Source organism: Haliotis cracherodii, unplaced genomic scaffold (genome assembly GCF_022045235.1).
Source record: "Haliotis cracherodii isolate W230 unplaced genomic scaffold, xgHalCrac1.p SCAF_17, whole genome shotgun sequence".
Lineage (NCBI taxonomy): Eukaryota > Metazoa > Mollusca > Gastropoda > Lepetellida > Haliotidae > Haliotis > Haliotis cracherodii.
The window spans coordinates 14114780-14186868 of record NW_027266272.1 but is presented as its reverse complement, the minus strand read 5'-3'; the positions used below and the strand labels follow the sequence as shown (position 1 = coordinate 14186868).

The 72089-nt window shown below is 39.4% G+C and overlaps 4 protein-coding genes across 4 annotated transcripts; 2 read left to right on the top strand and 2 right to left on the bottom strand.

Annotated features, from left to right (window-relative positions):
• Positions 1–9432: 9432 nt before the first annotated feature.
• Positions 9433–19759, bottom strand: LOC139464632 (uncharacterized). Its single transcript, XM_071246158.1, has 4 exons — positions 19354–19759; positions 11990–12264; positions 11095–11191; positions 9433–10070 (listed from the first exon to the last, which is right to left on the bottom strand). Exons 1-4 carry the CDS (start codon positions 19757–19759, stop codon positions 9433–9435), a joined length of 1416 nt encoding a protein of 471 aa, XP_071102259.1.
• A 4784-nt stretch (positions 19760–24543) lies between these two features.
• LOC139465067 (fibrinogen C domain-containing protein 1-like) lies at positions 24544–25083 on the top strand. The gene has a single exon (XM_071246765.1). The coding sequence runs from the start codon at positions 24544–24546 to the stop codon at positions 25081–25083; it is 540 nt and encodes a 179-aa protein (XP_071102866.1).
• Positions 25084–38067: 12984 nt separating this feature from the next.
• Positions 38068–57036, bottom strand: LOC139464428 (F-box/LRR-repeat protein 18-like). Its single transcript, XM_071245960.1, has 10 exons — positions 56888–57036; positions 53837–54737; positions 50347–50497; positions 45741–45889; positions 44178–44356; positions 43439–43527; positions 42503–42656; positions 41477–41615; positions 40624–40706; positions 38068–38848 (listed from the first exon to the last, which is right to left on the bottom strand). Exons 1-10 carry the CDS (start codon positions 57034–57036, stop codon positions 38692–38694), a joined length of 2151 nt encoding a protein of 716 aa, XP_071102061.1. The 3' UTR covers positions 38068–38691.
• A 93-nt stretch (positions 57037–57129) lies between these two features.
• Positions 57130–71404, top strand: LOC139464425 (dual specificity protein phosphatase 19-like). The gene is made up of 3 exons (XM_071245958.1): positions 57130–57179; positions 66914–67224; positions 70174–71404. The coding sequence occupies exons 2-3, from the start codon at positions 66969–66971 to the stop codon at positions 70608–70610; spliced, it is 693 nt and encodes a 230-aa protein (XP_071102059.1). The 5' UTR covers positions 57130–57179; positions 66914–66968; the 3' UTR covers positions 70611–71404.
• Positions 71405–72089: the final 685 nt, after the last annotated feature.

The following is a 72089-nucleotide window of genomic DNA, read 5'->3' as shown; positions in this document are numbered from 1 at the left end:
GTTCTGGAGGCCGATATTGGGGTGCCATGTCGTTATATAGGGTATTTTAACGCCCGGACTTACCGACTATATTGAGAATGGCGATCCCAAATACATTCCGATTGATGAAGACTTCAATTATAATAGTAATGACACTATTTCACCTCGCACTTCACAAGATTGTACTGTGAATAGTCACGGTTATCGACCTCTAGACTTTTGTAAACATACTGGAATGAGAATCTGCAATGCTTGGCTCTTCGACGACAAGGGTGTAGACAGAATAACTGAGTTGCGATTAGGGGACAAAGTGTTGTGGACTACGTTGTCTGCTCTGAACACACCCTATCTATATTCAGCGCTTTCAAGTAAGTGATCAAGTCGAGCCCACTCATTTCCCAGTGTCATATTCTCTCACTGTGAATAACGTTAATTATTGTTATAGTAACTTAAACCAAATACCCAGAACGAAATATACATGAAATCAAGAAAAACATTCTCATATCAAAATTGTGTGGAACACTATTCCAGATGAACTTCATGATAATTTCCATCCATGATCTGATCAATTATGATCTGGTAAATGGCTTTGGTTACATATGGATGAAGATCGGGTTGTGTCAGTGTCTTCTTGTCGAGCTTTGAAGACAGGTGTATCCCTCTAGATAATAAAGTTTGGTTTAAATATTTTGCTCGTTTCGACAAACTTGAAATGCGGAAAGATAATATTGTCAAAACATGATGGACAGAGAAACGTGTAGCAGTCGGAATGGTTGAAGCCAAACTTGTAGTCGGCCCAGGGGACGTACGCGTCGAAGTACGCCACGGGTGTCGCCTCGCAGCCACTGATGGTTTTGTCCCTGAACATGATCATGACGGTACCATCTTGGCACTCCAGGTTAAACGGTCGTGCGGAGCTGGTCGGCCAGACAGAGTAGATGCCAAGAGAGTTACCAACATACAGGGAAACGCCTTTACAGTCTGAAACGATAAAATAATGACTTTCAAACAGACGTAAATTACAGATCATGTTGCGTATGTGTACAGGTTCGGTTTTGCAACAAAAACAATGCAGACATCACCCAAGAACACTGTCAGAACATACTCACATTTATATGTTTAGAATTTAAACATATTTAAATCAAGTGCATATCATTTGGCATTAAGTCAGATATGGATCAGATGGACACTATATGCTGAAATGAGAAGTTCAAATCAGATCCACGGGCTTGTATTACACATTTGCCACAAGGACTAACAACAAACTTCGGCATAATATTACCATAACAATTACAAATACACCAAGGTAAATTAATAGTGGCAAAGAATAAATACATTTGTGACAACAACGTTATAATATAGAGACACATGTCTTAGTTTACTCAAGCGTGATCTTCTCTAAAACTGTCGCAAACAAGGATTTTTTTATAGTTTCAGTAAGAAATTAGAAGAGCCTTAGATTCGATTCAATTGAAGGTCCTTAGAAACGCGAAATTGCAATAGTTTCAATATCAAATTCGTCATATTTTAGCAATGAAATAGTTACTTTTTTAATTTAGATATGTAGGCAACAATTTATGCAGCTAATTTATTGAGCAGTTTGAAACTGTTGAACATTTATTCTGGTATTGTAATAATATGAGTTCCAACTTGACATAGTTCGAAAATTAGTAACAAATGAATGAATGAATGAATGAATGAATGAATGAATGAATAAATGAATGAATGAATAGTGTTTTACGCCGCATCAGCGATTTTCCAGCTATTCACGGCGATGTAAAAAAAATAAAGCAAATGGCATAGTTCAACTTGTTAAAAACTTGGCATAGGATCCACAATACCAAATTCTTAACACGTTAACCAGTTAAAAACGGAAAATAACTTGAATTCAAACTGGTACTTCATGTCCAAGTACACAGCAAATATGTATGTGTATGAACATCACTTCACCAAGATTTGGTCAAGTTGTCATCATGTTTTTGTAAAGCAGTGTGAAACAACATCAGAAAAAATAAAACTGAAAATAAAATGTGTTGATGAAGGACTGCAAATCAAGTGGTCAGTATCCCGATAAGTGTTGTGTTCCTAAATTTGGAATAGTTTTTCTCTTATACAGAAAACGGAAGCTGAAAAGATCCATAGAAAGCACCTCCTTTTAAAATACCTACAATGAATTTCAAGGGTGGTATAGGTGTCTATGCCACACTTAGACCCTAAACCTGTCAAAATTATGGGACAAGGAATGTATTGAGCTTTGTGTTTAGGGTCTAAACTCAATTTTAACAATGAACATCAATGTATGATGATTGAGTGAATGAGTGAATTGGGTTCAACCCAGTTTTGAAAAACATTTCAGATAAATCACTACATGTCAGCTCAACGATGTGCCACTTTGGTGAAACCACAATTTAGTTTTCACAGACAAGTTCAGCGTCTTGAAACCTTAGAAAACCAGGACATATAAGTGTGTAATATTGACAGCTTGACGACGTGCCAATCTGGTGAAACCACAAGTAAGCTTTCACACACAAGTTAAGCGTCTGGAAACCAGGCTATATTAATATGTAATGTTGCCCAAATTGTCCATATCTCCTTCGTCGAACAGTTAATGGAAGAGCTCTGGCTTCTGCAAATGATAATGCCCTGAAAAAAGCGTTACCCTTATAACATTGCCCAAATTGTCCATATCTGTAATTGAAAGGTTCACCTTCCATCCTGGTCTCTCAGCTCCCTCCTGTGAAGGCAGGAAAACAGTTGCAGGCAGGATCAACAAAGGTTCCACCATTCTGACATGATGGCGAGATCTAAAACAAAACACGTGTTTAATTAAGAATTGACTTTCACTTTGTGTGAGTTCTTTTGAGTATGAACCTTCATAGAGTGAGGGCCAAACTGTATGAACGTCGGAGCGTGCGACGACGTTCATACAATGTTTGGCCCTCACTCTGTGAAGGTTCATATAAGAATTGAACGTCAGTTTGGATGGGTTCAATGAAGTGTGAACGATTTAAAAGCGATGGTTAAACTGTGTTAAATTTGAAGTTCTCTGGTTTCGAGGAAGAAAAGTGCAACAATGTTTAATTGAAAGTACACAAACGAGAACCGAGCAGATGCTTATATGGAGAAATGCTGAGGTTAGAGGCATAACTGGCCTATTCATTTAAAATGCGAAGTGTTACAAGACCTAGACTTTTACACGAAGAGAAGCCAATAAAGGCAAATGTTTATTTGCTGTAAGGTATTTTTAGCAATACCCGAAAAAACGGCATTTAGTACACATAAGAAAGCCTTGCATGTAGGATAGGGGACGATGACCGGAACAACGAGCTGATCCGCAGTCAAAATAGAGCATTTGTTGTCGATGTTACCGTAGATGAGACCGGTGCAGTTGGGGGCGCTGTTGCAGGTGTTGGGACATTCTAGAGACGAGGTCGCGTCTACGTAGTCGAAGACCAATGCTGTATCAATCACTGTCTGCCGTTTCTTGTACAAACGCGATGCAACACATTGAACTGAACAATTCTTAATTCCCTTCAATTGAATTATCTCGCAGAAAGATAAAAAAAATATATTTCTATTCAGATAATGTAATATAATGGATATAGATTTGTATGTATACAGTAAAAATATTGACACTTCCATGTCCTCACACTGGTGATGAAAAAATTGTGCGACTTCTACACTTATTCTGTTCCAAATAGTGTAACTTTCCGCCCAAGCCATTAAGCGACATTCGCGACGTGTGACTCAGTTTGATTGGGACACACGCGACGAAAGGTTTTGTGTACACTGTCCACACAGACATGGAATTACCTTTACAATGATGGACGAATATTACTAACATTTGAAAGGAAGTCGTTATTGTACATATTGTCATACCCTTGTGCTGGTATGAAGCAAATAACATACGAAATAAATGAAGTCTGGAAGACAACTATGTATTGACTTAGAGGAACGTTATGTCTAATTTGGTTTTAAAGTCAACAACATCGATATACATTTTTATTTACTCTCATTAAAATGGCTCCAAAAATACCTAGTTTCGTTCAAATTTAATATATTATTAACAGGGCTGATAATGCGTTATTTGTAACTTCAAAACATTTTGTTTTTGAGAAAGGTTCTGAGAAAGGTGTAAAAGGGAATGTCTCAAAATTTATATCGTCAACGCCAGAGATTAACCAGTCTCGATTATATGTTGAAAGAGATTCCATTGGGCGTAATGGCAAAGTAATGCTGAAAACTGTATGAATGGATCACTGAAAGTGATGTCACCAGGTGTTTGTGAAAATGGTAAACACGCCCTGCTCCACCGGTAGCATCCGCCATTGACAAAATTGCCTGAAAATAGAAAGTGTGGGTTTGCTGCCTAACGCCGCACAGAGGTGCTTCTGCCGTACGACCTCGGTCTGTCAACAGCCGAGTCTTCACCAGACAATCAAGTATTAGTGGACAGATTCAGCTCTAGTATGTATAAAGATATGCACCGAGTGGAAGTGAATGAAGTGTGGAGTACAGGTGGGATCCAGACGCTGACCTTCGATCGTATTCCATACACGTTTGTCCGAACACATTGAAGACTCGTAGAAATAATCAGGGCATAAAGAAAATTTAGTATATTCAAATAGACAATATTTTGCACATAAAATTGAACGTTCAATTCTGATAATATGTAATAAAATGTAAGTATATTGAGATTCTAAAAAAAAATCAATCTGTGGCTTTTGTGACATATTATTGGAATTGCAAAGTGGTTTTCAATGCCCCAAATTTCTTGATCGTGTGTTAAAATGATACAATGGCATGTAGTTACAATGGCCTCAAATAGCTTTAGTTAGGTACGTATAGATATGTTGTACGATCTGGCTTTTCATAGTAAGAAGTTTCATAGCTTTAAAGCCTTTTTCTCATTGTTTTTTGGGTGTTTTTTTTTTTTGGGGGGGGGGGGGGGGGGTTGTGACCGTGCATTTTTATGGAATGTTCAACATTCTGAAGATTGCTGTTATGTAGGATAAAAGTATTTTCATATTCTTTCTTATTTCAATTTAATATTAGAATATTACACTTGTCAACATTCATCTTGAGCTTCAATCCATCACAATATTTCCTAAAAAACATCTAATTGCTACTGTAATTCCAGTTTGATAGTGGCTAGTAGCATCATCATATAACGGGACAAAAAATTGTATGTGTATATTTAACTATTCCTGATCAATAGTAACACCCCACTACATTAATTAGCAACAAGACGTTCTAAATCATTCAGAAATAGTGAAAATAAGCTTTAAGACAATTGAAATATTCAGTCGTGTGACCATTGCTTTATAGACATGATTTGATGTCACTGTACAATGATGGAATAATTGTAAGAGATTTACCAGCGATTCCATAGTTTTGCTTCACAGACACAATCTCCAGGCACAATCTAGGGCTTTTTCAAAGTCTATGATTTCAATAGTTGTGCAAGTCTAAACAATGTGACCACAAGTGGAATTACCCCTCTAAACTCTAAATGTACTTCTGTGATTGTAGAACATGAGTCTTAATATGCAATTAGTCAATTTTCATAGCAGTATTTTTGGTATGTAGTTCTGTAGTCTCGCTTGTTTTCATACATAGGTCTAATAACACAGTTTAGCCATCAAGGACGTTGTTGAATATATTAGTATAGGTGACAATCATTGTGTCAAAAGATTGTTAACCCTGAGCGAACTTTGACCGCCTAATCTAAATAAAGCATGCATAGGTCCTTGAGCCAATCAGATGACAGCTTTCTAAAATGATGCAGCTTGATTTCTTTACACCTCGATTCGGAAATTGCAAACATTGCAAAAGAAAACCGTCACAGATCACGAATATGTCCTCGATAGTACCCCGTTTGCGTATTGGTGTCATGGCACTCAGAAATGTCAGGTTGTAATATAACTACAGCAATATAAAAATATAAAAGCGACAAACCCTTTTCCATACTATTCAATAGAAATCTCTGCTATAAACGTGGCTCTGTGTTTTGCAGTCTGAATTCGACGATTATATTTGTTTTCGAGATACAGAAATCAGATATTCTCTCACTCCGAGAACGTAGAAGCTTGACTAGATGATTCGACAGTTCACCTGACACGACTTCCTCTGAAGGGGAGCAGGGTGGCCCAGTCGTCTAAGGCGCCGCGATTCGCTGTGCAGAGTTGCGTCCCTTGTCCATGCCAGAAATCTCTGATTGTGGGTTCGAATCCCGGTTCGCCCGGATTATGTTTCTAGGTTTGTCAGCACCATACCCGTGCTCTTGGGTTTCACCGAAGTGGTAAACGTCTGAGACCTGCATCACTTCAGGCTTTCCTCCCACATTAAGCTGACACGCCGTGACATAGCTGGAATACTGTTAAAAGCGGCGTTAAACCCAACTCACTCGCTCATCTGAAGGTATCCTGAGATCTGTGACAAAGATTTCGCGACTGTAAACAGAAACGTGCTCCACCGCTGGTTGGCACAACAGGTTTTGGGCTTTGTTCACGACCTCTCGCAGAGAGGTATCGTATCGGAGAAAATATCTGGTTGTAATGAGATTGTTAAACAGCGACAACACATTGATTATCCTATCCCGTCGACTACCACTTCAGTTTCTGGGGAAGTTGACGGATGACAGATTGGACACATTTTTGGGATAACAACTTCTTTATTGTACTATTTATGTAAGTTTATGTATGACATATCTGCATACCGTTGTGAAGCCAGACTGAGTAATCTGAGTACACGATCATATATGGTTCGTGAAGAATTAACACTGTGAGAACAATGTCCAGAGTTGAATGCGATTAGCATGAGCCGGTGAGCAATAACAGCAGAAGGATAATATTTTAATAATTTGATGAACAGAGAACACACAAATGAGGAAGCCAATTAAATACGATTAAGTACACCTATGTGGGATGATGGAAACAAGACACGTTGGCTATAAAATGAACTGAGACTACAGTGGAGGATGAATATCAACAGAAAACCACGACAAGAACGGCAACGCGAGCAAGCAATTGGCACGATCCACCCAACGCCAATGTTTGATGCAAGTTCAATTTTCACACACGTAAAGTGTCTTGTGGCCGAGGGTATAGGTCTTTACGAATTTGAGATGTTACGTGCATAAGATATCATGAAAATTTAAACATTTTTTAAAAAAAATGGAATGTAAATGTTTGACGCATTTCGAAGTGCGAAATGAGTTCATAACGCCGCTTTGAACTATATTTTAGGTATATCACCATGTCTTGGCAACACGTGACAAAAGAAAAAGTGTAGATGATTTGTTTCTTTTTTGTTTGCTTGAGTAACGAAGTGGGCATGTATCGTGAATGTATTGGGAATGGATCGTGAATGTAATGTGTATGGATCGTGAATGTAATGTGTATGGATCGTGAATGTAATGTGAATGTATCGTGAATGTATCGTGCATGTAATGTGAATGTAATGTGAATGTATCGTGAATGTAATGTGAATGGATCGTGAATGTAATGTGTATGGATCGTGAATGTAATGTGTATGGATCGTGAATGTAATGTGAATGTATCGTGCATGTAATGTGAATGTATCGTGAATGTAATGTGAATGTATCGTGATTGTAATGTGAATGTATCGTGCATGTAATGTGAATGTATCGTGCATGTAATGTGAATGCATTGTGAATGTAATGTGAATGTATCGTGCATGTAATGTGAATGTATCGTGCATGTAATGTGAATGTATCGTGAATGTAATGTGTATGGATCGTGAATGTAATGTGAATGTATCGTGAATGTATCGTGCATGTAATGTGAATGTATCGTGCATGTAATGTGAATGTATCGTGCATGTAATGTGAATGTATCGTGAATGTAATGTGAATGTATCGTGCATGTAATGTGAATGTATCGTGAATGTAATGTGAATGTATCGTGAATGTAATGTGAATGCATCGTGAATGTAATGTGAATGTATCGTGATTGTGAATGTAATGTGAATGTATCGTGCATGTAATGTGAATGTATCGTGCATGTATCGTGCATGTAATGTGAATGTATCGTGCATGTAATGTGAATGCATCGTGAATGTAATGTGAATGTATCGTGCCTGTAATGTGAATGTATCGTGCATGTAATGTGAATGTATCGTGAATGTAATGTGTATGGATCGTGAATGTAATGTGAATGTATCGTGAATGTAATGTGAATGTATCGTACATGTAATGTGAATGTATCGTGCATGTAATGTGAATGTATCGTGCATGTAATGTGAATGTATCGTGAATGTAATGTGAATGTATCGTGAATATAATGTGTATGGATCGTGAATGTAATGTGAATGTATCGTGCATGTAATGTGAATGTATCGTGAATGTAATGTGAATGTATCGAGCATGTAATGTGAATGTATCGTGCATGTAATGTGAATGTATCGTGAATGTAATGTGAATGTATCGTGAATGTAATGTGAATGCATCGTGAATGTATCGTGCATGTAATGTGAATGTATCGTGAATGTAATGTGAATGCATCGTGAATGTAATGTGAATGTATCGTGAATGTAATGTGAATGTATCGTGAATGTAATGTGTATGGATCGTGAATGTAATGTGAATGTATCGTGCATGTAATGTGAATGTATCGTGAATGTAATGTGAATGTATCGTACATGTAATGTGAATGTATCGTGCATGTAATGTGAATGTATCGTGAATGTAATGTGAATGTATCGTGCATGTAATGTGAATGTAATGTGAATGTATCGTGAATGTAATGTGAATGTATCGTGAATGTAATGTGAATGTATCGTGATTGTAATGTGAATGTATCGTGCATGTAATGTGAATGTATCGTGAATGTAATGTGAATGTATCGTGAATGTAATGTGAATGTATCGTGCATGTATCGTGCATGTAATGTGAATGTATCGTGAATGTAATGTGAATGTATCGTGCATGTAATATGAATGTTTCGTGAATGTAATGTGAATGTATCGTGCATGTAATGTGAATGTATCGTGCATGTAATGTGAATGTATCGTGCATGTAATGTGAATGTATCGTGAATGTAATGTGAATGTATCGTGAATGTAATGTGAATGTATCGTGCATGTAATGTGAATGTATCGTGAATGTAATGTGAATGTATCGTGATTGTAATGTGAATGGATCGTGAATGTGCATGTGAGATGTGGATCTTGATTGTAGTGTGCATCTATCGTGATTGTAATGTGCATGCATAGTGAATGCAGTGTGCATGTATCGTGATTGTAGTGTGCATGTATCGTGATTATACTGTGCATGTATCGTGATTGTAATGTGCATGTATCGTGATTGTAATGTGCATGTATCGTTATTTTAATGTGCATGTATCGTGATTGTGGTGTGCATGTATCGTGATTGTAGTGTGCATGTCTCGTGAATGTACACTACGCCTACTGACGTTTGTAGTGAACAGTTAGTTAGACGGGTGTTAATATCATATAGATACTTTTGCAATCCTCAGTGCTGACAGAATCAGCAAGAACCCAGGCAATGTCATATCTCTGGTGAGGATTCGTCTGACAGTCATCCAACATGCTCCACCAGGCTCCTCTGTGCCACTCGGCACACGGGTAGGCTGAATTGTTGCAGTGGTCCTTGGCACAGAAGTGACTCCCATCCAGGGTTCTAGCTGGGTCCCCGAGATTGAAGCGGTCTCCAAAAACGCCATCACCTGTAAACCCCGACACCGAGAGCTGATACTCCGAGGCCTCGTCACCGACAGATAAGGCGCTGTAAGATACTTGTCCGGGAGTGGTATCAAATTTCTTCAAGGACATGTAAAGGCCGTAGGGTCGGACACTGGTCAGAGCGTGTATCTTCTCTAGCCCCAGCCACATGTAGCAGTCGGAGTGATTGAAGCCAGACTTGTAGTCGGCCCAGGGGACGTCGAGGTACGTCACGGGTGTCGCCTCGCAGCCACTGATGGTTTTGTCCCTGAACATGATCATGGCGTTGACGCCTCGACATTTTAGGTTAAACGGTTGTGCGGAGCTGGTCGGCCAGACAGTGTAGGTGCCCGGAGAGTTACCAAAATACAGGGAAACGTCTTTACAATCTGAAACATTGAAATATGTGTTTTCAAACAAAGGTAAACGATGGATAAATGTGGCGTGTGAGTACAGAGTAAGGTTCTACAACAACAGCAATGCTGAAAGCACACAAGAACAGCAATGTTGAGTGAGTGAGTTGGGTTTTTTACGCCTCTTTGAACAGCATTTCAGTTATATCACGGCGTGTAATCATGACGAGGTGCCACTTTGGTGAAACCCGTGGGCATGGTTGGTGCTGGCTAACCTTGAAGCATGTATAGGTAGAATCTGGAATTCGAGCCCACGATCGTAGGTTTCTTTCACGCCGAATGAACTTTCATATGGAGGTACTTGTGATGTGCGCCGGGCGTTGGTTAATTTCATAAGGCCCCTTTTTCCTCATTTTAGGGTGATAGTTTATTGATAACATGACCTATTTACCCTTAGCTTCGTGGCGCTGATCTTCACAAACGCAGTAATGAAACCTGCAGGTAGTTTTCACACACAAGTTATGATTCTGGAAACTGACCCTTACACCACGAGAACCATATTAATATGTATTATAGATAAAATGGATAGAATTATCATTAAACCGCCCGCGTGTTATCAGAAATGAGCGGGCCACTGTAACTTGATAATGCCCTCATATTGCTTGACGACGGGCCATTATCAAACCGGTTGTTAGGTGACGCCATAGGGTAGGGACAGGTGACAACATCAGTTGTGACGACATCTGGTTTGTTCTATGAGGTTTCCTTATTTGTAAAAGTGGGTCAATGAAATTCGTGTTGAATGCAATAAATGTTTCAAAACCGATATTGTTATTATTCATTTTATTAGATAACAAATTCCATCCATTTCAGCTATAATAACGGTAACGCTATTTTACAGGGCATTATCATTTGCAGAAGCCCTCGGTCTTTTCAACTGCCCTCCTTCGTCGGGCAGTTAATGGAAGAGCTCTGGCTTCTGCAAATGAGAATGCCCTGAAAAAAGCGTTACCCTTATAGCATTGCCCAAATTGTCCACATCTGTAATTGAAGGGTTCACCTTCCATCCTGGTCTCGCAGCTCCCTCCTGTGAAGGCAGGAAGACAGTTGCAGGCAGGATCAACAAAGGTTCCACCATTCTGACATGATGGCGAGATCTAAAACAAAACACGTGTTTAATTAAGAATTGACTTTCACTTTGTGTGAGTTCTTTTGAGTATGAACCTTCATAGAATGAGGGTCAAACTGTATGAACGTCGGAGCTTGCGACGACGTTCATACAATGTTTGGCCCCCACATTCACACAAAGTGAAAGTCAATTCTTATAAAAAAATTATCACAATTTCTTACCTCAAAGGATGTAGGCCAAGATCTTAACACATTTTTATTTAGTACGTGTGACTTCATGTTTACACTGGCAGCCATACAACAACCAGTATATATCGCGGAGTAAAATAGTTCCTCAAAAATAGAGGTGACATGGGCGTATGGATGCACAACTTGCTCTTCAGAAACATCTTACGCAGCACATGTGATCAAATCATATCCTTATTAGATGAGAAAATTCTGTAAAGAACTACCTCGTAAGTCAGTCACAATGACAGCGCGTCGTAATACATTTACATCAAGTACAAGACGTCAAAATGGCCGACACGATAAACGTGACAGTCGTATCTTGTTGTGTCGAACTCATGGGGAACCGGGGACAGGACACATCCAGTTCGACAAATGCCAGTATAAATCATGATTAATATAGAAGGAATTCGCAGGTACTAGATGATGAGTTCGAGACAACCGGAAATTCGACACATTCACGTTCGACACGAGATTCGACTGTTCTCTGAATGATATGCCTCAAATAATGCCGATGTCACATTGAATATTTAATGACGCACCACCTCGCTCTCTCTGGATTTGTAATTATCTCCCTTGAATATATTTAAATTTGATCTCACCTGACTGGAGGTCGTGACCTCTGAGAAAGCTTTGCAGGTTGGGTAGGGGACGCTGACCGGAACAACGAGCTGATCCGCAGTCAGAATGGAGCATTTGTTGTCGGTGTTGCAGTAGATGAGACCGGTGCAGTTGGGGACGTCGTTACAGGTGATTGCACATTTCAAAACCGAGGTCGCGTCTACGTAGTCGAAGACCAATGTTGTATCAGTCACTGTCTGCTGTTCCTTGTAAAAACGCGATGCGACACATTGAAGTGAACAGGTTACGTTCAATTCTGCAATAACAGTTATCAAAAGTTGACACAATTTCATAATTTCTGTAGTGGGATACCTTTGAAATATTTGAGTGTCAGTTCTTTCCAACAAGTCCTATGATCCTCTGACTCTGATCTGACTCGCTATCTGAGTTTGGCAGTTACCATGACTGCATTTTATATCTGTTTCGGGAAAATGAAAGCTCCTTTTGTCTGACTTCATGACGTGCGCACATTCAATTCAACCAGAATATGCTATACAACACCCACTAAAGCACGGGCGTTCTTAATTATCCTCAATTAAATCTAAAAAAAGAAGAAAACATTCAGATACTGACAGGTATACTACTCAAAACAAGTTAAGGACAACCGGAACCTTTCCTATTACTATAGTTAAATTTCAGGCAGATTAACTGTATCATTATGATATAATCTAACTGTCCTTAAGTTGTTTTGGGTAGTGTAAAAATAGTCATATTGATTTTCATAACACAGAACAAACAGACTCGCACTCATTATCCTCATACTTGTTATTAAATATGTACGACTTCTACGCTTTTTCTGTTTCAATACAGTCGTGTTCTTTCCTTCCAGATAATTAAGCGAAATTCGCGACATGTGTCTTAGCCTGATGTAAATACGTTCGAGGTTAAATTACCTTAATGACTCTTACACTGTGAGTTGGAATTACCGTATTTCCGCGATTAAACTCCGGGACGCGATTGAATGACGACGTCTCGATTAAACGCCGAGGTCTCGATTAAACGCCGGGACTCGATTAAACGCCTGGTATTTTTTATGCACGGAATTCTCCCCATTATTATCCAGCGATTAAACGTTGGGGATAAACAGTGTCTGGAAGAAACATACACACGGGCGTTTGACCAGGGAAATACGGTAGCTTCCCATTGATCAGTGAATACTACTAACCTCATCAAAGGAATCAAATAACACAAGGAATAAATGACGCCAACTCTGTATTGAATTGGAGAAACTTTATGTCTAATTTTGCTTTAAAGTCAACGACAAAGATCTAATTTAATTATCCATAATAAAAATGTGACCAATACAAACCCCAGTTTCGTTCAAATATTATACAGGACTAATAATGTGTGATTTGTAACTTCAATATTCTTCAGTTTGAGAAAGCTGTTATTTAAAGCGTGATGTTTTATCAAGGTAATGTCTCTGAATAATGAACGTCAACGCCAGACAATAATCAATCACGATTCTCTGCCGAAACAGATTCAATTTTGCGTACAAGGTAACATCATACGGAAGTACGGAAGCGTAGTGGGGCCACGTTGAAATTATTTTTTGTCTAAGTATCTCCTACGTAGGACTGAGTATCTTTTACGTAGGACTTAGTATCTTCTACGTAGGACTTAGTATCTTCTACGTAGGACTTAGTATATCATACGTAGGACTTACTATCTCCTACGTAGGACTTAGTATGGCCTAGAATACCCATCTCCTACGTAGGACTTAGCATCTCCTACGTAGGACTTAGTATGGTCTAGAATCACTATCTCCTACGTAGGATGTAGATAGTAAGTCCTACGTAGGAGATACTTAGACAAAAGAAATTTTACCGTGGCCCTGCTACGCTTCCGTAACATAGTGGTGAAAGTACTATTATTATGAAGATTGTGCGAGTGCCGGGAATTAAGAATCCTGATTGGATGTCTACAACAATATAATACAGTGGCTTTATGTTTTTGGATTCGAAAATTCCTGATTATATTCGTTTTCGAGATACAGAAATCAGATAGTGTTGTTTAAATGCTTCGCTCACTCGAACCGAAATTTAGAAGCCTGAATGGATGATTTGACAGTTCAGCTGACGCGACCTTATATGGAGGTATCGCAACTGGAAACAGAAACGAGCTCCACTTCTGGTTTGCGCAAAAAGCTTTGCGCTTTGGTCACTACCTTCTACAGTGGGTCCTCAGATCATCCCGCGGGAGGTATCGTACCGGAAAAACAGATCTGGTTGTAATGAGATTGAATTAAACAGAGACGAGACATTGATTGCACTCTCCCGTCGACTACCGCTACATGTTTGCTCTTTTTGTTTGTTGGTGACCACTTCTATAAGATTGTTTGATAAGCATTTCTTAGAAGCTGACGCGTGACAAAATAGACAATGGTTTATGGATAACAACGTCTTTATTATACTGTAATATCGACGTTTCGATATAGATCCTAATACCGTTGCCAAGCACGACTGAATAATGAACAAGGCACAGAATTATATATGTAGGCGGAGGAGTAACAGAAACAACAGTTATCATACATGAGAGGGATTAACATGAGTATGTTAACTGATAACAGCAGAAGGATAATATTGCAACAACAAGATGGACAGAGAACACACGACGAGGAAGCCAGTTACACAGGAAGCCAATTACTCCGGATTCAATTACTTAGGTGGAAAGGGCGGTTGGTTGGTTGGTTTGTTGTTTAACGCCGCACGCAGCAATATTCCAGCTATATGACGGCGGTCTATAAATAATCGAGTCTGGACCAGACAATCCAGTGATTAATATCATGAGCATCGATCCACGCAATTGGGATCGATGACATGAATCAACCAGTCAGCGAGCCTGCCCATCCGATCCCGTTATGAGCCTTTTACGACAAGCATAGTCACCTTTTACGGCAAGCATGGGTTGCTGAAGACCTATTCTAGCCCGGATCTTCGTGGGTATTTAGGTGGAAGGGGCGGTCGGGTAGCCTAGTGGTTAAAGCGTTCGCTCGTCACGCCGGAGACCCGGGTTCGATTCCCGACATGGGTTCAATGTGTGAAGACCCCTCCGTGATATTACTGGAATATTGCTAAAAGCGGCGTAAAACCATACTCACTCGATTAGGTGGGATTATTGGGGAAACTATCGCTTGATGAGATCATAGCAGGCGGATGGGATGAAATAGCCTTGATCTCTCATGATAAAATGTGAGGGCGAATCTGGAACGCTTCTGTGAAGTCATCGAAGTTGATGGAGAGGATTTCCCCAAATGATGTTGTGTTTGGGGCAGTTGCTGGTATGGTCCGAGATGGCTGATTTACTGTCTGCTGGATGGTTGAAGTTTTGTGCTTTTGGGCTTTTATTCTGGTGTTGATGGGGCGGAATGTTTCACCTACATACGGTCGTCCACAGTTACAGTTCTTTGGGTTCTTGGAGCTTGGCTGTGTTCCTGTCGTTGGCTTTTAGTTGGGTATTGAGGGGGGTGGAGCGTGTGAAGTACACTACTGCCTAGAAGTATATTTCCCTTACACGCGTTGAGAACATCTTTGCCGAGAATGCATGCATATCTATACGGATGCACTAGGGCAGCAATATGTGTGCAATCCAATAAGAGGGAGAGTTACTTGAGGGTTTAATAAATGACATGATGATTTTACAGAATTTGAACAATTTTCTCAATGTTCCTAATAGTGAATTATTGAAAAGTAAATCCATTATATATTAAGTAAGATTCGCCAAAATGATAATATAGAAAATTTAGGCAATCATCTTTTATGATACTTTACATTGTGTTATTTGAAGTCTTATCTCTTGCACTTGTCCAACTCTTTAGTTTAATGTCATTTAATTTTTCATGGACTAAATGTTTTAGATAAGTAGGATTTTTGAAACTTTGTGAAAAAAATGTAGCTTAGTCCAAGTTCGTCAAAGGTTCGTTTGATATGTTCATTTATGTTTACATTGTCCAAATAGGTCGTCCATAATAATAACTGGTACACAAGAAAGGATCATTTAGAGGATTTCCCGGAGAGTAATTTTGCCCCCAAACATATCCTTAGTTTCATGTAACATGAAAATTGGTAGACATTTTTCTTAATGATAAAATATATTTTAGAAAACGTAAATGGACACCTTTTAGAGTTGAGAAATTGTAAAATCATTTTTTGATCAACCAAATATTTATATTTTAGATTTGGTGGTACTAATCTTAAGCCTCCAATGTGTCCAATAGTAATAGTTTTTACCAAAGTTAAGTTAATGTTCCTTGTCAGCTGAAGCAAGTCCGAGGTATCTTATCCCATTCCTCTATTTTTTCAAACTATCTTATTTCACTTCCATTTCGTAAGTGAAAAAAACACACTTTTAATTAATCTTATCCCATTACTAAGAATTTTAATAAATACACTGCTATTAATCTCCATCTCAAGTTGTCTCTACCCAAACACCCCTATGTCCATCGATAGTCTCTCCCAAAAAGATTATACTGGTCAGTGACTAGATGGATTACACTGAGCCATAGAGCAACCACTCATGCATGGTTAGACAACCCAAGCATAGTCAAGCTCTAAACATTAGACGACCCGGGTTGCAATCTTGGCGGAGCATTGTTTTTATTGGACCCTAATTACTTTATGATGGTTGGGACTCTTTGTCTCAGCTTGGTTGTCGTGACGCTGAGAAAGAGCAGCATTTACTTTATTGGAGGTAGGAGAGTAGGTTATATCGTGGAAGATACATTTGAGGGAGGAAGAGACCAGTAAAGCGCAGGGTTGTGTACAAGATGACCGTTGCATAATGGCCGCCAGGAGAGGTGAAAATTAAGCTTTGACTGAATAACAGAGCAAATATTCAGACAATCATTACAGAGGTTTGCCACGGCGTAATTCGCCTAACAGACATTTTACGGAATCAATATATGAAACACTAGGCCGTGATATTTTCGGAATCCGTGAAACATTCTGAAAGCCAGATGAAAGTATTGCTTTCAAGGTTACAAATAGTATGGGAATAATCGGCGAGAGGTAAATATAAGAGCAACAAGTAGGTCGGGTGGCGTAGGTGCCCTTTTTTAAAAAATTCATTTTTAAACTCATTTAAGGTTGATATTTTAAATTCTGACTCTGAAGATTTAATTTGGTTTGAAGTATCCTCAATAGCTGTTACAGTAGTGTTATGCATGTGTTATCAACCCCCATCATGTTCTAGCGGCGGTCGGGTAGCCTCGTGGTTAAAGCGTTCGCTCGTCACGCCGACAACGTAAATGCTGCCTGCATGAAGAGGTGGAAGCAGAAAAGATTGGGGGTGATTTCCTGCAGACAGAAAATGTAACTATGACGTTAAATGAAACTATCTTAAAAACTGAATCTCGGTTATCAACAGAGCGTGATGTTAACGCTTTGTATGATGACTTTTTAACATTAATGTACGCCGATCTTGACAGGAGCGTCCAGTGTCCTCGTTTTAGGACCCTCCTACCAAAGTCATTCTACAAGCCATACTGGTATTAGGAACTTCAGACTCAATGTGATATAACACAAGCAGCAGAGGGACAATGGATGTCATGTAAATCTCCTTTAAGAAAAAAGTCTTTAAAATGTGCATATATTTTTCAAGAAAATATTTCGAAAAATTGTTGCGTAAGAAAAAGCGTTCTGACAGGAAACAGGACCAGCAGTGTTTATAAGACAAATATAACCAACATAATTCCCGTTATTTCTGGAAATCTATCGGTAAACTGGGTATTGTAAATGAAAGATAGGGTAAGTCCCTTTGGAGGCAATCAAAGGTGTTGCAACTGTAACCGATAAGAACGCTGTTCTTAAAAAATGGGAAAATGACTGTAACTGTCTGTATAATAATAATGAAGGCGTGTTCGACGAGGAGCATTTAGGTACTGAAGGTGTTATTCATATTCCTGCATTGGAAAAGTTCACCCGTTTGGAGGTGGGGGGGGTCATGGTATGGGGTGGCATCTGTGGCCAGATTACATCAAGGCTGGTTATCATCCGAGGAAACCTGAATGCTCAGCGATACAGGGATGAAGTGTTGAGACCTGTTGTGGTGCCCTTTATTCAACATTAGCCAAGAGGATTAATTTTGCAACAAGACAACGCAAGGCCTCACACCGCCCGAATTGTTAAAGACTACCTGAGCAACGTTAACTTCAACGTATTGCCCTGGCCACCTTGTTCTCCAGACATGAACCCCATTGAACATCTCTGGGATCATCTTGATCGTCAGCTGAGACAACATGTACCGCCTCCAGTGAACCGACAGGAACTTGAACAGACTCTATTAAACTTATGGAACAGGATTCCTGTTGACGTTATCCGCTGACTGACGACGTCAATGAGTACACGTGTGTTGGCGTGCATGGATGCCCAGGGTGGTCACACTCGCTATTGATGACATGTTACCTGACTACTGTGTCATTAATGGACTATTCGTGCACTTTTTCAATGAACTCTGATTTGTGTAATTTTTAATTTGGACCCTTTGACTCTTTCTTTGTGTTTTGCGGAGAATACAATATCGGCATTACAATGCATTTTCATTCTAATTCATGGAAAATGAGTTCTGTTTATAAATTAATCATCATAAATCTCACATATGCCTTTGTTTTAGGTGTTTGGTCAAGTGAATTCGGTGAAAACTTTCTTTTGCCCGGTAGTTTATATGCGGTAAAGAATTGTCTAGAAATTCCGCAGTATGGCATATGTATCTGAAAAGATGCCATACATATGAAAAGTGTGGGAGATTCACGCCCACATCATTACACTGACACTGCATATATCTGTCTACATTATTTCAAGATGGAAGTAAATTTAAACCATATATATAACCATGTATATATCAAGGGTTTGCTCGTACGGGGCCGCAATAGTGAATATATTATATATCTGTGATAAACTCTTCACACAAAAAAAACATTTAACAAACTCACGAGCGGGAGAAAATGGTTACTAAGCTTCTCACTTCCGACACGAAACAAGGATGATTCGAACCTACTCTAAAGTCTGCATGGCGGTGATTCAACAATAAAAACTCCCGGTGAAGCCCACGGACAAAGTCTTAAAAGTCTAGAATGTCATAGTTTGTAAAGAATTTCTTGCTTGATTTTTCATCATCGTTCACCGTGAGGCGCAAGAGCGCCGATCCCTTATTTATTCATTGTACCTAATAAAGTCGATATATTTAATATCATAGATACAAATGTGAAATTTTGGACCTCAATAGTCACATGTTGTCGTTGTACAAAGGCATTGAAAACTGTTCATTGTCATGTCACATAAGTCCACAAGGTGGCGCTGAACTCAATATCTCGTGTGACGGCCCCCGGCAGCATCTCCTCGGCACTGACTGGATTCTGTCCTGCGGAATTCTGCGGAATTCTGCGCCATTCTGCTTGTAACGCGCTGGTCAGTTTTTTGGAGTGTCTGCGGCGTGTTCTGACGTTGACGTACACGTCGATCGAGTTCAAGATCTGGAGATCTCGACGGCGAGGGCAAGACGTTGATGTTGGCATTATGCAGGTAGTCTACCGTGACATGAGCCGTGTGCGTTGGAGCGTTGTCCTGTTGAAACAGCTCCCTCTGGCTGTCAATGATTGGGAGAAGGCGAGGTTGAACAAATTGTTTCATGTAGAGATTTGCTGTCAAATATTCCCAGAACCAGAACTCGTGGTGCAGTCTCAGTACCTGTGGCATTGCGATGACGTAGGTGGAACTTGCACGTGCATTTTGTTTTACTGTTTTCCTCCATGCCATTTTTGAACAAGCGTGAAAACATGCCGTTTAAGACATTGCAAATCGACAATGGCTGCGTTTTGACGCACCGTTTTGTCGAATATCAGGCCACCAACATTTCACAATAACATATATCCAATTTATATACCGGATTTTTGCCTGTGCGTTTCTTTTTTTGAAGAGTGTATGTTCTGTTGTTTTGGAATCCCGCCGCCACTATCATGTCTCCCTGTTCCTAAGCAGACAATAACCCCTCTCCAAACAGCAGAAGCAAATCGTCATACAAGTGAACATATCTGTCACTCTTGATTTCATAGAATACTCAGACATATGTATGGATCGTGTATCTGAAAAGATGCTTAGGGTGTTTGGATCGTTTAAGATCTGGACGAGATAATGATTACTGGTCAACGATATCAATACAAAGGAGTAGTCCACTTCTCTGGGTTGGAATATTAACCCTTCACGGAAAGGTAAAAAACATTCGTTTGATATCTGGTCAAAAAGCAAAATGCAGTAAGGGCTTAATGAAGTAATTTGTTCATTTTCTGGGGTAGTAAGAACCAAAAAAAGTGTACAAAAGATCTTTGAATGAATATTTGATTATTTTTTAAGTAAAGAATAGATCGTTCATCCTAAAATGTAAAAATTATTGTTAGTTTTATTAAATATTAAAAAAGTCCTTATACAGTAAAATACGTTTATAACGAACACGCTTATAACGAACTGACGGATATTACGAACTTAATTTTTGGTCCCCGACATTTCCTGTCAGGATGTATGTATGCTAAAGACGAATAACGCTTATAACGAACTTAAATCAGTGGTCCATTTGAGTTCGTTATAACCGTAGGTTACTGTACAGTAAAATACGTTTATAACGAACACGCTTATAACGAACTTACGAATATAACGATCTTAGTTTTTGGTCCCCTCCATTTCCTGTCAGGATGTATGTATGCTTAAAACGAATAACACATATAACGAACTTAAATTAGTGGTCCATTTGAGTTCGTTAGAACCGTAGTTTACTGTATATCTGAAAGAACCTGCCAAAACAGGTAAACGCACTGACTCAAAGAAATCCCAGCTTTCCAACCCGTGATGGGCGATAAAATGGCCGATTCCTCATGATTGATCGAACTTGAGACAAAGAACTCTTTCAGTGGAATAGTGATAAGCCCCATGTCGATGGTTTTGTTATTCATTAGCGTGAGTGACAGGGCTTGCGTTATTACTGTAATAATGTATTGGTTATTAGCTCTGGCTGTCGTGGCAACATGCAATTGCTTTACCATACGGGAGAACGTGTACATAGAACAACAACCAGTGCTGGATAATACAGTTGTTAGAGATTATACCCAGAAACTTACAAAGATAGGATGCGCGTCGCTGTGTAGCAGCACCGACGGCTGTAACGGCTTCCACTACTGCACCGATATCAACGATGTCGCTAAATGTTCATTGATGGAGATGTTGGTCGTTCAGGTTCCTAGTGCCAGTTGCTCTGTGTACGCAGAAGCTGCATTTTTTATTCAGGTGAGGGAGTGAGTTTGGTTCAACAAATTTTAAGATATTGTTTGGTTGTTGTTTAACGCCGTACTCCAATGTTCCATCTATATGACGGCGGTCTGTAAATAATAGAGTCTCGACCTGACAATCCAGTGATTGACATCATGAGCATTGATCCACGCAATTGGGATACGATGACATGTATCAACCAAGTCAGCGAGCCTGACCACCCGATCCCGTAAGTCGCCTCTTACGGCAAGCATAGTCGCCTTTCACGACAAGCACGGGATGCTAAGGACCTATTCTACCCCGGATCTTCACGGGTCGTAATTTAAGGTTAAGACAAGGTATTTCATAGATACTAGTATATACCGGTGTTTCGGTATATATCATTATACCACTGTCAAGCAAGAGACCTTATACACTTCGTATGAGGATCTATACTGAACCGTCGCATCATAACAGAATAAAGAAGTTGTCAACTTTACTTTTTCTTACCAAAAATGCCAATTAAACAGTTTGTTTTTTAAGGTGTTTCATTACGGCGTGTCAGCATAAAGTGGGACGAAATCCCGAATTGATGCAGGTCTATTTCATTCACTGATACATAAAAGAATGTTGCCTTGTGCCGTTGCCTATGTCCTTCATCTAACATGAATCCACTAATAGTCCTTGAGGTGAGGTGAGGTGAGATGAGGTGAGGCGTAATGGGGTTTAACTTCGCGTTCAAGATTATTGCACTTAGGCAGCGACGTGTGTGTGTAGCTGATTGTGCTAGTCCGGACTGATGCCGATTGTATAGTGCTAGCTCACTGATATACCATGCCGCAGTTTAACATGGATACCCCACTCAGACACTGTATACTGACTTGTTTTAGCCCCTTCATGCCGAACGCCCTATAGGTAGAAAAAGTACATCTTTCAACGTCTTTTGATATGACGCGGCCAGGGAATCGAAGCACCGAACTTCCGATCTCCGGGTGAACGCTATACAACTAGTTATGAATAGGATCAATTAAACGTCTTAACAAACGCACCTTATTTCCCAGTACAACATGCTTGTCACAAGAACTGACTAAAATGGGTATGGGATGGTCAGGCCTGGTGACGAACTTTGCAAATAGCTTGTCATTGTACCCCGTAGCGTGAAGTAGTGTGGTCACTGCGGCGTTAAACAACATTCACTCAGGTAACATACGGGTAATTAGGAACGTATAGCCTTGTTCATGGCAGAACGTCGTGCGCATAAAGCATGTACTTTCACTGATTAAATTATGTTAATTTCACACAACATTTTTCATTCTAAGGAGAATGTTGTGTCACATGAATATTTCAGCAAAATAACTGCTGAAGCCTTGGTGTCCGGCTTCACAGGGACGATTGGTGTTGTTAAAGACGTGTAAAGTAGATTCCAAGGACATGTTAGGGACATTTGTAAGTATTCATGTTATTTGTTTCAGCTTTCAACGCCGATTCCTTGCCAGGATGACTGGAGTAATCCGTTCGCGGGGGAGAATTGTGATATTCGGCTTCAAGGTAAGGGATAGATAGGAAGTACAGAAAAGAAAAGAAAATATAAAACATCCGATATATTTTTTTCCTCTATCCTGGTGCGTCCGAATGCATTCAAATATACGTATCATTGCTTTTGCGTCTTACGGTTATTTCGGATATATGTACAATGTCATGTTGTTATAATAACATGAAGACAGCCCTTGACCTCCCTTCTGTCGCGGCTATTTTGTATGGTTACTTCAATGAGTTTGATTAGGTCCGAAACATCTTCCCGAGGCAAGGGAGTTAACTGACTGTAAAAATCCAGTTTCCACCCTTGCCGAACTAGGTTGGAATTTCGTGGCTCGATCCTAGCGCCACCCGTCACTATTTCGAGTTATGTCCCTTCTATGTCCCTCCTATTGACCAATCAGATTTCACCTCTCGTACCACTTGCAATTTGCTTCAAACAAAATGGCGGCAGCCTGTCAAGACGATCTGCTCGATAATCAAGATCTATATTGTAATAAAATGGGTCTTATCTCGCGAATTGTTTCAAATTATTTGAGCACATTGATTAAAACCATGAAAGGATTTAGAAAACATCTGTCTACGCCCAGTTGGCGGGACACATGCTTTGCAAATCCTGCAATCGACCGAAACTTGCATGGCAGTTTACGAAACGGATGTCGATTTCGTTTAAAGCTTTTGATTGGACTTTGCATTGAGTCGTCAGTCCAGCCAAAACATAACTCCAAAATTCCAGGGTGGAAACTGGATTTTTATAGTCAGTTAACACCCTTGCCTCGGGAAGATGCGTTTCGTGGTGTAATTTAGATTAATGTCTTTTTTTATACTTATCAATGCTCTAATACAGACTCACAAGATCAATAATATGTTATTATAATTAAATAATTGTTGACCAATCTGTATATTGTCTGAAACATTATAAAGTGTTTATGTAATTGCATAAGAACATTTTATGAAAGATAAAGCCGCTTATGCGTATATCGGCTTGACACACAAACCTATTGGCGTTTGCAACAATTTACATTGTTTCATTGATTAAGCCGATTTACAGTATCATGGCTCTATTATTTCAATTAATTCCTGAAACCAGTTGGATTTGCGTCAGTTTATGATCGAGGATCCCTTTATGGCATCAATGTTTTTTTCTTAACCCACGTTCCTTAAAGAGGTTCGTAGTGTATTGGCGAGGAATTAGCACTGAATTCAAGGAAAATATGTCTGTAGTAGAACACCGACCATTGCAGACGACAATATGGTTGGCCCATGTTCCTGACAATGACAAGATTGCTCATCACAAATCTGTTTGTTTGTTTGTTTGTTGTTTAACGCCACACTGAGCAATATTCCAGATATATGACAGCGGACTGTAAATTGTCAAGTCCGGACCAGGGCGCCGTTCCACAAAGCGATCTTAGCGCTAAGACTATCGTAAGCCAGTGTTAAAGTATGGGAGTTACGATCACCTCAGCGCTAATATGACTTTGTGGAATGGGGCCCAGACAATCCAGTGACTGACACAGGTGGTCCGGGTCATCGAGCCTGGTCAGTCTGACAACCCGGTCCATTAAGTCGCCTCGTAGGACCAGAATATCCTAACCCTGAGTCCTCACGGAGGCGGTATCATTGAAAGTTGTACAACTATTTCAGATTGTAAAGATGTCGGGATCTACAAATCATCCACGCCTGGCCTGTTCAACGTCTTGCCCGAGCCGTTCACAACCTCATTCACCGTGCAATGCCAGGACTTCAAGGACAACAGAATACCGATAATGTTCAGGCACGCATCGCAGCCAGGATGCTTGGAGACGCCTGTGACGTACCTAGACGTCCCCAGGAAACACTACAAATCCGACCTCATCTCCGACCCCTGCTACATGTGGCTAGGTCTGGACAGGATCCACGCTCTGACGCTCGTCCGACCCTACAGCCTCCTCATTCAGTTCAACACTACGAGCGGCCTCTGGGGTGAAGCTCTTTACAACGACTTTTCTGTCGGTGACGAATCCTCCGGGTATAGCCTGTCTATATATGGCTTCACAGGCAAAGGTGTAGCAGGCGATGCGTTTAAATTGACGATCTTACACGAGACGCTGAATGGAGCTACGTTCTGCGCCAAGGATACATGCCCCGAGGCGATAAACCAGTGTGCTGCTGACAACAAGGGAGCCTGGTGGAGCAGAGAAGACACAGAGTGTGTTGGCACCCCCCACAACGGCAATAACATCCTTTGCCCTCAGTCAGAGTCACTGACCCCTTGTCTTGATTACGTCATGTGGTTGATTCCAAATGAAATATCATGTTGCGTTTGACTTTCCTGAACTTTCTCCTCCAGGTGTGAAGCTGGCAAACCAAGGTTTATAATCAGGGCGAATCATAATTTACTCCGATACAATATCTTTCTGCGTGAAGAAATATCGTATCGATGTAAAAAAAATGATTTTAAAGAAATTGCTCGAATCGTCATCCTAACGTTGTCAGCATTAGAGCTGGAATACTGTAAACCAATCTAATTAAAATCATATCTTAATTCTCGCTATCGCTAAACAAAGATATGAAGACATCTCATTACGGGTCACGTCAGAACGACCTTTCATCCGACCAATCAAAGCGTCGCTTGCCAGATAATGAAGTGGCAGTCGGAATGTGTTTTCTAATCATGCAACCTCGTAAACGTTAACACGGGGTATTCGGAACGACAGTTACTCAAAATTATCGTCTATCTCTCGCTACCGTGGGATTATCGTTTGAACATTCGAACGGAGTACGTTGCACAATCCATGGGAAGCAAAGCCATACAATCTCAACCATATATTAGACATTCCGGCATGTTCGTTTGTTTAGTTTTCAAAATTTTAATCGAGAACTGTGTCAAAATATTTTTCAAGCGTAGTCTGAAATGAAAGTCGCCAGGTTGAAACGAGTGCCGTAAAGCTCGAGAATGCTGCTTTCTAATTGGCTGATATCGACTTCTTGTTAGTTGTTTCAGTGGTCGATCTAAGTTCGCGAAAGGTCGTTCTGACGTAATGTGATGTCCTCAGATCTTTGTATAGCGGCAGCGAGAACTTAGATCTGATTTTAATGAGATTGACTGTAAACAAACTCGCCAATCTCATTAACATCAGATGTAAGGCCATTACAGGTCACGTCAGAACGACCTTAGTCAAACTTGTACCGACCAATGAAATGACAAACAAGAAGTCGACCTTAGCCAATCAGACAACAGCTTTCTCGAGCTTTACGGCTTTAGTTTAAAAAAAACTGAAGACTTCCATTCCAGATAACGCCTTGAAAAATATTTTGACAGAGTTCTCGACTTGAAATTTCCAAACCGAAGAAAGGGAAATTCTGGAATGTCTAACAGATGGCTGAGATTTTATAGCTGTACTTTCCACGGGCAATGGAAAGTCTCTTTTTTTTGGTTTAAAATGTTCATATCATGGAAGGAGAGATAGACGATGATATGGACGGAATCGGTCGTACAGTCGTAACTGTCATTCGGAATTCCCTGTGTTAACCTTTTCGAGACTGCATAATCAGATACACATTCCGACTCATTCGTGACCAACTCGTGTTATTCCTGGACAAGCCGAATAGCGACTCGTGCCCCTCGCATGGCCAATTTTGCGACCGGGCTCCGTCTTTGAGCAAACGGACATGCCTAAAACAATTGTCAACTCGTAGCGTAATGGTATTATATATATATATATATTTCAGATGCAGTTTAAAGCACAGCTGGACATGCGGAATTATACAGTATGATTGAACACATTTAACTGTGTCTTGGGTATATTTTTTTAGATGCAAGACATATGTAAATTCAAAAAATATTTCTGATGGATTCTTTGACGAAGAACTTGAAATCATACGCGCATTCTGATTGGTTTGTCATATTTTCGCACATAACATTCATTGATAGGGGGACGAGTCTTCTTGCAGGTTACGGAAAGGGGCGAGTGGTGACGAATGATTCCGACTGTGGCTTTCACGATCTGGTAAGTGACGGTCGGATGAAAGGCTGCTCTGACGTGACCCGTCTTTGTTCAGCGGTAGCGAGCACTAAAATCTGCTTTATTGAGGTTGCCAAACTCGCATGCACATTTTCGTGTGATTTTTCTATTTGTTGATATCAATTGTGTCTATGTACTGTTTTATATTTTGTTTTTTGTTTAACGCCACACCTTACACTACAACAGCTATATATGGCATCGGTCTGTAACTAACCGATTCTGCACCAGATAATCCAGTGATTGATATTGTGAGCAACGATCCACACCGTACGATGATGTGCCAGTAACCGAGTCACCAAGCTTGACCACCCGATCTATTAAGTCGCCTCTCTTACCAACATGGGCTGCTGAAGACCTGTCCTTACCCGGATCTTTACAGGGTCGGCTGTTTTAAACATTAACTGCTCTGTTTTAACTTAAGCTTTCATTGTTTTGTGCTTAACGCCGCACTCAGCAATATACAAGCTATATGACGTCGGTCTGTAAATAATCGAGTCTGAGCTAGACAATCCAGTGATTGATATCATAAGCATCGATCTACGCAGTTGGAATGCAATAACATACATCAACCAAGTCACCGAGCCTGACCACCGGATCCCGTTGGACGCCTCTCACGACTAGCAGCATAGTAGCGAACTGTACGGCAAACATGGGTTTCTTAAGACCTGTTCTAACCCGGATCTTCACGGGTCTCTTACCTTCAGCTGGCTGCACCATGCAAGTATTTTTTGAATACTAGTTAATAAACTTCTAAAATCAAGTTTGGGTTGGCTGTGTTATTATCTTCTTGGCGAATTTTTATAGTTTTATGAGTTTATGGGTTTATTTCAAAGCGTTAGCTCGTGTGTTCGTGTGTTTATGTTTTGTTGTTTAACGCCGCACTCAACAATATTACCAATCCAATTATATGACGGCGGTCTGTAGATAATCGAGTCTGAATCAGACAACCCAGTGATTGATATTGTGAGTAACGATCCACCCCGTCAGGGTAAAAGAGACGCTATCAACCAAGTGACCAAGTCTGACCTATTACGACTATTACGACCAGCATGGGGACCAATTCTAACCCGGAATCCCCATGGGGAGGGCACAATAAATGAGTGGGGAAGTGAGTTTTACGCCGCTATCAGAAATATTCTCGCAATATCCCTGCAAAAAACACGCTCAATATCCCAACAAGAACATGCTTCACGCATTAATCAAACTTACTCACTCACTCGCTTACAAAGTCTCATGAGAACTTGATGTCTTCTTTGGAATATTGAGTCACATCACCCACATTATCCATGACCTCACATCACTTTGACCTCAAACTGCCCTTGACCTCACGTTACGCCATCTTTCCGAGGGCAAGGGAGTTAACTGTCTATTAAAGTCCAGTTTCCACCCTTGCCGAAACAGGCTTGAATTTCGTGTTTCGATCGTAGCGCCACTAGTGGTTATTACGAGTAATGTCCCTTATATTTCCTTCCTTTCCACCAATCAGATTCCACCTCTCATATCACTTGCATCATTCGTCAGCACTCGCCCCTTTCCGTAACCTGCAAGAAGACTCGTCCCCCTATCGATGAATGTTATGTGCGAAAATATGACAAACCAATCAGAATGCGCGTATGGTTTCAAGTTCTTCGTCAAAGAATCCATCAGAAATAATTTTTGATTTTACATATGTCTTGCATCTAGAAATATACCCAAGACACAGTTAAATGTGTTCAATCATACTGTATAATTCCGCATGTCCAGCTGTGCTTTAAATTGCATCTTAAATATATATAAAATATGAGTAAAGAAGTGTAAATCATTACGCAACGAGTTGACAATTGTTTTAGGTATGCCCGTTTGCGCTAAGACGGAGCCCGGTCGCAAAAATGGCCATGCGAGGGGCACGAGTCGCTATTCGGCTTGTCCAGGATTAACACGAGTTGGTCACGAATGCACTTGCATTTGCTTCAAAATTGCCGCGCCCAGTCAAGACGATATCTGATCAAGTTAATCGAAGACAGGTCTCATATTCTCTGTCTCAGGCACACTGTACATGTGGATTTGCACCACAACATTTGAGGACGTTGATTAAAAACATGAAAAGATTTGAAAAATATCTTTTGACGCTGTCGCCATGTTGTTTGCGAACCGAATGTCAATTTCGTTACGTGATTTAGATTGGACTATGCATAGAGTCGTTAGTCCAGCCAAAATATAACTCAGAAATTCCAGCCTACTTTGTCAAGGGTGGAAACTGGACTTTTATGGTCAGTTAACTCCCCTGCCTGGGGAAGATGACGTTAATTACCCCTGGTCTCGTATCATCTCAATCTCAGATTTTTTACTCCGATTCGATACACTGCGTGGAGATCTGAGGACACAACCACAGGAGGTCACGTCAGGTGAACATGCTAATCTGACAATCAGCGCTGAGGCTTTTAAATCCACGGTACAAGTGAGCGTAACATTCAGGCAAGCATATCTGAGTTGTGTATCTCGAAAACGAACATAATCGGGGAATTCCGAATGCAAAACATGAAGGCGCAGTTATACATCGTCGTAGATAGTTCATACTTCCATTCGTTTCTAAGAACCATGTTATCTACAAGTAAAAAGGTCTACTATCGATGTTTTATTTGTGTTCTGTGTAGTCGTGTTCCGATCAATGGAAATAATAGAGGATTGATCCGAAGCTCAAAATAACCAAGCGATCGAACGCAATTTACCGTAATCGAACACAAACGATTTTGCCCCCTCATTCAAACCAGAGATCGCTTTGTTTTCAAGAAGATATGTTCACTACTTACTACTTAGTATGTAAAGACAAATGTGAGAAAGAGTGAGGGCGGTGTCTTTTTCTTTACAAATTTAGTGCTGAAGCAAGTGTTGAATTGCTTACCAATCAATTTCAAGGATCGACAAGATGGGTAATCCAAACATTAATCATAGTTATAAAACCATTTCAGAACACAATTTCTGTGGCACTTTTCTTTCGCTAAGATAGCCTTTTCCGAATCGAGTTGCTCACGAAATGAAGCTGAAACGTTTCGAAACGTTGGGCAAAGAACCCGTGCATCCTTCATTTAGTTTGGGCGGTTAAAGTTCACTCAGGGTTCATCTGACGTGACCTTCACCTTGACGTTTTGGCAGATGCTGACGCTATGAGGTGCCATGGTAATGAATTGGGGTGATAGTGAGTGAGTGAGTTTGGCTTTACGGCGCATTAAGGAATATTCCAGCAATATCACGACATGGACGTCACAAATGGGCTTTACACATTGTACCCATTTCTAGGAATCGAACCCGGATCTCTGGCGTGAAGGGCGAACGTTTTAACCACTAGGCTACCCCACCGCTCCCTATCGGAGTGATAAATCTGATGTTTATTATATTGATCAACACCGGCCCGTTGCCGGTCCTATCATCCGACGAGGGGATACGTGTGTGGCTCTCCTCTCGCGTTAAAACATAGAGATATCACTAAAAATATTAAATCACATTAGTGTAACTAACTCACTTAGAACTTCATAATAATATTTCGTCACAGAGCGAAACCTATTGGAATCATAGATGTATTTCCAATTTTCATTCTGATTCTAATTAGACTGGCATCACCTTTGATCTCATAATTGCTGTATTTCTTTTCTCGTCACTATAGGATCGAGAAATAAATGATGCCAGATCACTCACTCACTCACTCACTCACTCATTCACTCACTCACTCTCTCACTCTCTCACTCACTCACTCACTCATTCACGGGATGTATCTCAGATTCCAAACTAAGTGCCCTTGGCAGGCACATTTGGGAAAACCGTTATTTTGTCTAAAATTTGGATTTTGATAAATTCTTCTTTTTTTTAAACTCAGAAGTATTTTAAAATTGAATTTTAAAACTGCATTCAATTCAGACTGTAAGACTACGCATTAAGCGTCTTGCTCTTTATTGGTCATGTCACAAGTGAACTAACTATAACAGCAGAATTGGAAAACGTTTTCTTCAAAGTTGGGATTTTTAACGGACAATTGCTGCAGACTTGGGCCTTATATCGGGCTCTAATTTTGTGTAACGTCTTGTAAGGAGTTTATCTAGTGTTGATCATCTTGTTTTCACTCAAGGATGAAAACAAATACCCAAACATGTACACCTACTCTCAGGCACACTCACAATATAGCAATATATCATGGAGAACCAACACTGCCATCCCTTCAGCCAATTAACATTGTTTGTTTGGTGTGTTATTGTTGTTTCTAAGAAGCTTCGCTAAATGCTCAAAGGAGCTGGCAGTATTCGATCTGGGTTGACGTCATGGCGCGATTCAAATTACTCCCCATAGCATATGCTTGGTAACATTGTTCTATCATGCCTGATAATCAAGACATGAATGTGGATGAAGCGCATCCACATGAATATTATCGATAGGTGAAATACGTTCTTGCGTGAGTTTGATAAAACATACGCCATTGACAAACGGGGGAAGGAAAAACATTCTCGAAAGCATCAAACATATTTTAATTCTGAAAAATGCCCTGCTATAAGTTTAAAACTCGAACTTCTTCAACGAGGTCAAGCAAATAGAGTGAATTCTTGATCATGGGTTCAAATCCTGGGCTCTTGGGGGTTTGGTTGCGTTCCTGTCGTTGGCTCTTAGCGGGTTGTTGAGGGAGTTGGAGCTGATGAAGTGGGTGTCGACGAGATTGGGTTGATAATTGTTGAGGTTGCTGACGACGTGGCGGAGGTGTTCGATCTCAGGTTTGGGGTCAGCAGAAGAAAGGTTGATGGCTCGTTTGGTGAGGGTGGAGATGATGCCAGTCTTAGATCTAAGTCCCCCCCCCCCCCCCCCCCAGATATTGACACCGACACCCAGTTCACCAGCTCCAACTCCCTCAACACCCTGCTAAGAGCCAACGGCAGGAACACAACCAAACCCCAAGAGCCTAAAGGTGTAGTTTACAAAATTGACTGCAACTGTGGACAATCTTACGTAGGTGAAACATCCCGTCCCATCAACACCAGAATCAAACAGCACAAAACCTCCACCATTAAATCAGACGGTAAATCAGCCATCTCGGACCATATCAGCAACTGCCCCAATCACATCATCAACTGGGATAACATCCAAATCCTCTCCAACAACATCCATGATTTCACTAAAAGAAAACTAACAGAAGCAGTCCACATTCGCCACCACAAGCCATCAATCAACAGAGATCAAGGCTATTTCATCCCATCGGCCTACTATGAACTCATCAAGCAATAATCATTTATCCTGTTTGATTGACTTCATGTCCCCTTGGCTTCAACCTATGTGTTCTCTGTCCATCGTGTTGTGACAGTATTATCCTTCTGTTGTCAACACTTACTCATGTTATCCCACCCATGCTATTGCTGTAACTCTTAATCCCCTGTTAATTCTCCACCTACTATATATATTCTCTACTTTGTCCCTCATTTATGCTTGCTCGACAACGGTATAAGGATCTATACCGAAACGTCGCTTTTTACAGTATTAAAGAAGTTGTTATCCATAAAATTGTGTCTACCTTGTCATCCGTCAACTTCTGAGTAATGTCTATCAAACAGTAAATACAAAGTCATCTTATTACTGCATGAAATATTGGATAATCACATACTGTATGGATAATAAAATGTGACTTTTTTTAAAACCACAACTACCCATTCTATTGCTGTTTTAGTTTGTTTAAAAGTATTAAAAGTCTCTTAACGTAAAGGCGCAGGCATTTAGGCGGAACAGCCTGTCAGCTGGACTTGTTTGATGGCCTTCAATTTAACGTGCCCATCTTATTGACGGGCTATCAAAGTTTTTGCAGGAATTATCTTGTCAAGATGCTGTTGAGGAAGATCTCAAGGACAGCATTTCCCCACTTATCCTGTTATGGTAGATCTTATTTTTTACATTCCAGAACCGTACTCTTTCTTATACCAAATCCATTAATTCATGTCATCACATTTGTCCAAACTGTTAGGGTATTCATCTATGTCGGCTTAATGTTGATATGTCAACATGACTTCTGGTGTAAATATTTCTTGCATTCTGATTGGCCCACTTCCATCGGAGCCCATTAACACCCCTGAAACATGTATGAGAAATAGGATCCGATTCTATTCCTGTCCATGTGCTTCCGGTGAAAATATTTCTTGCATTCTGATTGGCTCAGTTCAACGGGGCCCATACTGACTCAACTGACAATTGACCGCATGTCACTTTCAGCCTGAGATGACAATAACAATGGACATGTGTTAACACTGTCATGATGATTTCATCTTTCATGGTCATCAATACAGTGTTCTGTTGGAAAACCGTTCTTTGTGAATTCCTCATGTATAATCCGTGGCAAAACTGTACTTAGGGACCGCCCAATTGATATTGTGAGCAAAGTGTTATGTAAAAGATAAATAACACACACACCACACACATACACACAGAGACACACACACACAGGGAAGAGCACACTTTCATTCTTAATTAATGCCTCAGTCAGCAATATGTCACCAATACGACTAGTCCTTCCAACCATCCGGCTCCATGTACAGTGTCATATAGCAGTAGATGACTAGTCCTTCTGACCATCCGGCTCCATGCAGTGTACTAAGTCAGTAGATGACTAGTCCTTCTGACCATCCGGCTCCATGCAGTGTACTAAGTCAGTAGATGACTAGTCCTTCTGACCATCTGGCTCCATGCAGTGTACTAAGTCAGTAGAGGACTAGTCCTTCTACCATCCGGCTCCATGCAGTGTACTAAGTCAGTAGATGACTAGTCCTTCTGACCATCCGGCTCCATGCAGTGTACTAAGTCAGTAGATGACTAGTCCTTCTGACCATCCGGCTCCATGCAGTGTACTAAGTCAGTAGATGACTAGTCCTTCTTACCATCCGGCTCCTTGCAGTGTACTAAGTCAGTAGATGACTAGTCCTTCTGACCATCCGGCTCTATGCAGTGTACTTAGTCAGTAGATGACTAGTCCTTCTGACCATCCGGCTCCATGCAGTGTACTAAGTCAGTAGATGACTAGTCCTTCCTATCATCCGGCTCCATGCCGTGTACTAAGTCAGTAGATGACTAGTCCTTCCTATCATCCGGCTCCATGCAGTGTACTAAGTCAGTAGACGACTAGTCCTTCCTATCATCCAGCTCCATGCAGTGTACTAAGTCAGTAGATGACTAGTCCTTCCTATCATCCGGCTCCATGCAGTGTACTTAGTAAGTAGACGACTAGTCCTTCCTATCATCCAGCTCCATGCAGTGTACTAAGTCAGTAGACGACTAGTCCTTCCTATCATCCAGCTCCATGCAGTGTACTTAGTAAGTAGACGGCTAGTCCTTCCTATCATCCGGCTCCATGCAGTGTACTTAGTAAGTAGACGACTAGTCCTTCCTATCATCCGGCTCCATGCAGTGTACTAAGTAAGTAGACAACTAGTCCTTCCTATCATCCGGCTCCATGCAGTGTACTTAGTAAGTAGACGACTAGTCCTTACTATCATCCGGCTCCATGCAGTGTACTAAGTAAGTAGACAACTAGTCCTTCCTATCATCCGGCTCCATGCAGTGTACTTAGTAAGTAGACGACTAGTCCTTACTATCATCCGGCTCCATGTTGTGTATACAAAGGAGTTATCCTACATTCAGACTGCTCACTATCAAGCATCTTTTCTGAATTTGAAATTCAGACCAACTGATTTCCATGTTTTACAGTTTTTCCCACTAACATATGGTCACAACAAATAGATGTAGGTGTCCCCTCCATAAATTAAGAGTAGAGACAAAAATTACAACAAAAAGTCCACATTTTTCAAACAGCATTTTTAATATATTTTTCATTTGTTTTCAAAATATGTGAATCACATCCCTTCTTTATGTTCATATATCTTAAACTTTCATGTACCTTTTGGAAATATTTATATATGACACTGATGGCATATTGCTAAATGTCTAAGATACCACCGATATTGCCGATTTGGAACAAGTAACCGCCAAGTCTAATCACTCAAAGTAGCAGGGAAGCAACTAACAGGGCAGGCAAATAACTTTTGCGGTGGAACACTGACAATATCATGAGATTGTCAAATTCGAATTCAGTATTCCAGAGAAGGATGACACTTTGCAAACAAAAATAAACGTGTTCAGACAAAACATTAACCATCTTCTCGAGGCAAGTCAGTTAACTGACTATAAAAGTCCAGTTTCCACCCTTGCTGAACTAGGCTGGTATGATGGAGTTAGATTTTGGTTGGACTAACGAGTTTATGCATAGTCCAATCAAAATCTCGCAACAAAATCATAATGCAGTTCGTAAACTGTCTTGCAGATTCGTAAATTGCAGGTTTTGCAAAGCATGTGTACCGGTAACTCATTCACAACAGATATTTTAAAAATCTTTTCATGTTTTAATCCAGGTGCTCAAGTGATTTAATTAACTTTGCAATGTAAAACTCATTTCATCAGATCGTCTTGACTGGGCGCAGCTATTTTGTTTGATGCAAATGCAAGTGATACTAGAGGTGGAATCTGATCCGTCCATAGGAGAGGCATAGAAGGGACATACCTTGTAATAGCCACTGGTGGCGCTACGATCGAGCCCAGGAATTTCAGCCTAGTTCGGCAAGGGTGAAACTGGACTTTTAAAGTCAGTTAACTCTCTTGCCTCGGGAAGATGAACATTAACATGTGAGCCGATTGTAAAAAGTGGCTATTTCATATGAAGATCTGGAAGAAGTTGTGCTCATTTTTTTTCCCAGGTGTACATAAGACAATAGATGGAGCAAAACAAAGAAGCTTTTGATTTGTTTTACATTTTGAGCTTGTCTAATGATAGCCTCATACCTAACTGCATGATACGTCAATAAATGTCAACTTCTTTACCCCTAAAATAGTACCCCCGGGTATTGTGCTGTTTTTCAGCATTGTGTGTGTAATGTATTAAAATAAATTTATGAAATGGGTTAGCTTTAAAAACACCAAAACTTTAATATCATTATCACTGAAAATACTGTAAATCTTGAAATTTATACGTCTCCAAGTTGCTCACCCCCAGCCAAAAATGCAACTCAAAATCAATGTGACTCCCCCCCCCACCCCACCCACAGTGGAATGATACATATCCTGACCATAATCCAATCAAACCCAAATAGCACCGCTTATTAGCACTGAGTAAAGCACATCCGTAATAACAATAAACAGTGTTTTCCTAAAAACAACACACAGTTTTAATGTTTATTCTGACTGGTTGACTGGCTTAAGGAAGTTCAAAAGCAATAAGATAATTGAACCAAAAACAGTTCACTGATTGGAGTGGTCAGTGATGCCTTGTTTGAGGTGGTAGAACTCTTGACCGCAGCAGTGATAACTCAACGGATGCCTATTGTGTAATTCCTATTCTTTGAATGACATTGTTATGTTTGTATTTGTTACAACTGCTGCTGTTTGTGTATATATTCAAGCTGGTATTTCGGCTATCCAAACTGTGCGGTGAGGCCGTCCTATTGTTGAAAGTCATTTTGGAGACATAAATGTGAAGTTTCATTAATGCGAAAAAAGACCTCTTGCATTTTTCGCATTTAATTCACGCTCGCGTTAATTTCAAGATTTACAGTATGGAACACTTTCGCAAGTCAATATTGTTGTGGTTGTGATTCATAGCATCATCCTTCCTTGCATTCAGTACAATCTAAAAATATCACCTAAGGCATTGATCATTTATTACACAGAGGGAAGGCGCAAGATCCAGAGCACAAGATAACATATTCATTATCCTTTCGTTCACGATATTTGTTAATGAACATCCATTCAAATGTCGAGGCCATGAAATTGAAAATTTTACGTTGAATTGTATATTGATATTCTTATCCTATCACTCACTGTATTTCTTCATTCTTCTCTCCATCCTTAAGTGGAAACATGCTTGAACAAGTTCTCAGCTTCTAAAAACATTTCATCCGAACACATCCCATAATCACCATGGTCACCCATCCAGTGCGTGTGACCTTACATGACCTACACGATCACCTGACTACCCCTGTCACATCATTCTCTTTCTCATCGCTGCCGTGTGGGGGAGGTGTATTGAAAACAAAAAAATACATTTTTGTAGTTTTGTGAGAGCTTCCTTGTAATAGTTTCATCATGTTTGTTGAAGCACTTTTCCAGGTAAGGATCTTAAGAAGGAAGAAATAGTGTAAGATAGCATAAGTTCAAAAATAAACCTTATGATAGGATTCAAACGTTTGTTTGTTTGTTTATTATTCCAGCTACATCGAGTCTGGAGGGACAATCCAGTTATTCATATAATAAACAACGATCCACAACTTTGACCACGTCACGCTATAAACCAAGACTGATCATCCAATCCATTTGGTTGCCTCTTGTGACCAGCAAATTCTGCTGGGGACCTATTCTAACATAAAATCCCCACTGAGCCTTCTGATCCAAGGCTGGACGCCTTGTCTACATGACCAAAGATGTTAACCTCACCAGTAGGCTCACAAGGTAACCATGGTAACAGTGTCATCTTTCGGATGACACTGCCCTCTGCTACATACAACCCATTCATCAAAAGGCAAAAGGTGCTGTGACATATTTTTCTCAAAGTCAATACAAACGTGTGACAATGTAGCAGTCATATACTTCTGAGTCATGTAAAGGGATTCGAACCACGGACAATATTCCAGCTATATGACGGCAGTCTGTACATAATCGAGTCTGGACCCGACCATCCAGTGATTGATATCATGAGCATCGATCTTTGCAGTTGGGATTGATGACATGCATCAACCAAGTCACCGAGCCGGACCGCCCGATCCTGTAAGTAGCCTCTAATGACAAGCATGTGTTCTAACCCGGATCTACGAGGGCTCTCATTCATTAGTAGCAGTGCTAAAATGGAAGCTGAAATGTTTGTATTTATTTATTTTTCAAACACCTACATTGAATTTTAGACCAAAATTTTGATAAATGCACTACTAAAAAATAACAGGCCTTAACCTTTTGCATCAATATTTACATTGACTTCACCCCATGTGAAGTTGGGTGAATTCTCTTTCCCTCTTCCCCCCCTCCCCCCCCCATAAATGAGCAATCTAAGGAAGCCTTTAAGGGCCACACACATAGGATAATGATCGTAAAATTTTCATGATAATAAGTTGAAATGTTAAGATTTCAGCATAGCATCTCGAAAATTTCAACTTAGCATCTTGAAATTTCAACTTTCATGGACATCAGCATCTTGAAATTTCAACTTACCGGTAATATCTTGAAATTTCAACTTAGTATCTTGAAATTCCAACTTAGTATCTTGAAATTCCAACTTAGCATCTTGAATTTTCAACATAGCATTTAGAAATTTCAAATCATTGTCTTGAATTTTCAACAAGGGCATTTAGAAATTTCAACTTAGTATCTTGAATTTTCAACAAACACATTTAGAAATTTCAACTTAGTATCTTGAATTTTCAAAATAGCATCTGGAAATTTCAACTTAGCATCTTGAATTTTTTAACATAGCATTTAGAAATTTATACTCATTATCTTGAATTTTCAACAAGGGCATTTAGAAATTTCAACTTAGTATCTTGAATTTTCAATATAGCATCTCGAAATTTCAACTTAGTAACTTGAATTTTCAATATAGCATCTCGAAATTTCAACTTAGTAACTTGAATTTTCAACATGGCATCTTAAAATTTCAAAAATAATTCATTAAAATGGCCCCTAAAGGCTTCCATAGCAATCCCTAAACACACACGTAGCATTTTGATTGTAATACTAGCATCCACACAATTCAGCTCTTCACTCAAGAGGAAGCACAAGAGGATAGACATTGCAAAAATAGAGTCAGTGGAATACATGAGCATATCACAGTCTGAAATCTCATTGGTCATGGCTGTTTAGGCTTTCATCCATCTGCTGTTACCATGGCCACCGTGGAGGTTTAAGACACACCCCTGATCCTAGCACAGTGAGCTCTTCCAGATGCTTCACAGGGATATGGGTAGTCAGCTCGGAGAGTTCATCATGAACCAAGGGGTGTATGCAGACTGATAAAGCTGGTCTGGTTTTTTCAAATCTGAAACAAAAGACAACATGCAAGGATATCTAAGATTCAAAACTAAGTGCCCTTGTTAAGCAAATTGGGAAACAAGTGTTATGTTATTTAAAACTGCTACATTTCAGCAACAATCCGGTGATTGACATCATGAGCATCGATCTAGGCAATTGGGATACAATGACATGTATCGACCAAGTCAGCGAGTCTGACTATCCGATCCCATTAGTTGCCTCTTACGACAAGCACGGGTTGCTGAAGACCAATTCTCTACCATGTCTACCTGGATCTTCACGGGTCTAATACTTTGGTGAACCGTAAGAGCATGGATATGGTGCTGACAAACCTGCAAACATTATTTGGGAAAATCTGTGATTTGAACCCATGATCACACGTTAATTATAACCAAATTTGCTCATTTTTAGAAATAAAGGAACTTGAGTGTTTTCTTTTCAACAGGTTACAAAAAATTATGATCGAATGTGAAAAATAATAAAATTATAAAGAAATTATCAGACTGCATGCCGCTCAATGTGAAGTGCCGAAAGTCAACAATGACTGGTAGTTGTGTTCAAAGACATTTGGCCGATACTTTCTCGCGATGTTTTCTATTAATGGTAAATAAACTACCGAAAGTTTTTTATTTTTTGCAAGCTGGCCACTGATGCATATCACGAGCAAGTTAAATGACACGCCAAGCCTACTCGTTAAACAGTTTCATGTGGGGGTGTCCATTGACTATGCACCTGTCGAATGGCTTTGCCTGCAGCACTGCGAGCTTTAAGGGACACAACTCTGGATCCTTAGATTCCAGGGCCACCACACCCTACAGTATTACCTTCACCAATACCTAGGCTGGACAAGGCTACAAGACTTGGATCACAAACCACAAGTAGCAATGTCTCCCAGTCTGTATTCGCAGTATTTAAGTTTTCTGAGATAGGTGTTAAAAAAAATCAAGATAATCAAATCTATCCAAACGACAAAATAGGGTGGTGAGGTAAAATGGGATTTCACGCCGCGGCCAAGATTATTGCACTTACATCGCGACATGCATGCATGTGTGTGGCTGCTTGTACTAGTCCGAACTGATGCCAATTTATAGATACACACACTGAGATACCATGCCACTGTTTAACATGAATACCTCCGAGCTGACCAGTGCATATTTTAGCCCCTTAATGCTGAGTGCCAGACAGGGTAACAACAAGTACCATCATTTAACATCTTTTGGTATAAGGCAGCCAGGGATCAAATCCCAGACCTTCCGCTCTCCGGGCAGATGCTCTACCTCTAGACCACGGAGGCGGTCCACAACATAAGGGGGGGCGTGAACATTTTATTCTGCCAGATAAACACACTATGCTGTGGCCTGCAGCAAAACCGTTATTGTTAACAGTTTTGCATAAAAGTTATTAACAGTATTTGGCTTTTAAAAATATTTCAATCACATATGTATAAAATGTTCTTCTACATGTTGGTGTTCTAATCTGGCGGCAAAGTATATGTGCTTTTATGTATTTCGCTCAATTTCCAACGAACAGCAACATTTGCGACCATTTGAAAAAAAGGATACTATCGGCTACACTGCTAATAATTAGCGATAAATGGACTTCAAATATGCTGATTCCCAATACATCACAGTTCTGAGTTTTGAAGAACACAAAATCATACCAGAAGTCTCCTTTAGCATGTGTCTAGCGTCCTAAATCATATATAAAACAAAATATTAGATATTTACATTTTTACATTTACAGCTGTTTGATTGGCTACGTCCTCTAACCATGGTAACTTACCTGCGCGTCAGTGAGGTCTGCAGGTGTTTGCAGCTGGTGAGAGTTGCACATGTAAACAGCTGTAACGACACCAGAGACTCCAGCTGCAACAACCAATGTGTTCTGGTACAGAGTGTGTGTTAACTCAAGTGAAACTCAAGCAGTCCTACATTCCAGCAAAAGGAACAATAGAGTCCAGACAAAATGTCAAATATCCCTGAATTATAATTCTTATGTAAACCCTACGTTTCAAACCATTTTTAAGTTACGTAATTGTTTTGGGGATTCCACTTACAGGGGGGGATAATGTGTGCATACTACATGTACTATACAATTAAAATTTTAAAAATATAATCTGGAATACATATTTTGTCACAATAATATTCTCCAAATCATGTGTGCATAGTATACAATTAAAAGTAAAAAATAAAATCTGGCATACATATTTTTTCACAATAATATTCTCCCAATCATGTGTGCATAGCATACAATCAAAATTTTAAAAATATAATCTGGATTACATATTTTTTCACAATAATATTCTCCCAATCATGTGTGCACAGCATACAATTAAAAGTTAAAAAAAATATAATCTGGAATACATAATTTTTCACAATATCATTCTTCCAATTACAAAAGTAAGTGTTCACCATGCACAAAATATTGTGAATATAAAACATAAAACTTCAAAACAATTGGTTACAATAACTTAAATGATCACACAAAACATAATTAACACAACACAGCATACGCAAAAACAGTTTGGAAGAAACAAAAATATAATATGAATAATATCTTTCTATCCACTGAAAGTTTCACAAAAAAGTGTTATCAACTGAAAAGAAGTTTGTTTATAAAGGAAGACACGACCTACCTTGTCAACAAATTTGTTTACTGCAGCAGCATCTATGAAGGTTGCATTTTTGGACAGAATACAAAGTCTCTCGAACGTGGCGCAGTTGGAGCAGGCAGAGAAGAAGACGCTGTCCAGCTTCAGATATGGCTGCTCCAGTCTATAGAGAACAGAGAGGCAGTGTTGTGTGCAGTAGCCATCAATGGAGGCAGTATAACGTGTGGGTTTTTTTACACCGCTTTTAGCAATAGCCCAGCATTACCATGGCTTTATACAGTGTTAGAAACTGGCACTCGTCCTATAGTCTGTCAAACTGCCCAATAGCTAAGTTGTCTAGATCTTTTGACCCGATATGATTCTCCCCTGTTTGACTACCCCCCCCCCGCCCCCCCCCCATCCCCATAGAAGGTCGCATACTACGGCCATTCCCAATTGGATCAATTCTTGGCCATCATGCATATGTGACCCTAGATAAGCCAAACTCATGGATAAGCCGAGGTATTTACTTGGTACTTGAAATCTGTATCAAAACGGAATATGCGGTAGATAAGCCGGACCCCCAACCTAAAACTATGTCTCGTCATGATCTCTCATCGGAAATAGAATATCAACAAGTCCGTATTGAATTAATCCAAGTTAATCCTGTCGTAATAAAAAGTGTTTAATTGTTTGGGTTTTTTCACCAACAAAAAAAGAATTTGATGAAAGTGTAACCCATACATAAGCCGACCCCTTTCTACAGAAACTTTTTTCTGGTCCTCAAAATTTGGCTTCTCTATGGTCATATATGGTCATAAACTGATTTTGTTTGTTTGTTTGTTGTTTAACGCCACACACAGCAATATTCCAGCTATATGATGGTGGTCTGTAAATAATTGAGTCTGGACCAGACAATCCAGTGATTGATATCAGAGCTCAAATGACAAGCATGCATTAGTTTGGGCTATTCTGGGCCATCATCTGTATATATTTGGGCCTGTTTTGCCAATCACTTATACAAACCAGTAACTATGGTAACCAATCCTATGGAAACTGAATCCTACAAACCTCAGGTCCCTGAGTTTCTGGAAGTGGTTGAACGCCTCACAGAGGGAGCGGACGTACTGACAGTGCCCAGACATGCCCAGGTGAGCTATGTACAACCTCTCCAGCTGTACACAACCCTTCGCTATGGCAACCAAGCACTGGCCCTGGTGAATACCTGTAAAATGGTAGATAAAGGTCAAACAGTGCACCACCTCCTTCGTTCATCAACATATATGCATTGCAATGATTCGTTTGTTTGTTGTTTAACGTCTCACTCCATATTCCAGTGATATGACTGTGTCTGGACCAGACAATGCAGTGATTAACATCATAATTGGTTTATCACTTTGATAATACTAATAATTATGATAAAGTGTCTTTCTATGTTTGTTTGTTTGTTTGTTGTTTAACGCCGCACTCACCAATATTCTAGATATGGGACAGTGGTCTGTAAATAATCGAGTCTGGACCAGACAATCCAGTGATTGACATCATGAACATCGATCCACGCAATTGGGATATGATGACAAGCATCAACCATGTCAGCGAGCCTGAACCCCCGATCCCGTAAGTCGCCTCTTACGACAAGCATAGTCGCCTCTTACGGCAAGCATGGGTTGCTGAAGACCTATTCTCTACCCGGATCTTCACAGGTCGTCTTTCTATGAATAGAGTTGAACAAAGTGGTCTTTTGCCCACAACACATTTCTTTCTCTAGACAATAAGTGAACATATTCTTCTTTACAAAACAAGCAGCAAAATTATTTCTTTCCTCTATTTTCTGGAACAACAATTCAAAAATCACAAGTCAACGATTCCCAGAACATCAAATGATCAGTACCTAATTCCTCCCGAAGGCTAAAAATTTGAAACATTCAGAGAAATGGTAGGGTTTATTAAACTGAATGGGACGAGTGATGTTGCAATGACTGTGATTCAGTGATGCAGTTGCCTCACCTGGTATCCCCGTCAGTTGCAGGTACTTCAGATTGGTCCACTTCCCAATACACAGCAGGTCACAGTCCTTTACCTTGGCAGCCATCATGCTGGTGATAAAGAAAAACTGATTAAACAATGCTTTCTTTCTTTGTTGTCACAGTCATTCACCATGCAGCCATCATGCAGTCCTTCACCTTGGCAGCCATCATGCAGTCCTTCACCTTGGCAGCCATTATGCCAGTGATAAAGAATAACTGGTTGAAGAATGCTTTGTTTGTTTGTTGCTTTACACCTCACTCAGCAATATACCATCTTATATGATAGCGTCTGTAAATTATCGACTCTGGACCAGACAATCTAGTGATTGACATCATAAGCATCAATCTATCATTAGCATTGATCTGTGCAATTGGGACATGATGAATCAACCAAGTGAAACACCAAAAATTCAAAATTCATAAAACAACCTGAAATTCTACTACAAGAACCAGTGGTTTATCTATGATTGTAAACTAAGTGTCCATTTTATAAGCCACTTCCTCTTCACTGGTCTTGTTAATATCAGTGAAATGGTTGGTTCAAATTTTGGAATTTTTATGGACATTTGCTGCAGATCTAGGGCCAAACATCGGCCTCAGACTAGGTCTAGATAAATCCCTGTGTACTCCTAAGTATGCCTTAAACATGACATGAACAGACTCAGGCTAGCGAGGTGGAGTGAGTGTACATCCCTGTCCAGTCACAGAACACATCTTACCAGGCCCTGTAGCTGAAGGTTCCTGGCAACACTCCGAAGTATTTGTTGAAAGCTGACCGAAACCCGGCACCGATCACTTCCACTTCTTCAATGTGCGGGCACTGACTGACAAGACGGGACAGCCCACTAGATGGCGCTAGCGGCTCTGCAGGTGATGGCTCCGATGATGTGGAGGGCTCCTAGAAAGACACAGTTCAGTTTGATATCAAATCTTACAACAACAAAACTAATAATAGTTCAAATCAATCTGAGAAAGTTTTCTTTTCATAGACTCTGGAATTCAGTCAATTCACACGCAAACATGGTTTTCTTCCAATTCACAAACTATTTCTTTCCAAATAATTTTGATGTTTGTTTTGTCAAGAGCACACCGCGACAAGACGACTCAAAGATTAAATTGTTTGATAGGCATTACTTAGAAGTTGACGGATGACAAGATAGACACAATTTCTATGGTTAATCCTCCACCTACTATATATATTCTGTACTATGTCCCTCATTCAGTCTTGCTTGACAACAGTATAAGGATCTATACCGAAACGTCGCTTTACCCAGTATTAACAAAGTTGTTATCCATAAAAATTGTGTCTATCCTGACTCAAAGATTGTCAGCCAAATTTTGCTATACGCTGCCTTGGACAGTATTTCAGTTATATCACGGCTTGTCAGCTTGATGTTGAAGGAAGGCCAATCTCATTAAAATCAGATCTTAGCTCTTGCTATCGCTAAACAAAGATCTGAGGACAACCCATTACGGGTCACGTCAGAACGACCTTTCATCCCACCAATCAGAGCGTCGCTTACCAGATCATGAAAGTGACAGTCAGAATGTGTTTTCTGATCATGCAACCACGAAATATTTAACACGGGGTATGCGAACGACAGTTACAGGTTTTATGATTATATCCATACAATCTAGGCCATCAAAATGCCATTCCAGAATATTCTTCTTATCAGTTTTAAAATTTTAATTTGAGAATACGTCAAAATATGTTTCGAAACGTAGTCGCCAGTTTGAAACTAGTGTCTTAAAGCTCGAGAAAGCTGCCTTCTAATTGGCTATTGTCGATTTCTTGTCAGTCATTTCATTGGTCGGTCAAAATTAACGAAAGGTCGTTCTGACGTGACCCCTAATGGGAAGTCCTCAGATCTTTGTTTAGCGGTAGCGAAAACTAAGATCTGATTTTAATGAGATTGAAGGAAAGCCAGAAGTGATGCAAATCTTAGACATTATCACTCTGATGATACCCAGAAGCACAAACCTAGAAACACGATCAGGTGAACTGGCATGTGATGCAACAGCAGTTGTGCATTATTCACAAGAAAATATTGTCGAATTTGTATATGAATAAACAAAGCTGGTGTGCAGGAATCGTACACAAATCACAGGAATCGCTACAGGGTCCCATTCCACAAAGTGATCTCAGCTGCAGCTGTAGTAACATTGACTAACTGTAGTAAGTTAATGTTAAAGTATGGGAATTACAATCATCTTAGCACTAAGATCATTTTGTGGAACAGAGACAGACAACTAAACAATTCTTCATCCTCGTGACATCTCACCTGCATGACTGACTGCAGACCGATTCTCCGCTTCTTGGCAAAACTGACAGAAGACTGGTCAAGCAAGCGTTTGTTGAGGGGCTTCTCCTCCTGCTCGTTGTCCAGGGTGTGGGTCAGACAGCAGAGCGATAGACTCATGCTTCTCCACTCTGAAACAACAGAACATTTTGTTTATTGGTTGGTTGTTTAATGCCGCTCTCAGCAATATTCCAGCTATAGGACAGCGGTCTGTAAATAATCCAGTCTGGACCGGACAATCCAGTGATTGACATCATGAGCATTGATCCACGCAGTTGGGATACGATGACTTGCATCAACCATGTCAGCGATCCTGACCACCCAATCCCATTAGTCGCCTCTTATGACAAGCACAGTCGCCTTTTACGACAAGCATGGGTTGCTGGAGACTACCCTAGATCTCCACGGGTCTAATAATGATGTAGTGCTTGAGCATGCCCCTGTGTGCTGTGGAAATATAGTAGCACTGATTTAATCCGTTCCCATCATTAGTGTCAGACAAAGCCCATTGTCGGATTAACGGGTAGCGGATTAACGAGCCGTGACTGTATTGTAATAAAGATGATATACACATTGCAAACACTAACTACCAAAAGCTCATAACATCTTGTCCTTATCATGTGAAAATGTAACTTATTCTGCATTCTATTTTCTCATACAAGGACCTTGCCAAAAATAGTTTTGGAGATCTTACATGATATTATTACATTCAATAGGCTAAAAGAAATAATAGTCATGGTTCTCAGGCACAGCATCATCATAGAGTCTGCTGCACGTTTCGTTTTTATTTCCATATTTTAAAATAAATTAGAATCCTAATACTTTATGCATATATTGTGTTATGGTCATGGTGGCAGTAGGGGTTTGTATGCTTGTTTATGTAGGGAGTCCCTTTGGTAGATGGTAGAAAACTGTTTATTTGGTTACATAATATTTTCAACAAGCAAAAAAAAAAAAACTGCCCGCCCGCACAATATTTTCAAAAGTCATTGCCAGAGAACCAATTCTTTTATTTTTTTAAGCCATATTTAGAATTTTGTTATAAATTTCTCCAAAGACTGTGTGTGACAACCGATTCTTACCATGTTCAAAACTAAGCATGAAATGAGTCATAGCCCTAAGCACAAACCTACAAAGATAATCATGATAATCAGGGCAAATCTGGAACAGGGCAGACAATCATAGGGTTATGGCAACAAACATGGCCCAAGGGAAGCAACTCTGTTCAAGTAATGTACAGTGTTTTGACAAGGGAAACTTACTGGTTCAAACAAGATTTTACCAGTTAACACTGGTGGCATACCAGAGAACAGAATCACTGAGAAGTATTAGGGCATACTTGATGATCAGAGGGCAAGTAGAGGTATACTGATAAGGTGGGATCGCAATATCACAAGTTACCCGATACTATGGGTGCAATAAGATTTGTATCCCGATACGATACTTATATTTCATAAGTTGATATGCTTTCTTTTTGCAGGTGAATCAAAACCCTGAATCATTTGTTTCAAATTTCAGAGATGGAACGTGGGATATTGTAGGGCAGAAACACTCAATTTTCTACATGTTTTACTCATGGTTATATTAGTAAGTGTCTTATTTTCTTATGCACATATTTCAATATCATATATCATGTATATTTTCTATTTTCATATCTTAGTGCTTATCAACTGTGCAATATTGAATTTCCCTTGGGATAATAACGTCTTTGGCTTAAAAAAATAAAAGAATTGGTTCTCAGGCAATGGCTTTTGAAAATATAGTGCGGGCGGGGCGGTATGTTTTTGTTGTTGTTGTTTTTGTTGTATGTTGTTCGAACTAATATGTAGCCAAATAAACAGTTGTGTAACCAAATAAACAGATGTGTAACCAAATAAACAGTTGTGTACCCAAATAAACAGATGTGTAACCAAATAAACAGTTGTGTAACCAAATAAACAGATGTGTAACCAAATAAACAGATGTGTAGCCAAATAAACAGTTGTGTAACCAAATAAACAGTTGTGTAACCAAATAAACAGTTGTGTAACCAAATAAACAGATGTGTAACCAAATAAACAGTTGTGTAACCAAATAAACAGATGTGTAACCAAATAAACAGTTGTGTAACCAAATAAACAGATGTGTAACCAAATAACCAGATGTGTAACCAAATAACCAGTTGTGTAACCAAATAAACAGATGTGTAACCAAATAAACAGTAGTGTAACCAAATAAACAGTTGTGTAACCAAATAAACAGATGTGTAGCCAAATAAACAGTTGTGTAACCAAATAAACAGATGTGTAACCAAATAAACAGATGTGTAACCAAATAAACAGATGTGTAACCAAATAAACAGTTGTGTAACCAAATAAACAGTTGTGTAACCAAATAAACAGATGTGTAACCAAATAAACAGTTGTGTAACCAAATAAACAGTTGTGTAACCAAATATACAGTTGTGTAACCAAATAAACAGTTGTGTAACCAAATAAACAGATGTGTAACCAAATAAACAGTTGTGTAACCAAATATACAGTTGTGTTACCAAATAAACAGTTGTGTAACCAAATAAACAGTTGTGTAACCAAATAAACAGTTGTGTTACCAAATAAACAGTTGTGTAACCAAATAAACTTTTGTGTAACCAAATAAACAGTTGCGTCCAATCAAACTGGAAAAGGGCCTCCCAACATAAATGTGTTCCTTGATGAATAAAATACTGGAATACAGTATTTGACTACCATTGGACTGGTTACAGTACATATACCGTATTTGACGTAATAAGCGCCCAGGGCACTCTCAAAATTAGATATAGGGAGCTCTTATTAGAATATTACTTTGGTGGAAAAAAAATAGAGTTGAAAGATAAATTTTGTGGTTTATGGTGACAGCCTGAAATGTTTATGTATGACAGATATATTTTTCCAGAATTTGATTGCCCATAATTAAGGGTGCATATAACACACAGGTGTGCATATACGCAAATAAATAAGTCTTGTGTACATTGATCAATCGGAAGGGGTGCTACCGTATTTTCTTGAGTATAGTGCGCACCCGTGTATAATGCGCACCCCCCTCTAGTGGGTTCAATATTTTGGAAAAAAAAGAAATTTGAATATTATGCGCAGAAAAAAATTACACTGTACCCCTTCAGCGCAGTCTGGCAGACGAACGGGTGATGAGAAACTTTGTCAGTACAAATTCGAAATTTGAGATAAAAAATCACCAGACATGTTGATTTACCATGTATTTTTTGTTCAGCTAGGCATTGTTTTATATCCAGGGATTAAGATTACCTTGTGTATTTTCTAATAAACTAAGCCGGACACAGCAATCAGCTGTACACACGTTTTCTTGGAATCTACCGGTGATTCGGTCAAGACACACCCATTAATATAACTTTACAGTATTTTAATGCAAGGATCCGCAAAAATTGTATCTGAAACTATTTTTTTATCAGGAATAATATATTCCAATATATTGTTAATTTAGATGCAGCTTTTACTAAACATATTTAAAATAATAATAACCCTAAGCGAAGCAGCTGATCGTTATTGCCGGGTATTATTTTTTACATGGAACCAGTCTGACCAGTCACCGTCAAGGCTCCCGTGCACGTGATCGCGAGAATTACGTGTTGACATAGAATCGTCCAACCAAAACAAATATGACTTTTAAGGAACCAAAGTATGGCATTTATGATATATGTATCCATTCTCTGTCAACTAAAGTTCGTTACAAGGCGTCAATAGCAGTAATCTGACCATGGTTGCTGTTAATAACGGTGAGTTGTGCGATCTTCCGATCGCTTCACACATGATTTCGCCGAAATTAATTAAAACAATATCAAAAGGAATTTTGAATAAAATTAATAAAATAAGTTACAAACATAAGTCCAGACATACAAAGAACACTTTTTATAGCTAGACAGTGTAATTACATGAATAATTTGCGAACTTCAGTATGGATTTGTTGACATGGTATTTCCGGTGTTACATGCTCACGATAATGTCTTTCCATGGGGAAAAAACATCACAACTCATTAATTTGTGTATAATGAGCACCCCCTTCTACACAGCTGTGTTTTTTGGAAAAAAGTGCATACTATACTCAATAAAATACGGTAATTAGGATTGTTTACTAGCCAATATATCAGCAAATATCGCCTTATTAGAGCGGGGTGCTTACTACGTCGAATACAGTACATGTATTTGACTACCATTGACTTGGAATAATTACGAATTTTTTTTTGGTGGAAATAAAATCAAAACATGAGGCGAACTTTATGATGATGCGGGCTGTGCCTGAGAACCAAGAATATTATTTGTTTTAGCCTTATATTATCTTATCTCTTATGCTAGGGGGCACTGCATATGTTATGCTATTTATAGCCAATCAGGAAATACAATCTAGAATCTGCCAAAGCGCGTTGTTGAACAGTTTCAGTTATCATTTACATGTTTTAACAACATACAAAATGTAATGTATCATATGTATCGAGGTTACAGGGTTGTAAATCGATGTATTGTTTGGGCCTAGTATCGGGATACAATACTGTAACACCGTATCATTACAACACTAAGGACAATGGATATAGTCCTACCTGTGTTCAAAGCTAGCATCTGCCACAGACAAGCCTGTGGATTGTCTTTATCGTGGACGTGTATGCCAGACAGGTTGATGTGACGGAGTCTGCAGCATGTGACTAGAAGCATCTGAAGACCCCGAACATCCGCCTCCATTTGATTGTCTCTCTGTACACATGGAAGATAGGAATCAGGTTTTTATAGAAATAGACATTACGTCTCTGAACTGAACAATGCTGAAATGGAAAGATTTTTTACATTTTGCAGGGGTCAATTTAACTGCTAGCCCGTTGGCCCGCGGCTAGTTAAAATTACAAAGAGCCCGCTGAAACATTAAGAAGATGGCCCATCTGGCCAGTCAAAATTTCACCCCTTCTCCATGTATTTTAATTAGACACTGCTCAAGAATCATGTAATTTTGATGACAAAATATTTAGTGTGGATGAATTTGTGTGAATGGTTAACTCAAGATAATATGCCCATTGTCTCGGTAGAATGAAAACTGGCTGCCATTTTGTAAAGTTGTGTTTAGGAACATCTCTATTTGCTCATAAATCACCACGGATTGAGGCAAATGGAAGATTTAATCTCAGAGTGCAGGAAAAGGTGTTTCAGGGGTGAGGAGTTCTAAAATTTTCAGAGACCCGCTAGGCGACTACGCGGCCTCAGGTGCAGCCACTTCGCGGACTCCACCATTTCGTTGTAGGGCAGTTAGTTTGGAGAAGGGCCTGTAACTTTTAACAGGACCAAGCCATGCTGGCTACATACAAATTTTTGTTAAGTGACTGATTGTCAAAGGGCCACAGATTTAGGAAAATCTAACAAAACTGTATCTAATAAGTTTTGTTTGTTATTTAAAGCCGCATTCAGCAATATTCCAGCTATATCATGGAAGTCTGAAACTAATTGAGTGATTGACATAATGAGCATTGATCCTCGCAATTAGGATACGGTGACATGCATCAATCAAGTCAGCAAGCCTGACCACCCGATCCTGTTAATCACCTCTTACAACAAGCATGGTTTGCTGGGGACAGATATTGTCACCCTCGCAGCCAAACTGTGAACCACTCAGTGAACATGTTGACTGTAAAATGTGAAACATGTGACTTTCCCTTCAAAATAAAATCACACCTGATACATGTAATCTGGTAACAGAAACCAGTTCGATGGACCTGGAGTTAGCTTATGCTATGCAAATTACTTGATTGATAACCATGATAATGGTGTTAGAACCTACACCGAAACGTCGCTCTTAATTGTAATAAAAAGTTGTTCATCCATAAATTCTTATCCTTACTTAGTACTCCAACTTCTAAATGCCTATCAAAGATTGAGTGAGTGAGTATGGTTTTACGCCGCTTTTAGCAATATTCCAGCAATATTATGGTGGGGTGACACCAGAAATGGGCTTCACACATTGTACCCATGTCGGGAATCAAACCCGGGTCTTCGGCGTGAAGAGCGAACGCTTTAACCACTAGGCTACCCGACCGCCCCACCTATCAAAGAAGTTATGCCACGTGAGTTCCATTGACTCGGAGGAAAAAGCATGCAGCCTGATTTGCTCGTGGCGGGGTATAAGAGATTTATTTCCCCGCTGAGAAATTTATTACCCTGCAAGGTGGGTTACACAGTATTTTATCACATGAATCATTCAGATCTCAGTATTCTGCAACGGAGGTATGATAATGAGTTTTATCATAACTTCTCGTAGATTCTCAAGGAATTGTTAGCATTATTTCAACTGAATAAAAGACAAGATTTGTTTCTTATTTTTAGCGATTTTTCAATATTTACCATGTTTACAATGTCGGAATGCAGGCAGGTCTTTGAAGATGGGCAGGCAACATTTAGGGGAAACCTGCCAACTCTATTGTTGGGTTTTAAAATTACTCCAAACACTGATCATCATACTTGATCTGCAGAAAGTTACTGACAACACAGACAGAACTTCCTTATTATTGGCAGAGGTGACATCACTTTCCCACAGAAACTATGGCAGTGAGTAAGTATATGTATCACAACTGATAACAGAATCCTGAATAAATGGAGACATGATCATGATAATACGGTAATACACTTGATAATCAGGGACAGAGATAATGAGGCTCTATTTGCATGATATCAATGATGTTATATCCTGGGATTATAAGTAATAATATCATAAATTCATGATAAAGCCTGATGTTATCAATGCGATACACCAATCTGAAAAATTTGATATCACGATCTGGTCAATATACAAATGACATCGCCAAGCAGAACTACTTTCAATCTCCATACATTAAGGCAACAGCGTTAGAAATTGGCACTAGTCCTGTAGTCCTTTCGAAACTGCCCAATAGTAAAGGTATCCTAAGGACTAGTTGAAATTGGCCCATTTTAAGGGGTTTGCTATATGTTATCATTATAAGGCCTAGTGGACAAAAGCTGTTAGTTTCTAACCCTGGGCAATGTCTTCTTTCTCAATAACCTCTTGCCTAATATTCCTAATATACTTAGACCATGTAAGTAGGGGTTTCCTTATGTGTCTGTTTCTGTTGTTTGGCACTATATCATAAATTAGGCATTTCACTCATATCTTGTATTCATACAAGATTTCTAAGCTACTTCATTCAGTGAAAATACATTCAAACATTGATTATTTTCAGACTGACTATATATGATAAAGAGATTATATATAAGCCGAGTATGTTTCAGTAATCACAAATATATATCAGGAATGAAAAATATGTATACTCGCCGCCAAAAAAACGTGAATACCATACCTTTTGGTTAATATACGAAGAATTATTCATATTCAAGAAATATTAGATTGGTTCGACACACAAACGAACAAACTGTTAGGTTGCAGGAACCAATGCATGAACACATCATAGATGCATGACTGAGGATGCACCATTTGTCTTGCAGGATTAGTGTGTAAAGTTTGGAAATCATGTGCAGCATATCGTGATAAGAATAAAGACACTGTGGTAACACTTGACTGATTGTTAGTTTTGTCATAAAGTGGTACACTTTGGAAGTGGTACACTATATGTTTCAATGTTTCACGTTTTTTCTTGCAGTGAGTATACTATGCTCTCATAAGGCAAGCATATTACCATTTTCATTCCTAATATATGATATTTAAGATAAGGAAACACACTCAGCTAATAAGCTCTATACATCCTAATAACAATATGACTATCGTATTCAACATAAGCGCCCAGGGTGCTCTCAAAATTAGAAATATGGGGCTTGAGTTGAAAGATCGTAAATTTTGTGGTTTATGCTGACAGCCTGAAATGCTTACATTCGACAGATATGTTTTTCCAGAGTTTAATTGCTCATAATTAAGGGTGCATATAACACAGGAGTACATATTATACACAAATAAATAAGTCTTGTGGACATTGATCAATCGGAAGGGGTGCTAATTGGGATTGTTCACTAGCCAATATATTAGCAACTATCGCAGTGGGCGCTTATTACATCGAATACGGTAATAGAAGTATGTCCCACCTTTACTTGTAGTATATTATGGCAGTTCTGAAGGTTGATGCTGACTAGATGTGGGCAACTCTCAGCAATCACCTTCAGACTAGGGCTCTGGATCTTGCTGTTGTCTGCTAGATTTAAATACTGTAAATTCTTGGCTCGGTCAAGTTGAAAGACAGTGTTGGGCAGGTCAAACACTGCCCTTGAAAGGTCCAGGTATTTTAAAGTGTCTATCTTCTGGAGACACTTGACAAAGTGAGACTTATCTTGTAGCTGCTGCAGGTTGGACGTTGGCTGAAGAAGGGTTTCAAACGACAAACTCAGCTTACACACTTCAAATAAAGTTCCAAAGAAGAACATTCTTGCGGCAGGATCGATGGCATCATTAAGACACAAAACGCGAAGATTCTTCAAATTGTCCTTATTGTGAATCTGAGGCTGGAGCAGGTATCTGGGCATTCCTCGAGAACTACTCGGAGAGCCCAAAACATGAAGCTCTTCTAGATCCCGACAATACTCGAAGAAAGACGGTTGTGACAAGAAATGCATTGAGATATTGTGAGAAAACTCTAACTGGTGTCGGAAGTGCAAACAGATGACTCTCAGACCAGCAACTGTCAATTGGGCATCTGGACTTGTCCCGAGCTCCGTGTGAAAGTCACGGATGTCCTGAAGCGTGAAAGCCAGAGTCTTCAGTTTCTTCACACCCTCCATGATGCGGCAGAGTCTCTTCACGGTCATGTTGCACTGTATCAGCTGAAGGTTGCGGACATTCTTGCAGCATCCTACTCCGGACTCCAGAACACGGCCGGTGATCCAGTAGCAGTAGTTGAGGTTGAGGGTCTCTATATGAAGGGATGCAGTTCGCAGATAGTTGATGAGGAGGTCATCAGTCAATCGGTAACAGCTTTGAAAGGCTGTTTGTCTGAATCAAATACATAAAACATGTAAACATGATGAAAAAATATCTGGACAAGACCCCTGTTGCAAAAGGCTGTTTGTCTGAATCAAATAGATGAAACATTTAAACATGATGAAAAAATATCTGGACATGGTTGCACCAGACTTGTTTACTACATTGGAAACTTGAACATAACCATGGTAACACAAACCAAAAGCTTTCCAAGTACTTTCAAGTACTATATGAAAACTAATATTTCGCCAATACAAAATGTCCACAACATTCTGAATCAGAACCAAATTTTGCCAGAACATATGTGCATGATCTATAATCCTGGGCCATGTGTAACATATGCATGACATAGGGAACACAAGATGATGAGTGAGTGAGTTAGTTGGGATTAACGCCACCTGGAACAGTAGTCCAGCTATATCACAGTGTGATGTTGGGGATGAGGTATGATGAAATTGGGTTTAATGTCATGTTCAAGATTATTGCACTTACATAGCAAAGTGCATGCATATGTATGTGTGTGGCTGCTTGAACTAGTACGGAGTAATGCCGATTTTATAGTGCCATCTACTGAGATACCATGCCATGGTTTAACATCAATACCCCACTCAGACACAGTATACCGACTCCAAGCCAACCAGTCCTTGTTTTAGCCCATTAATGCCAAGCACTAGGCAGACTGATGTCGGAGAAAGCAGGTCTTAGACAATAACCAGTTTGGTAAAAACCCACAAGCATGGAATGGTGCTGACAAACCCATTAACATAAATTGGGGGAACCGGAATCCGAACCCACGATCATAGGTTAATAGGTCCAAGGGATACAACTCTGTACAGCGAATTGTGCCACCTTGGATGACTGGGCCACAAATGCCCTAACAAATGATGAAATCATGTCAGATATATGACAAACACATAATGTAAATTCTATAATGCTATGTCATTTAAATCATAATTACCGGTACTTTAACTACACTTCCAACAAGTTCACAAGCTTTCCTCATTCCTAAATGTCACAACTAGGTCACCTATTGTCGATATGAAACATACACATAACTAATTGTTAAACATTAACATTGATTAACCCAAAGCTTGTAAGTAAAAATCATCATTCTTCTATCATGTCTGTTTCTGCCATTACTTTGCCACATTTAGAAGGTTTGAAGTGTAAATGTGCCACAGGACATTCATAAGGATGTTTAGGTGTGCCATTTAGAAGACTTTTCATCCCTGTTTGAACTCAGTGAATGTCAATAAGAAATAAGCAGTTGTAATTTAGGAAGTTTGCCACCTTCCTTCACATTGAAATTGGCATCATGATAATAATCCCACGGTATATTTTGTAATCCTCGTTACTACTGGTAAATAAGCATGTTAATATGTTTATAATTTCAAAGCGTTTGTCACTTTATTTGTGAGAAAGTATATCTGTTGCTGGCTTCATATAATAAACTTTGCAAAGATTTATTGTTAGTAAACACATGTGATTATAAGTGTGCTGTCCAAGCACTGGAAACATATTTTAACTCTGTAACTAGAATTTAACCATGCCATTGGCACTTACATACCAGGAATTTCGAGACCTGCTTCTGCCTTAAATTTGAGTCAGGGTGTCCATGTTTATTTTATTTTTACTTAGGGTAACACTACATAATGTGTATGGAAATATGATGGATACATGAGAACTGTTTCAACAAATTCTATTAAAAAATCATCACAATAATCATGATAATGATGTCATTTTCTCCTTTAGGAAATGTTTAACAGATATAAATTGTAAGACAAAGTTTGTGTTCTATTGTGCATTGTCCAGAAGGATGTGTATTGTGACACAATAATAAAAAAATAAATAGTACAACACATTACCTTCATTTGGTCCTAAAAATAATACCTCTACCAATCAAATGACAATGGTAATGGTACATCATTGATTATGATGTCATTTTATTTATTTAACAACTTTGCTTGAGCAATGACGTCGCAAAGTAGCGAGTTAACTAAAATATCTAATCCTGCTCACAGAAGAGATACATAGTTTTATGTTATGCTAAGAATGTTTGATACCATCACCAAATGTGTAAACGATTGGCCTTTAAATCCATTAGCATACGAACAAAGAATGACATTTGTCTGGCGTAGGTTGCAAGTTATCGGGGGGATTACCTGACCAAACATCGATCATGGCAGAGTCTGTTAAACTTTCTGTCAACCTTGCTGGTATTGCATAAGTCGATTGAAGGTAAATAACGTAAAATATGGACGATAATATCTTCGGAAAGTCTGTCAAGTTGACTTTCCATGGGCGCGGCCATGATTGAACAATATCGATTTTCTCTGTTTGGAGAGTAGACCAGGGGACGCAATCATTTTTAATTTATGTATCAGAAGAGTTACTTCCCCTGAAAGGAGAAGGTCGGAAGTTTTCCAGAGGCGGAGAAACAACAACAGTAGCTACGTGAGTGCCGTGTTGACATGTTGCGTTTGGCGCAATTAGTGGTTGATAATCATTGATGAGAACGTTTTGAATTTGTGACAACATTGCATTACAACAGTGAATCAGTCAGCGAGACAAAATGCCTCTCCGTGCTCAATGAACTAAGACATTTCACGATTTCTTGAAACAAGTAGGCCGAGAAGAAAAACAATAAGTTGAATAACAGTGTCCAGAGGTTATAATTAGGCGCTGTCAATCTTAAGCATATCGTACAAGTAAAATATAATTTATCAACAATAAGTTGAATAACAATTTCCATCAATTGATGGACACAGGTTATATATAGGCGCTGTCAATTCGTATAAGTAAAATATAATTTATAGCAGTATTTGTTTGATCTTTGAGAGAGAGTATCCAGAATCCTACATGGGGGAGGGTCAAAACGCCCCAATGTCAGAACGGCCACAAAAGGTAAAGTCAAAACGTGCATGTTTTATATGTATAAGTTAACACTGAGCTTTACTACTCATGAATGGATTAGTTTGAAATAAAACACTGAAAGGTTTCATCATTGGGATAAAAGTTTATTCATGTTTTCACAACAGATTTATATAATTCATAAGGTTGGCGTGTACATTTCCTGATCACCAGAATGATCACCATGCTGTCACGAGAGGGAGAGATCAAAGTAAATTGCACGAGACTAGTTAAAACAACAACATGTGAACTGTACTGGAAGATAATACATTTTAATATAGCATGTCCTGCTCACATTGGATATTCATTTTGAATGTATAACATTATCTAATATGTATACTCTGTACGGATGCAGGCTAAAACGGCACCTCAGCAAAACGGAATCAATTTGTCGGTGAAAACGGCACTTCATTTGGCGAAAACGGCTACTATTTGCATTATGATTTGTTGGGCGAAAACAGCATCTCTATTTTTTATAACGATAAGAACGATTTATGTGGAAGTATATCATATGGTTTATTTACATGCCTTGTTTATGATTTATTTACGTTGTCATTTCCTGTTGTTCACAGATATTCACAGTTGTCACATATCATGCATATTGTCACTTCAGACTTCAAAACATATGATGTTTTCACAATAAGTTAGTTGCACCTCCTAATCAGAGTTGGCGAGTAAATTGGAGAAGAGGCTAATTTCTAATGTAAACTTTTACCTTTCACAATTGTTAGTGTTTGCAAGTGACCATGTGAGTTTGATTTCATTTATTTCAGTTCCAAGGTGAAAAAGAATAAGGTGCCGTTTTATCCAGGCAATAGTAGCCGTTTTGGCTTAAGGCTCGGTGACAATTTTGCCAGTTGGGGACATTATCGCTCGATGATGTTTTAGCTATAACCCCTCTCTACACATCCTGCTCACATTATAATTATTTTTTGTGGTTGCCCTTATGACTTATCTTTTTGGCCGTTTTGACTATGGGTTTGTTGCCAATTTTTACTTTTTTGAGGCTGTTTTGACTACAATCCTCCTACATCACTTTTATTAGCAGGCCTTTATTAGCTACTCAAGCTGACACAAACATTTCTGTCAAATGGTGGATTGTCATTTTGACACATGCATGTATGCAAATCCCCAGTCCAACCCTTTTTTATGCCATTTTGTTTTCACTGTTATCATGTTGATGTTTCCCCAGTGAAAGTTATTGTAGAATATGTTGAAGTTTGTTCCTGTCAGGATATATACTGGCCACCGACCAGTTACTTCCAGTTTATCTGTATTATGACCTAGATAGTTGGAAATTAGGGTTGGGTCAGGTAACTCACGTAATCGGGTAGGGTGGGTCCCGAGTAGGACCCGGGTACCCACAGTACTTAGTCAAGTGTTATAATTGTTTAATGACAATAAACAATCTAACTCATGGTTACACTACAAGGCGCTATATGTTCGCATTTCTTTCACACTGTGCACACATTCCTTCTGACTGTTATATGTTTGAGTAAAGATAATGCTTCAGTCAACTTCTAGGCATGATGAGATCATTTTATACATGTATCTAGAATCTGATTTGTTTTTGCCAGGGCTCCTGTAAAACAATTCTCATTTGGACATTTTATAGCCAAGTCTTGAGACCTACAGCGGGCAGGATCGAGTAATAGGTGATTGGGTACCCAGTAGTAAATTTGGATTCTTCCCAGCCCTATCGGAAGTGACAGTATACTGTACGTCTAACTATGAGCAAATGTGCTGATTTGCCATGAGAGGTAATCAGAGTTGAAATAAAGCTCTTCTATCAGCAATGTCTGAACAGCGTGTCAAGTGATCATGCGAACATCTTCAGTTACTCATAGCATTTTGTGTGATCTCTGATTGCACATTCATATATTTTATTCTTTATAAATATAAATGAATACGATTTATTTCTGTTACTTTTTTCTTCTACTAATGGATGTAAGACGATTGTTACTCCAAACAGTTTACTCTTGAATGCTTATCCATGGATTTTTGTGTACCTGAACTAATCACATGACACCCCTGCGTGTCTTTTCTAAAGTTCTATTGGACAGCCTCCGTGGGTAGTGAGTGGTAGAGCATCCGCCTGGAGAGCGGAAGGTCGGGGTTTGATCCCAGGCCGTGTCATACCTAAAGACATTAAATGATGGTACTTGTGATGGTTTAAACATATTTTTATTTCAACTGAAAATTGGGATAGGTAAACAAGACAGCGTTTATTTGAGTACCTCTCTCTACATAGAAATCAGGTAACAAAGATAGTCAAGGTGTTTACACAATATTTACGCAAAAATACCTTGGTGGTCAGTTATCAAGCATGCTCAGCAGTGACCAGTTTTGATAGTCAGAATTATGGGGGTTTTCGTAGTATAAAGTATCTAAATAATGTACACAAGATACATATTTATTATATGTGAGAGGTTGATGTATTATTTATGTTTATATTTACCAGAATGTGTGATGAAAGTTGGACAGATAAAAGAATTTTTTTATTTGCTTCAGATGATAGGCCTTCACATCCTTAAAGTACTGTATTTATATCATATCCTTTTGTATAATATAATAAGTTGCTTCTAATTTGATCATAATTGCAACAAACAAAGAAGTAGTGTCACGGGTCTTCATAGTAGTGACCACAGGAACAATCTGGGCTATAAGTTATGAATCTATCGAATTTATGTCCGTTAAGGTCGCTGCATCCAAGTCTGAGGTGGCAGTGGATAATTTGACAGAATCTCGTTCCCAAATCTATATTAAAGACATGTTTGTAATTGTTATTGCATGATAATACATTTCGAAAATCTGAGTAAGAGCCAGTGGATTTAAAATCTTCGGATAGATTATTCCATTATTTTGTGGAGTTAAGTAAAAAGGATTTTGTGTAATCTTCAGTCTAACATCTTATTATTTGGAGGTCTGGGGTGTTTCTAAGACTGTAATCACTGCGTTAACTTGGTCTGGTATAAGGTTGCAGAGATAAGCTGGCGCTAAATTGTTTGCCATTTTGTAGAATAAAGATGATGATTGAATTTTGCTCCTTGATGACAAATGGTTTCAGATTTATCTGTATACAATTTTTTATGGCTTGTGCCTCATGTTACACCACATATGGTTCTTAAAGCATCCAGATTTAATTTTGTCAGTTCTTGATCTTTAGTACAATTATTCCAAAGTATACTACAATAATCAAATATTGGTAAGATGAATGATTTATACATAATTTTCATAGAGATTGGTATTTTAAACTTTAAAAACAGTTTATCATCGGACTGACCTTTAATATACAATGCTATCTGTATGAGAATGTCAGTGAGTATCACGCTGGAGAACTACGCCTAAATGTTTATGCATTTCAACTTCTTTAACAATGATTCCATTGATTAAGAGATTTGGTTTATTTAATGGTACCGTTTTGCGGAGAATGAAATACTTTCGGGTTTTTTTCAGAGTTAAACTTCACTTGCCACATTTTAGCCCAGTAAGAGATTTTGATCAGATCATTGTTTAACGCTGTGGCTGCTGTGCCTGGGTTTTCGACAGCCATATACAGGGATGTAATGTCAGCAAAGAGTCAGATATTACTATTTGTTTTATCAACTAAATTATTTATGTAAATCAAGAACAACAGCGGGCCAAGAACAGATCCTTGTGGTACTCCAGCCAGTGTAAAGTTAATTTGGATTTATATAAGTTGATAACTACTCTTTGTTTTCTATCCATAGTAACTTTCAAACCATTTTAATAATGTTCCCTTAATACCATACGTCTCTAGTTTGTTTACTTATCCATGTTGCCAAACCTTATCAAAAGCCTTACTTATATCACAAAAGACTGCCCTAACTTCCATGCCATCATTAATGGCTTTTAAAATAGTCATACAAGTAGATCAATTGGTATGTTGTTGAATCACCAGGGATAAAACCCCACTGGAAATTGCTTGGAATTTCATTATCTGTAAGGAAGTTGAATACATATTTAAATACACATTTTTCCAGTGCTTTGGCCACGCAGCTTGTAAGTGCAATAGGTCTGTCATTCGAACATTCGTTTTTACTACCCTTCTTATGTATAGGAGTTAAAAGAGCTTCCTTCCAAGTTGTAGGGTAGGGAATTTGGGTTAGTGTAAGTAGTGTTAGTGGTTTTGATATTCTTTTAACTGACTGCTTAATGACCCTGTTACTTATACCATCAAGGGGGCGGTCAGGTAGCCTAGTGGATAAAGCGTTCGCTCGTCGTGCCGAAAACCCGGGTTCGATTCCTGACATGGGTACAATGTGTGAAGCCCATTTCTGGTGTCCCCCACCGTGATATTGCTGGCATCGGCTGAAAGTAATATGTCCTGTACTTCTTCAAGATTGAGGGTAATACTATCCAGTATGGTGTTACACTTGAAACTTGAATTTACGATTAATTTGTCAGGATCATTTACCATGTTTACAGTAGATTGCTGCACGAAATAATCATTAAAAATGTTTGCAATGCTTACATTATCATCAAATGTTTTACCTTGGTACATGAGTGTGGGAAACGTTATATTTTTATTTTATTTTAGATGCTATTTGACATGCTGCCACCACAACTTTGTTCTTGGAGTTTTGTTTATTTTTTCGGCAAGATTTGAAATATAATTCTCTTTGGCCAAGTGAACAGAGGCAATCACTTTATTTCTTAACTGGTGGAAGTTTGTCCAAAGTGAGGGTGTACTTCTTTGCTTAGCAATTTTATGATGTTGGTTTCTTTGACGAATAGGTATACGTAGACCACTATGGAACCATGGAGGATCATTTTTGTCTTATAAGTACCTCATGATTTGAAGTGTAGATTATAAATTTCTTTGAAAGTGTCTTCAAATTTTTTTTATAGCTGTATCAATATCATTAGTCAATATATGTTCCCAATTAAAGCGATTTAGTGAGGTTACAAGGCCATCGATATCCATCAGTGAATATTGAAATATCCTCCTAAAGTAAGTATTATCAGTGGGTTTGCTTGCCTCTATACTGACATACACTGGACAGTGGTCGCTGCAGATAGGGTCTGACACACCCGACATATACCCTGTCAGTACATGACACAAATATTCCATCTATAATGCTGCTTGATTGCTCTGTTATTCTCGTTGGCTGTTTAATAAACTGACAAAGTCCATATGCTGATTCAAAATATTCAATTTTGGCGTTTGTAATATTTAAATTCCCAGCAGAGCTCCAGATAACTTTTTGAGCAATTGAGTTTTTACTCAAAGGATTCTATTTTTATTGGGTTATTACATGTGTCATTGGGTAACCAATATGTTTTCACTCATCTATTCATCACTCTATTGGGTTTCTCCCAAAATGAGTTAACATTTTGAGCTTTCAAAAAAATAATGATTATGTTTTAGATGTACAGTGGTCCCTCGCTACAACGCTACCAATGGGGTCCAAATAATTGGTGGGCTTTATAGACGATGAGCCGTTTAACCGAGGCCGAGGCGGGGGAGTGCGCTCGGCCAATCTCACGATCTTCGCCTTGTCTCGCACATTGCAATGATACAAGTTGTTTACCTTTCATAGTGTAAAAATATATATCCATTATGTTTTCGCCGTTTGTTATTATTTACAAGCCTTAACTGTCACATTCAATGTGAATGTAGTCTACTATATGAAAATATCGATCGATAATGGTAGTAACAGACGCTATGAGTGAAGAGCCAATCACAATTCATGTATATAAGGGTTCTAACTATAGGCTTCACTTGGAAAGTAGATTAGCTCATAATTGTGTTTCTGAAATTAGCTTCATTGTACGCATGCTGAAAAAGCTTCATTGGGTATTAACGCATGCTGTTTTTATACTTCTGAGTTTTTCATTAAATGCATGGGTTTCTGTACGCAAGTTAATTGAAAGTAATTTGGTTTTGAATATTTTTGGGGAGTATTTTACGCAAATACGCAGCTTAACTGTAGCTCTGCCCAAGCAACAACGATCTTTATCCAAATTGCCTCAAGACCTCATAGTTCTAAGTCATATATTCGCCGTGCATGTAGTATGTCCTTTAAGTAGATTGTTAAAACCACCTCCCCTTGTAGCTCCATCTTTCCCGAACATCCCTTAACGTATATTAAGGTGTGTGTGCGAGTTCCAAATAAACTCTTGCAAATGGATCAAATTAAAATCTCCACTTGTTGGTCGGTGGCTTCTAAATAAACAACTTTATCACTAGGTACAATAGGTACATGATTTATATTGAGGTCACCACTTGTTGGTCTATAAATTCCACATAAACAAAACATGTCACTGCTTTGAATGAAATGTGTCACTGCTTTGAATTAAATAGGTACATGAATTATATTGAGGTCACCACCTGTTGGTAAATTACCCTGTTGTTACCCTGTCTGGCGCTTGGCATTAAGGGGTTAAAACAAGGACAGGTCGACTCGGAGTCAGTATACTGTGTCTGAGTTGTGTATTCATGTCAAACTGCGGCATGGTATCTCAGTGGGCTAGCACTTAAAAATCAGCATCAGTCCGGACTAGGACAAGCAGCCACACAAACACACACACGTGCATGCACATCGTTATATAAGTGCAATAATCTATGACACAACGTTAAACTCCATTTCATCTCATCCCTAAAGTTACATTGATGCAAAGTGCTTACCAGGGCCCACTTGTACAAAGCGATCTTAGCGCTAAGACTATCGTAAGCCTATGTTAAAGTATGGGTGTTACGATCATGGTAGAGCTAAGATAGCTTTGTGCAAGTGGGCCCTGGTGTTTTGATATATATAGTTAACTATGGATATGATACTTAGGTTCTTCTAATTTTGGGTTGTTATTAAGGTAGTTGGTTAAAAGCATTTTGACTGTCAGACATCTTGGATCAGGTCACTTGATCACTACAGAATATATCTCTTCAAAGGCTCTTGCCAAATTAGGAGATTAAAATAATGTGTTTTCAATGTAGAGCTTGGTTACCAGGAGATTTAACCATGCTAAATTGAACTTGGAACCGAACATTCAGTGTGAGGTTTCAAGTGTTAACTTTAACACGGTTAATCTAGAGGTAACCCAGCTCTATATTGAAAACATGGTATGTTTATCTCCATTCTACCATGACTAAATAAAACGCTGACTCTTTGGTGTTAGTAAATACATAGAGTGAAGCGACATATTTTGAGTCCAGTGTTTTGAGTGGGTTGTCGATCTGAATTACGGAATCACCAACAATAGCCTTTAAACAAAATGTGGCACTCGATGTGCTCAAGCAGTTTGTTTACATGGTAAACTTCACTTCAGCTTATGACAGGCTCTGAAAGCATGTAGCAAGGCAACTTCATAAGCTATCATGAGGTCAGCACCCCTAAAGAAAGCTAAGCAAGCTTTGCAAAGGTTTCGTTCTACACAGCACGTCGTTATTATGACATCAAATCACTCTTTGTCATGCAAAAGATATGACATCACAGTTGTATATAGAAAAGCGTCAAAAAGCAAGCTCTCTGTTGGCCTCAAAACTTGAAATAATTCTCTTTGTAGATGTCTACTATGTCTCTGCACGATATATATTGCCATACATCCCTTGAATATTGTAGTAAACTTTGCATTTTGTAGCCTGTAATTGTACATATAATTATTTAAATATGCCTACTGACAATGACTGTAAAAGAAGCACTATTCTAAAAATATCAGCTTCCGCAGTAATCATGGTAATGTGTCCGTCAAATCGGCTTTTTCAATCACAGGGGTTTTATTGTGATTTGATACCTCTGATTGACCAATCACAATCAAATATTTCTTCTTCATGGTGGAATCACTGTTTTCTTCTTGTTAATTGAGTGTGTAAATTAAGGACAAGGTGTCAGTACCTTATCCAGTTAACATGGTTAATCACTTGCCTTCAATTGTTTTTGCCCCTTTGATCAGCCACGTCTCGCCGCGGATGTTTTGATAGACTGATTGATGACACGTGAGCAGCGCAGAGATAAACAGTTCATTATAAACATAAACATTGTCGTTGACAGAGTATACATGGCACTACGAAGTGAGTTTTCTATATCCATGATTTCGTTATGAGTGTGTCCATCATGTCCATCAATTCTATAATGATAAAATAAACAACAACAAAATCATTTCATTATGTCTGTCATCTTTATAAGCGTGTTCATGTACTGGTAGTTTACTGTATTAATTTAGGTAACAAGGGTCGATTTTGCACATGAATTTAGGCAAATTTTCCTCCTTCTAATAATGAGTAAAAGTAAACAAGTTGCAATAACATGTAACCATGGTAACAGAGGTTGGTGATACTGGGGCTTCAGCAAGAACTGTCAGCAAGACTGTTCTCATGGCTTACTTGTCTCCACTGTTGGCATACTCATATATCAGGCACGGGTGTCCCAGTCGTCTAAGGGGCCGCGATTCGCTGTTGAGAGTTGTGTCCCTTGGGCTCGCCAGAAATTCCGGTTCGCCCCGATTATATTTCCAGGTTTGTCAGCACCATACCCGTGCTCGTGGGTTTCACTGAAGTGGTAAACGTCTGAGACCTGCATCACCTAGGGTTTTCCTCCAACATTAAGCTGACACGCCGCGATATAACTGGAATAATGTTAAAAGTGACGTTTAACCCAACTCACTCACTGACTCATACTCATATATACTTTTTTTGAGACATTTTGACGTTTTTGAGTGTCATTCATGACAGTTACAGTTATTGAAAATGTTAGTTTTACTGATTTCTCAAGCATTTGTAAATGTATCATAATGAAAGCTGATATGCAGCAAGTATATGGTATTTAGAATAACATATGATATGATTTGATCCAAGCTGTGGTGTCTCTAAAAATTGCACAAAGAATTCCCGTCTGACTTTAAACATGGCCACTATTGTTTCTTCATTATATGGGTGAGCTACAGAGCCCTGTGGTTCATGTTAGTTTTTTCTTCTCTCTTCTGCACAGGTGGACCAGTTGTGTAAGGCGTCATAATTTGCTGTGCAGAGTTACATCCCTTGGGCACACCAGTAACCAATGATCATGGGTTCGAATCCCAGTTCTCCCTGATTATGTTTCTAGGTTTGTCAGCACAATAGCCATACCTGTGGGTTTAACCAAAGCGGTAAATGACTGTCAGACCTGCATCACTTTGAGCTTTCCTCCTACATTAAGCCGACACACTGTGATATAACTGGAATACTGTTAAAAGCGGTGTTAAACCCAACTCACTCACTCAAAATCATGGATCCGCATCTGGTCCAGTAATACAAACTCCTTTTCAAATTCTTATTTCAGAGACACTCAATGAAGTAACGGGTGCTTTCAAGACAGACTTCCAGCTATTAGCAAAATGGATGAAACAGACAATGCGAAACAAGCCGAGTCGAAGACTATCACTGGTCTTGTGAAGGAATTTGACAGATCAGCTTTGAAAAAGACGCAGACGAAGGTGATCACTGTTGAAGGTGTGCAGATCATAGAGGAGCGTGATGCACGGGGCAAGTTTGTGGTACACGAGGTGCGACAGCCCAATGGCATTCTGGGATATGTAGCAGATGTCCGCCAGGATCTCCAAGTTGGAGAGGTGATGCCCGGCCTCATTGTTGGTATGTTGAGATTTAGCTCACCTAAATTGAATATTAAATATAGTAGAACCCCATTATCCCATGCTCTTCCAGAGCTGTGCTGACACGCCCTGATATAAGCGGAATACTGTATTCGGCGTAATAAGCACATCGCTCTAATAAGCGCCCACGGCGATATATATATAGGCTAGTGAACAATCCCAATTAGCACCCCTTCCAATTGATCAATGTACACAAGACGTATTTATTTGTTTATAATACGCACTCGTGTGTTATATGCACCCTTAATTATGGGCAAATAAATTCTGGTAAATATATCTGTCCTGTATAATACACACATACTTTTCTTTTGTATCATTTTAGGCTATCAGCATAAACCACAAAATGTACGATCTTTCAACTCTGTTTTTTTTTCACCAAAATTTTATTCTAATAAGAGCCCCCTATTATTAACTTTGAAAGCACCCTGGGTGCTTATTGCATCGAATTCGGTACTGTTAAAAGTGGCGTTACACCCAACTCACTCACTCACTCTTCCAGATCTCGAGATAAGCTGCGTATTTGCGTAAAAAATGCATAAACTGAAATACTCTGACAAATCAATTCCTAGTGTATCAAATGCGCCAAGAAAACCTAGAAATACACTATTGAAATAAAATTCATGCGTATATCGCAACTATTAGATAAAACAGTTGCGTATATTACAACTATTAGATAAAATGATTGTATATCAGCGGATTGCAAAATTCACTTACCGACAGTTACATTTGGAATAGCTTCTGCAACAAACATTCTGATAGATGCCAATTGAAAAGCACATTGTGCCTAGTCAACGTACACGTTGTATCTCAATTAGTTGCCGATTGGTAATTAAAACAATAACACCTTTCTTACAATGCTAAGTTTTGGACACAAAAAATGGCTTCTGGGTGAGGAAGCCACAAGCAGACACAGACGGGTAATCTACTATTCACATAGTTTGAAATGATTTACATGGAATGTCCCTCTAAAACTTGAGTGAGTGAGTGAGTATGGTTTTACGCCGCTTTTAGCAATATTCCAGCAATATCACGGCGGGGGACACCAGAAATGGGCTTCACACATTGTACCCATGTCGGGAATCAAACCCGGGTCTTCGGCGTGACGAGCGGACGCTTTAACCACTAGGCTACCCGACCGCCTCTCTAAAACTTGAGGATACCCAATCAAAATCGAACCCCTATGTAAAATGTTTAACAAAAATGTTTTTTCAGTTCCAGGTTGTAGCAATATTAAAGCGTTGAGAACTGGTTCAGATTTATAGCCTTCAATTGCTACTGCTTTACTACTATCATTTGATTTTCAGACCCGTGAAGCTCCAGGGTAGAATAAGTCTTCAGCATCCCATGCTTGCCGTAAAATGTGATGATGCTTGTCGTAATAGGCGACAAATGGGATCGGGTGGTCTGGTTCAGACTCGATTATTTACAGACCGCCGTCATACAGCTGGAATTTGGCTGAGTGCGGCGTTAAACAACAAAACAAACACTTGTAATCAGCACAATTTCGTACTCTCGGGTTAGTGGACTAGGATGACTTACAAGGGCTGCATGTTTGTTCATTAAGGACTTTGGGTGACTTTGCTGACAGTGTGTCATTGTACCTCTGTGGTGTGGAGCGTAGCTCAGGAAGTCAATCTCTGGCTTGACTGGCCCAGACTTGATTTTTTGCCAGCTGCCCTGATACAGCTGAATGTTCCTGACGGCTGCGAAAACAACATTCAGTCATTCTCAAATTTGATTTTGGTCTAGAGCATTTGCCCGGAGAGCGGAAGGTTGGTGGTGTGATCCCCTGGGTGCATCATACCCAATCTCATTAAAAGCAGATCTTAGTTCTCGTTATCGCTTAACCAAGATCTGAGGACATCACATTACGGGTCACGTCAGAACAACCTTTCGCGAACTTTGACCAACCACTGAAAAGACTAACAAGAAGTTGACATCAGCCAGTTAGAAAGCAGCTTTCTCGAGCTTTACAGCACTCGTTTCAACCTGACGACTTCCATTTCAGACTACGTTTGAAAAATATGTTGACACAGTTCTCAATTAAAATTTTGAAAACTGAACAAACGAACATTCCGGGATGTCTAATATGTGGTTGAGATTGTATGGCAGTGCTTCCAACGTACTGTGCATCGCCTCCTACGTACAAATGTTTATCCCACGGAAGCGAGAGATAGACGATAATGCTGACAGAATCGTTCGGAATACCCCGTGTTAATGTTTTCGAGGTTGCATCATTAGAAAACACATTCCAACTGCCACTTTCTTGATCTGGTAAGCGACGCTTTGATTGGTCGGATGAAAGGTCGTTCTGACGTGACCTGTAATGGGATGTCCTGAAATCTTTGTTTAGCAATTGCGAGAACTAAGATCTGATGTTAATGAGATTGTGTCATACCATGTCATACCAGTCCTTTTTGTTACCCTACTTGGTGCTCGGCATCATGGGATAAAACAAGAAGTGGCTGGAGTTAATATACTGCGTCTGAGTGGGATATCCTTATTAAACTGCAGCATGGTATCTCAGTGGGATAGGGGGCACGAGTGGCCCAGTCGTCTGAGGTGCCGCGATTCGCTGTGCAGAATTGCATCCCTTGGGCACCCCAGAAACCTATCATTGTGGGTTCGAATCCCGGTTCTCCCCAATTATGTTTCTAGGTTTGTCAGCACCATACCCATGCTCGTGGGTTTCACCGAAGTGGTAAACGTCTGAGACCTGCATCACTTCGGGCTTTCCTCCCACATTAAGCTGACACGCCACGATATAACTGGAATACTGTTAAAAGCGGCGTTAAACGCAACTCACTCACTCACTCACTCAGTGGGATAGCACTATAAAACCGAAAAAAATCAGGACTATTATAAATAGCCACACACAGTCACATGCATGCATGTCTTCATCTATCCTGCATCTATCCTCTCATTTCAGGATCTCAAGACGTGGCCCATAACCTGGACCTGTTGAAGCAGTATAAAGTGTCCCACATTCTCAACTGTGCCACACTGGTTGAAAACCTCTACCCTTACAAGTATAAATACAAGAACATTGAGCTGTATGATATCCCCGAGACCCCGATAATGCGACACTTCAACGAGGCTTTAGATTTTATTGACGAAGGTCGTACAGCCAGTTGTGTTTTAGTGCACTGCAACGCAGGCGTGTCCCGATCAGCTACTTTTGTCATCGCCTACCTGATGAAGATGGAGGGGATTACGTTTAAAGAGGCCTTCAACTTTTTGAGGTCAAAGAGGCCAGCAACATGCCCCAACCCAGGGTTTGTCTCCCAGCTCAAGAAGTATGAGGAGATTTTGAAACAAAAGAACGACTGCAAGAAAAGTGGAAAGAGCCGTACCCACACGTCTTAATCTTGTGGGCCCTTTTCATGTTTGTATGCTTATTTAGCATGTATCCGGTGATTATTTGAGATCTAAATATTATGCACGTTTAACTTCGGGCCTTGATCATTCAAACACAGAATGCCTAGCCCGAGGTGATGTCCTTCCCTTGCGGTTTCTCTATCCTTCATGGTTCAACCAATGTTTTGTTTTTCTTGTGACTGTACTTTTGTTCCCCTTTGGGACCTGAGGAATGAAATGAGATGAGATCCACATGTTGTATTGAAAATTGGAGGACTAAACATTGCATATATTCGTGTTACATGCCAGATTTGTCAGACCTTTTCCTGAGGAAACAAAATCCCAACATTGTGCATACGTGAATGTGTTGACCTGTTAGTGTTGCCGCTTACCTGTATCTGCATACCTGTATGTGCTTACCTGTATCTGCATACCTGTATGTGCTTACCTGTATCTGCATACCTGTATGTGCTTACCTGTAACTGCATACCTGTATGTGGTTACCTGTATCTGCATACCTGTTAGTGTTTATCTATATCTGCATACCTGTACGTGCTTACCTGTATCTGCATACCTGTATGTGCTTACCTGTATCTGCATACCTATATGTGCTTATATGTATGTTTATCTATATCTGCACACCTGTATGTGCTTATATGTTAGTGTTTATCTATATCTGCATACCTGTACGTGCTTACCTGAATGTGCTTATGTGTTTGTTCTTATCTGTACATGCTTATATGTATGTTTATCTATATCTGCATACCTTCACATGATAACCTGTATCTGCATACTTGTATGTGCTTACCTGGATGTGCTAACCTGTATGTGCATACTTGTATGTGCTTACCTGTAAGTGCTTACCTGTATCTGCATACTTGTATGTGCTTACCTGTATGTGCTTACCTGTATCTGCATACTTGTATGTGCTTACCTGTATGTGCTTACCTGTATGTATGTGTTTACCTCTATCCACATACCTTACCTCAATGTGCTTGCATGGATGCCTTTACTTGTAGTATGTGCTTGTCTTCTTACCAGTATCTACATACCTGAATGTGCTTACCTCAGGGATAATTCTAGTAGGGTGGGGCCTTGTACTTTTAGCCCTAAATTTGAAAAAGGCCCATATTTTCAAGGACAATGGGACATTTTAACATTGTGCTGTATGGGCAAGTGTGGCTGTATGTCTGGAATATTTAGATTTTTTCAGATAAAGGGCCCAAGTAAAAAATTCCTAGAATGAATCCTGTTACCTGTATGCACTTGTAGCATGTGCTTGTATGTGCATGCTTACCTGTGTATGTGCTTACCTATATGTGCTTACTGGTAGAACACACCTGTGGAACAGCTAAGTTGTCAGCAACCCATGCTTGTCGTAAGAGGCGACTTACCTGCATGTGTGTACCTGCTCAGGTTACAGAGTACAGCATGGTTTGGTTTTCCTCAGGTTCAGGTTTCACACGATGCCCCTCACATCACGAGATG

Excerpts from the sequence above, each read along its gene's own strand:
- LOC139464632 (XM_071246158.1), bottom strand. The coding sequence starts at position 19,759 with ATGGCATGGAGGAAAACAGTAAAACAAAATGCACGTGCAAGTTCCACC. Across the intron at positions 12,265-19,353 it reads ATTCCGCAGGACAGAATCCA|AATTGAACGTAACCTGTTCA; the intron begins GTCAGTGCCGAG and ends CTGTTATTGCAG. Across the intron at positions 11,192-11,989 it reads AGGTCACGACCTCCAGTCAG|ATCTCGCCATCATGTCAGAA; the intron begins GTGAGATCAAAT and ends GTTTTGTTTTAG.
- LOC139465067 (XM_071246765.1), top strand. The coding sequence starts at position 24,544 with ATGTTCAGGCACGCATCGCAGCCAGGATGCTTGGAGACGCCTGTGACG.
- LOC139464428 (XM_071245960.1), bottom strand. The coding sequence starts at position 57,036 with ATGGCCGCGCCCATGGAAAGTCAACTTGACAGACTTTCCGAAGATATT. Across the intron at positions 44,357-45,740 it reads GTCTGCAGTCAGTCATGCAG|GAGCCCTCCACATCATCGGA; the intron begins GTGAGATGTCAC and ends GTGTCTTTCTAG. Across the intron at positions 40,707-41,476 it reads TAAACAAATTTGTTGACAAG|CTGGAGTCTCTGGTGTCGTT; the intron begins GTAGGTCGTGTC and ends TGGTTGTTGCAG.
- LOC139464425 (XM_071245958.1), top strand. The coding sequence starts at position 66,969 with ATGGATGAAACAGACAATGCGAAACAAGCCGAGTCGAAGACTATCACT. Across the intron at positions 67,225-70,173 it reads GATGCCCGGCCTCATTGTTG|GATCTCAAGACGTGGCCCAT; the intron begins GTATGTTGAGAT and ends CTCTCATTTCAG.